The 72,089-nt window shown below is 35.3% G+C and overlaps 1 protein-coding gene across 1 annotated transcript; it reads left to right on the top strand.

The window, feature by feature from the left end:
* The first annotated feature begins 33,976 nt into the window (after nucleotides 1-33,976).
* LOC107609291 (Actin binding Calponin homology (CH) domain-containing protein) lies at nucleotides 33,977-43,035 on the top strand. Its single transcript, XM_016311180.3, has 14 exons — nucleotides 33,977-34,623; nucleotides 34,720-34,890; nucleotides 35,702-35,946; nucleotides 36,036-36,207; nucleotides 36,536-36,574; nucleotides 36,656-36,724; nucleotides 37,024-37,140; nucleotides 37,673-37,884; nucleotides 38,515-38,670; nucleotides 38,858-39,057; nucleotides 39,383-39,540; nucleotides 40,110-40,206; nucleotides 40,757-40,848; nucleotides 42,650-43,035. The coding sequence occupies exons 1-14, from the start codon at nucleotides 34,537-34,539 to the stop codon at nucleotides 42,827-42,829; spliced, it is 1,995 nt and encodes a 664-aa protein (XP_016166666.1). The 5' UTR covers nucleotides 33,977-34,536; the 3' UTR covers nucleotides 42,830-43,035.
* The last annotated feature ends 29,054 nt before the right edge of the window (nucleotides 43,036-72,089 follow it).

Here is a 72,089-nt window from a genome sequence, read left to right as displayed (position 1 = left end):
GACGCATCATCATACTAGACATGGCCAAATTATAAATCGACACGTGTCATTAATAGTCCACGTTGTCAAGTCACATTGCTGTTACGAAAAATGGATCAGGAACTAGCATGTTATACTTTTAACTATTTTAGAGAAATAAATGGTACAGTTGGAATCTCAGAAACGATTTTGATGTACAACGCCAATCTAAAAAATTAGGGAAAAATACACATTTAAACCAAATGGAAAAAAAATTACACAAATCAACCAAAAGCAAAAACGTTACCTGGATCTCCCAAAAGCACAATTATATGTAATTCGAATGAGCCCTATTTGAATTAGACAAACCAACACTAATTCGAATCAGGCCAATTCGAATTAGTAGTGATGCATATAAATCGAATTTAACCAATTCGAATTATGCATGCATACAATGTAATACTAAATCGAATCACATTGATTCGAATTATGCTTGCAAGGACATCCCTAGTAATTCGAATGAGTCTATTTCGATTTACACATAGAACAGTCTTTATATAATTTGAATTTGACTGATTCGAATTATCAATCCCCACGTATATAAATATGATGTGAACGTAAATTTCTCCCATTAGAGAGAAACACAATGGCTAGTGAGGAGAGTTTTTTAGTGTTGGTGCACTATAGAGGGTCGATTAAGAAAAAACACGCTCTGGTATTAAGTTTGCTGATAAGGATCCCCTCAGTGTATTTCTGAAACCTACAACAAGCTTTGCTGAGTTCTTGAATTCTATAATACAGAAACTGGGGTTACAAGGCATGAAACGGATTTAGAAGTTATTCTATCACATTCCAATTTCAGTTTTGCGAGATGATGTGAAATACAATTCGTTTGTCATAGGGAGTGACGAGGATTTGGAGGTTCTGTTCCATTGTCGTCGGCAGTTTTCCAAGGTCAGGACACCTGAGTTGTTGGCCAAGCTTGTAGATGTGGTCTCTAGCTCAGGTGGTTCGAACCAGAATTCCCAAGCTCCAGCAACGGTAGCCTGTTCTAGTTCGAGGCCTATTGGTGCCTCTTCATCAGTGCCTGTGATTGCACCTCAGGCAATGGTGGTTGCCTCCCCATCCTTCGCAGCTAATCTCAACCGCAGTGGTGACGGAGAAGTTGGTATTATTGATACGGCGCCGGTTTCATTACATGGTAGGACACTTATCAATGATGAATTGCCGAATGATGATAACGCTGATGATGTGGAGCCGAACATTATTGCCGATGATAGCAGTGATGCCATAACAGCGAGTAATCCAGCTGGGGTTGGCAAAGTGTCTAGCTCAGGGACTCTGTAGTACCCCTCGCACTTTTCATCATTGGACTTAGATGCCATAAGACAGGAGGTGGTTCCTGACGATCCTGTTAGATTTGGTGCCAGAAATACACAGGGCACCGGAGGTCTATCAGAGTTTTAGGTTGGTCAGCAGTTTCAGGAAAAAGAAGAGGACGTGTTAAGCGTGAAGACCTATAGCATCCGACGCGGGGTACAGTACAAAGTGGCGCTCGATTATTGCAAGTACTTTGGGAAGTGTAAGTAATTTGGCAACGGGTGCACATGGTTTATTAGGATCAGTCTTCGCCAGCGTAGAGGTGTTTGGGAGGTAAAACGATACAATGGACCTCACACTTGTCTGGCCACATCGATTTTGAGCGATCACAGGAGTCTTGATTATCATGTGATCTCGGCCTTCATACTGCCGATGGTTAGAGCTAATGCAGCCGTGTGTATCAAGGTACTACTGAATGCAACAGAGGCACATTTCGGGTTTATACCAACTTATAGGAGGCTTTGGTTGGCTTAGCAGAAGGCTGTGGCACAAATTTATGGAGATTGGGATGAGTCATAGAATGAGTTACCGCGATGGGTCCTAGGTGTGCAGATGATGATGCCTGGTAGTGTTATAGTGTTGAGGACGAGTCTTGTGCGAGTGTGTGGGCAAGTGGACCAGTCTGAAGTGTATTTTCACCGGTTGTTTTGGACATTCCCACCGTGTATTGAAGCATTTCGGCATTGCAAGCCGTTGGTCAGTATCGACAAGACCCACTTGTACGGCAAATACGGGGGGTACATTGCTAGTTACACTTTTTGGCATTTTTTAGGTAGTTTTTAGAATAATTTAGTTAGTTTTTACTATGTTTTTATTAGTCTTTATGCAAAATTTATATTTTTGGACTTTAATATGAGTTTGTATGTTTTTCTGTGATTTCAGGTATTTTCTGGCTGAAATTGAGGGACCTGAGCAAAAATCTGATTCAGAGGTTGAAAAAGGACTGCAGATGCTATTGGATTCTGGCCTTCCTGCACTCAAAGTGAATTTTCTAGAGCTATAGAAACCCAATTGGCACGCTCTCAATTGCGTTCGAAAGTAGACATCCAGGAATTTCCAGCAATATATAATAGTCTATACTTTGCCCGAGTTTTGACAACGCAAACTGGCGTTCAAACGCCAACTTCCTGCCCTATTCTGAAGTTAAACGCCAGAAACAAGTTACAAACCAGAGTTAAACGCCACAAATAGGCTGCAACCTGGCGTTTAACTCCAATAGAAGTCTCTACACGTGTAAAGCTCAATGCTCAGGTCAAGCACACACCAAGTGGGCCTGGAAGTGGATTTCTGCATGATTTACTTATTTTCTGTAACCCTAGCTACTAGTTTAGTACAAAAACTACTTTTAGTGATTTATTTCACATCTTTGGAACATTTAGTCCTTAGACATTGGAGGTTAGCCTCATGGCCATGCCTAGACTATTTTCACTTATGTATTTTCAACGGTGGAGTTTATACACCCCATAGATTAAGGTTTGGAGCTCTGCTGTTCTTCATGAATTAATGCAATTACTACTGTTTTCTATTCAATTCACGCCTACTTCTTATTCTAAGATATTCACTCGCACTTCAACCTGATGAATGTGATGATCCGTCACACTCATCATCATTCTCACTTATGAACGCGTGCCTGACAAACACTTCCGTTCTATCTGCAATAGCTTAAGTGTGTATCTCTTAGCCTCCTGGTTCACGACGCATGGTTGCCTCTCCTGACAACAGAGCCTTCCATTCCGTGAGATCATAGTCTTCGTGGTATAGGCTAGAATCAATAGACAGCATTCCTGAGATCCGGAAAGTCTAAACCTTGCCTGTGGTATTCCGAGTAGGATCTGGGAAGGGACGATTGTGACGAGCTTCAAACCTGCGAATGTGGGGCGCAAGTGACAGTGTGCAAAAGGACAATGGTCCTATTCCGATGCTAGCGAGAACCGACAAATGATTAGCCCTGCGGTGACAGCGCAGATGGATTTGTTTTCATCCGAGAGGATCATACAGCTTGCCATGGAAGGAGGTAACGCCTGGTTGGAAGAAGGCACTAGGAAAGCAGAGGTTCAGAAGCAACAAAGCACCTCCATACGCTTATCTGAAATCCCACCAATGAATTACATAAGTATTTCTATCTTATTTTCTGTTTTAATTATATTTTAATTATCAAAACCATTTTAATTCGCCTGACTGAGATTTACAAGGATGACCATAGCTTGCTTCAAGCCGACAATCTCCGTGGGATCGACCCTTACTCACGTAAGGTATTACTTGGACGACCCAGTGCACTTGCTGGTTAGTTGTGCGGAATTGTGAAAAAGAGTTGAGATTACAATTGTGCGTACCAAGTTGTTGGCGCCATTGATGATCACAATTTCGTGCTTATTTTGTTGGAAATACATGTATTCCCTAGATCCAATCTGTCATTGGCTCTAGTGCAAGTGGGAGATTGTTGGAGATAAGTGTGTATGTCCAACAAAATACTATTGTGAATTATTATTATTATTATTTCTTTTTATAAGAATAAACTTTTATAATTTATGATAGTGTCCTTAATTAAAATTAGAAACGAATAATTACGATAGGGATCGCAATAATGAGATATACGTTTTATGAGTACTTTTAATTTAAATTGTTCTTAATCGTAGAATCACTAAAAATGGGACATTAGTGATTCGGATAGATTAATATATATATATATATATATATATATATATATATATATATATATATATATATATATAATAAAACCCTAAACCCTAAACCCTAAACCCTAAACCCTATATATATATATATATATATATATATATAATAGTCTTCATTGGATAAAGATTAATAGATCTTATTTATTAAAATTATATATATAAATGGTATATATAGAGATATAACTATTGAACTGACTCACTCTAAGAATTCCTAATGGTTATAGTTACCGTATATTTGTCAATAGGATATTCTTATGACGAACATAATATTAGAATTTTCCTTTGACCTGCGACTATCATAGTAATTGACAATGTATTTGTTATACTTTGATTCTGGACACCTAACACCAGCAATACTTCACTAAGAATTGGAATATTTGTGTATGTGGAGGTAAAAGAAAATTGTTGCTTGTCCCCAAGAAACTAAAAACAAGATAGGATGAAAAGAAAAGAATATACAATAAATTCTGAAAACATCTATGAAGATCAATCTTGATTAGATGGGCGGATAATTTATACGCTTTTTGGTATTATTTTTAGTATATTTTTAGTATATTTTAGTTAGTTTTTATTATATTTTTATTAGTTTTTATTCAAAAATCACATTTCTGGACTTTACTATGAGTTTGTGTGTTTTTCTGTGAGTTCAGGTATTTTCTGGCTGAAATTGAGGGACCTGAGCAAAAATTTGATTCAGAGGCTGAAAAAGGACTACAGATGTTGTTGGATTCTGACCCTCTTGCACTCGAAATGGATTTTCTCGAGCTACAAAAGCCCAATTGGCACGCTCTCAATTGTGTTGGAAAGTAGACATTCTGGGCTTTCCAGCAATATATAATAGTCCATACTTTTCCTGAATTTTGATGACACAAACTGGTGTTCAAACGCCAACTTCCAGCCCTATTCCGGAGTTAAACGCCAGAAACAGGTTCCAAATCAGAGTTAAACGCCAGAAACAGGCTACAACCTGGTGTTTAACTCCAAAAAGAGTCTCTACACATGAAAGCTCAATGCTCAGCCCAAGCATACACCAAGTGGGCCCCAAAAGTAGATTTCTGCATCATTTACTTATCTCTGTAAACCCTAGTAACTAGTTTAGTATAAATAGGACTTTTTACTATTGTATTTACATCTTTGGAACATTTTTCCTTAGACTTGGGGGCTGGCCATTCGGCCATGCCTGGACCATCATCACTTATGTATTTTTAACGGTGGAGTTTCTACACCCCATAGATTAAGGTGTGGAGCTCTGCTGTTCCTCATGAATTAATGCAAAGTACTATTATTTTTCTATTCAATTCAAGCTTATTCTCATTCCAAGATATTCACTCATACTTCAACCTGATGGATGTGATGATTCGTGACACTCATCATCATTCTCACCTATGAACGCGTGCCTGACAACCACTTCCGTTCTATCTGCAATAGCTTGAGTGTTTATGTCTTGGGCTCCTGGTTCAAGATCAGAGTCTTCGTGGTATAAGCTAGAATCAATTGGCGGCCACTCCTGAGATCCAAAAAGTTTAAACCTTGTCTGTGGTATTCCGAGTATGATCTGGGAAGGGATGATTGTGACGAGCTTCAAACTCGCGAGTGCTGGGCGTAGTGGCAGACGCAAAAGGATCAATGGATCCTATTCCAACATGAGTGAGAACCGACAGATGATTAGCCGTGCGGTGATAGCGCATTTGGACCATTTTCACTGAGAGGACGGATGGTAGCCATTGACAATGGTGATCCACCAACATACAGCTTGCCATGGAAAGGAGTATGAATGATTGGATGAAGGCAATAGGAAAGCAGGGGATCAGAAGGAATAAAGCATCTCCATACGCTTATCTGAAATTCTCACCAATGAATTACATAAGTATCTCTATCTTATTTTCTATTTTATTTATATTTTAATTATCAAAATCCCAAAACCATTTGAATCTGCTTGACTGAGATTTACAAGATGACCATAGCTTGCTTCAAGCCGACAATCTCCGTGGGATCGACCCTTACTCACGTAAGGTTTATTACTTGGACGACCCAGTGCACTTGCTGGTTAGTTGTGCGGAGTTGTGAAAAGGAATTGAGATTATGAGTAGGCGTATTGAGTTTTTGACGCCATTACCAGAGATCTGATTGTGTGTACCAAGTCTTTGGGCGCCAGAGATCACAATTTCATGCACCAAGTTTTAGGCCCCATTGCCGGAGATTGTTCGAATTTGGACAACTGACGGTTCATCTTGTTGCTCAGATTAGGTAATTTTATTTTATTTTTAAGCTTTTATTTCTTATTTTTGAAAAATACAAAAAAAAATTTCTTCTTTTTCGTTCTTCCCAAAATAATTTTCGAAAAAATACAAAAAAATTTAATAAAATCATAAAAACCAAAAATTTTGATGTTTCTTGTTTGAGTCTAATGTCAATTTTTAAGTTTGGTGTCAATTGCAAATTTTTTTTTATTTTCATAAAGATTTTCAAAAACTCATGCATAATGTTCTTCATGATCTTCAAGTTGTTCTTGATGATCTTCATTATCTGATCTTTGCATTTTCTTGTTTTGTGTCTTTTCTTGTTTTTCATATGCATTCTTGAATTATTAGTGTCTAGAGAATAAAAATTTTTAAGTTTAGTGTCATGCATGTTTTTCTTTTCTTAAAAATTTTTCAAAATTATGTTCTTGGCGTTCATCTTGACATTCAAAGTGTTCTTGCATGCGTAATGTGTTTTGATCTTGAATTTTCATGTTTTGAGTCATTTTGATGTTTTTCTCTCTCCTCATTAAAAATTCAAAAATAAAAAAATATATCTTTCCCTTATTTTTCTCATAAATTTCGAATATTTGAGTAGACTTATTCAAAAAATTTTAAAATTTAATTGTTTCTTATGAGTCAAGTCAAATTTTCAATTTAAAAACTCTATCTTTTTCAAATCTTTTTCAAAAATCAAATATTTTTCATTTTTTCTTTCATATTTTCGAAAATTTCAAATTGATTTTCAAATCTTTTTCTTATTCTTACTTCATATTTTCGAAAATCTCACTAACATTTAATGTTTTAATTCAAAAATTTCAAGTTGTTACTTGTTTATTAAGAAAAGTTCAATCTTTAAATTTTAAGAATCATATCTTTTAATTTCTTGTTAGTCAAGTAATCAACTTTAATTTTCAAAATCAAATCTTTTAAATTTCCTTTCAAATCTTTTTCAAAATAAATTTCAACCATATCTTTTTTTTCAAAATCAATTTCAAAATATTTTCTAACTTCTTATCTTTTCAAATTTGATTTTCAAATCTTTTTCAATTAAACACTTAACTTTTTGTTTGATTTTAAAAGTTTTCTATCTCAATCATATCTTTTTCAAAACCACCTAACTAATTTTCTCTTTCTAATTTTCGAAAACTCCTCCCCTCTTTTTCAAAATTCCTTTTTAATTATCTAATTGTTTTAAACTTTAATTTGATTTTATTTTATTTCTCTTTTAAATTTCAAATTATAACTAATATTTAAAATAAAAACAAAAATATTTTTATTTTATTTTATTTAATTTTCGAATTCTCCCCTCTCTCATCTCTTTCTATCTACTAACACTTCTCTTCTACTCATAATTCGAACCCCCTCTTCTTCTCTGTGTTCGAATTTTTCTCTTCTCCTTCTTCTATTCTTCTCTTTTTCTACTCACATAAAGGAATCTCTATACTGTGGCATAGAGGATTTCTCTTCTTTTCTGTTCTCTTCTTTTTCATATGAGCAGAAACAGCGATAAAGACATTCTTATTGAAGCTGATCCTGAACCTGAGAAGAATCTAAAGAGGAAACTAAGAGAAGCTAAAGAACAACCCTCTAGAGATGACCTGACAGAAATTTTCAAAAAAGAAGGAGACATGGCCGAACCCAATAACAATGGTAGAGATGCAAGAAAGATGCTTGGTGACTTTATTGCACCCTCTTCTAACTTCTATGAATGAAGCATCTCAATTTCTGTCATTGGAGCAAACAACTTTGAGCTTAAGCCTCAATTAGTTTCTCTAATGCAGCAGAATTACAAGTTTCATGGACTTCCAACGGAAGATCCTCATCAATTTTTAGCTAAATTCTTGCAAATCTATGACACTGTCAAGACCAATGGAGTTGATCTCGAGGTCTACAGGCTTATACTTTTCCCTTTTGCTGTAAGAGACAGAGTTAGAACCTGGTTGGATTCACAACCTAAGGAAAGCCTGAACTCTTGGGAAAAGCTGCTCAGTGCTTTCCTGGCCAAATTCTTTCCACCTCAAAAGATGAGCAAGCTTAGAGTGGAAATCCAAACCTTCAGATAGAAGGAAGGTGAGTCCCTCTATAAAGTTTGGGAAAGATATAACCAACTGATCAAAAGGTGTCCTACTGACATGCTTTCATAATAGAGCATCATATGTATATTCTATGATGGTCTGTCTGAGTTGTCAAAAATGTCATTGGACCATTCTGCAAGAGGATCTCTTCATCTGAAAACCCCTGCAGAAGTTTAAGAACTCATTGAAATGGTTGCAAATAACCAATTCAAGTACACCTCTGAGAGGAGTCCTATGAACAATGGGACACCTCAGAAAAAAGGGAGTTCTTGAAATTGATACTCTAAATGCCATATTGGCTCAGAACAAAATATTGACTCAGCAAGTCAATATGATTTCTCAGATTCTGAATGGATTGCAAGCTGCATCCAACAGTACTAAAGAAGTATCTTCTGAAGAAGAAGCTTATGATCCTGAGAACCCTGTAATGGCAGAGGTGAATTACATGGGAGAACCCTATGGAAACACCTATAATCCTTCATGGAGAAATCATCCAAATTTCTCATGGAAGGACCAACAAAAGCCTCAACAAGGCTTCAATAATAATGGTGGAAGGAATAGGTTTAGCAATAGCAAGCCTTTTCCATCATCTTCTCAGCAACAAATAGAGAATTCTGAACAGAGCCATTCTAGCCTGGCAACCATAGTCTCTGATCTATCCAAGACCACACTAAGTTTCATGAATAAAACAAGGTCTTCCATTTGAAACATGGAGGCATAGGTGGGTCAGATGAGTAAGAAGATTACTGAAACTCCTCACAGTACTCTCCCAAGCAATACAGAAGAAAATCCTAAGAGAGAGTGCAAGGCCATAACCATGACCAACATGGTCGAACCTGGAAAGAGTGAGGTGGACGTGAGTCCCAGTGAGAAAAGCCTTATGGGACGTCCTCTGGACAGAAAAGAGTTTCCCTTTGAGGAACCAAAGGAATCTGAGGCTCATATAGAGACCATAGAGATTCCATTGAACCTCCTTCTGCGATTCATGAGCTCTGATGAATATTCTTCCTCTGAAGAGGATGAAGACATCACTGAAGAGCAAGTTGCTAAATATCTAGGAGAAATCATGAAGCTGAATGCTAAGTTATTTGGTACTGAGACTAGGGAGGATGAACCCCCCTTGTTCACCAATGAACTGAATGCATTAATAAGGCAGACATTACCTCAGAAGAAACCGGATCCCGAAAAATTCTTCATACCCTGTACCATAGGCACCATGACCTTTGAGAAGGCTCTATGTGACCTGGGGTTAGGGATAAACCTCATGCCACTCTCTGTAATGGAGAAACTGGGAATCTTTGAGGTACAAGCTACAAGAATCTCACTAGAGATGGCAGACAAATCAATGAAACAGGCTTATGGAATAGTAGAGGACGTGCTAGTGAAGGTTGAAGGCCTTCACATTCCTGCTGATTTCATACCTAGACACCGGAAAGGATGAGGATGAATTCATCATCCTTGGCAGACCCTTCCTAGCCACAGCAAAAGCTGTGATTGATGTTGACAGAGGAGAGTTGGTCCTTCAGTTGAATGAGGTCTACCTTGTATTCAAGACTCAAGGTTCTCCTTCTATAACCATGGAGAGGAAGCATGAAAAGCTTCTCTCTATACAGAGTCAAACAAAACCCCCACATTCAGACTCTAAGTTCGGTGTTAGGAGTCCACAACCAAACTCTAAGTTTGGTGTTGGGAGGCCCCAACCTTGCTCTGATTATCTGTGAGGCTCCATGAGAGCTCACTGTCAAGCTATTGACATTAAAGAAGCGCCTTATTGGGAGGTAACCCAATGTTATTTAAATATATCTATTTATTTTCCATTGTTATTTTATGTTTTCTGTAGGTTGATGATCATGTGAAGTCACAAAAACAACTGAAAAATCAAAAACAGAATGAAAAACAGCATTAAAAATAGCTCACCCTGGAGGAAGAGCTTACTGGCATTTAAACGCCAGTAAGAAGAATCAGACTGGCGTTTAACGCCAGAAAGAAGCATCAAGCTGGCGTTAAACGCCAGAAACAAGTACCAACTTGGCGTTAAACGCCAATAAAGGGAGAAAAGCTGGCGTTTAATGCCAGAAACAAGCTACAGTCTGGCGTTTAACACCAGAAACAAGCAGCAGTCTGGCGTTAAATGCCAGGATTGTACTCTAAGGACATTTACACGCCTAAATGGAGCAGAGATGATAAGTCCTTGACCCCTCAGGATCTGTGCACCCCACAGGACAACACCTCTTCTTCTCTCCTCTTTACACCTTTCCATAACACTCTTTCCCAAAATAACCTCCACCAATCACATCCATCTCCCTCCCAAACCCAACCCCTATTACAAGAATTCTCTCTCCACTCCACTCTTATATAAGCCCCTCATCATTCCTTTCTTTTCACACAACATAACCATATAAAACTCCCCCTGGCTGCAACCAACACTACCCTCCATCTCCTCCATTTCTTCTTCTTCTAACCGCCTCTCTCTTCTTTTGCTCGAGGATGAGAAAACTTTTTAGTTTTGGTGCGGAAAAAGCTAAAGCTTTTTATTTTCCATAACCATTTATGGCACCTAAGGCCGGAGAAACCTCTAGAAAGAGGAAAGGAAAGGCAATTGCTTTCACCTTCGAGTCATGGGAGATGGAGAGATTCATCTCACAAGCCCATCACTAAGAAAAAGATGAAGCAAACAAGAGAGCCCAATCATGGACCTCAACAAGAGCATGAAGAAATTCCTCATCATGAAATCCCTGAGATGCCTCAAGGGATGCACTTTCCTCCACAAAACTATTAACCAAGTTTTGACGATGCAAACTGGCGTTCAAACGCCAACTTCCTGTCCTATTCTGAAGTTAAACGCCAGAAATAGGTTACAAACCAGAGTTAAACGCCACAAACAGGTTGCAACCTGGCGTTTAACTCCAAGAGAAGTTTCTACACGTGTAAAGCTCAATGCTCAGTCCAAGCACACACCAAGTGGGCCCGGAAGTGGATTTCTGCATCATTTACTTATTTTCTGTAACCCTAGCTACTAGTTTAGTACAAAAACTACTTTTAGTGATTTATTTCACATCTTTGGATCATTTTTGAGATTATCTTTGTATCAATTTTGATCTCTTGATCACGTTTAGGGGGCTGGCCATTCGGCCATGCCTGGACCTTCATCACTTATGTATTTTCAACGGTGGAGTTTCTACACCCCATAGATTAAGGTGTGGAGCTCTGCTGTTTTTCATGAATTAATGCAAAGTACTATTATTTTTCTATTCAATTCAAGCTTATTCTTATTCCAAGATATTCACTCGCACTTCAACCTGATGAATGTGATGATCCGTGATACTCATCATCATTCTCACCTATGAACGTGTACCTGATAACCACTTCCATTCTATTAGCAATAGCTTGAGTGTGTATCTCTTAGCCTCCATTCCGAAAGATCGGAGTGTTCGTGGTATAAGCTAGAATCAATTGGCAGCATTCTTGAGATCTAAAAAGTCTAAACCTTGTCTGTGGTATTCCGAGTAGGACCTGGAATGGGATAACTGTGACGAGCTTCAAACTCGCGAGCATTGGGCATAGTGACAGACACAAAAGGATCAATGGATCCTATTCCAACATGAGTGAGAACCGACAGATGATTAGCCGTGCGGTGATAGCGCATTTGGACCATTTTCACTGAGAAGACAGACGGTAGCCATTGACAACGGTGATCCCCAACATACAGCTTACCATGAAAAGGAGTATGAATGATTGAATGAAGACAGTAGGAAAGCAGAGATTCAGAAGGAACAAAGCATCTCCATACACTTATCTGAAATCTCACCAATGGATTACATAAGTATTGCTATCTTTATTTTATATCTTATTTATATTTTAATTATCAAACCTCATAACCATTTGAATCTGCCTGACTGAGATTTACAAGATGACCATAGCTTGCTTCAAGCCGACAATCTCCGTGGGATCAACCCTTACTCACGTAAGGTTTATTACTTGGACGACCCAGTGCACTTGCTGGCTAGTTATGCAGAGTTGTGAAGAAGAATTGAGATTATGATTGTGCGTACCATGTCTTTGGGTGCCAAAGATCACAATTTCGTGCACCACCTGCCATATTGCATTTGCACTCGTGGAGGATGAGAATGTTGAGTCGTGGTCATTTTTTCTATCCCACCTCTGCCAGCACGTGACTCCGCAACCGAGTATTCTGGTGATATCAGATCGGCACAACGGTATAAAACGTGTGCATTTGCGGATGCCATCGCTCCACGAATACACTAACCCATGGCTCATCCAACCTAAACCAAGTCTCATTCAGCCTCGCAAGATGGTATAAACCGGCCATCTGCAAGTACGGAACGAATCCCTCGTCCAGGCGCATGATAAAAAGGTCTTAGCAAGGGTTGATGGTTAAGGATCTCTATCCTTTTTCACTAACCACAATATCATAATTTCAAGGATTAATCTCATTAAGTCATCCTCTAGTAATAAAAGGAAAGTCAAATGAGCTATATCAATCCTAGTCCATAAGTCCTAACTATTCACTAATTGAATTAATGAGAGTTAGAGTCAATGGCTACCAATTATCAATCACTTGGACATTAGTAACTCAAGTTCACCTAAGTTACCATCCTAAGCCAAGAACACAAAAATCTACTTTAACATCCTTTTAAACATTTTGTCAAACACTTGGAAGGCATAAAAGGAAAGCGTAGTAAAATGATAACAAGAATGAAATCTAACAACTACTAATTGTAAAGAATTAATAACAATAATTAATTAAACAATAGAAGAAATCAAACATGAATTGCATTAAAGGAAAATGTAAATCTACAAAAGGATTCATAAACTACAACTAACAATACAAAGGAATTATAAGAGAAGTAGAATGATACAACTACAAGAGAACAATTAAAGATGAAAAAGAAAAATTAAGCAAGAGAAGAAGTAGATCTAGATCTAAACTAAGAACCCTAATCTAGAGAGAAGAGAGAGTTTCTCTCTCTAAAAACTAACTAAAGCATGATAAAACTAAACTCTAACAAACTAGTTAGTTCATCCCCCTTCACTCCTTGGGTTTAATAGCATTAGAGATGAGTTGGATTTGGGCCTGGGCAGCCCAGAAATCGCCCCAGCGGATTCACTTTAAGTGGGTCACGTGTGAGCACCGACGCATACGCATGGGTCACGCGTACGCGTCGATGGCATTTTCTATCCACACGTACGCATCATGTCACACGTACGCGTCGCCATGCGACTTCACTTTCCACTCGTGCGTGTCGATGCGTACATCCCAAATCCTTGGTTTTCCATGTGTTCTCCATTTTGCATGCTTTTCTCTTCAATCCCTTGATCCATTCCTAGCCTTTTCAACCTGAATTCACTAACAAACATATCAAGGCATCTAGTGGAATCAAAGGTGAATTAAATTTAGCTAATTAGAGGTCTAAAAAGCATGTTTTCACACTTAAGCACAAATAAGGAGAAAATCATGAAACCATGCTATTTCATTGAATAAATATGAGAAAAGGTAATAAAATCTCCTAAAATCAACACAAGATAAAGCCTAAAAATGGAGTTTATCAACCTCTCCACACTTAAACCAAGCATGTCCTCATGCTAAAATCAAGAGAGAAACAAAGGGTATCAACATTTATTCATCGCAAACTAGTTAAATGCAACCTATCTACATGCAACTATCTTTATGAATGCAAATACTTGGTCAAAATAAATCAATTTCCAAGAGAACATATATAAGAACAAGGACTAAAGTAATAGCAATCAAATCAAATCCACAATTGAATTGAGTTATTAAAGATTTTTACAAACTTGCAAGAAAAGTGATGATCATAGGTGAAAACATGTAATTGAGCAATCGAACCCTCACTGGATGTGTATCCGCTCTAGTCGCTCAAGTGTTTAGGGTCGATTCACTCAATTCTCCCCTAATCATGCTTTCCAAGATTTGTTTTTCGTCTAACAATCAACAATTATTTTATGCATGCATACAAGAATAATGAGGACTTTCCCATAGGTTGTAATGGGGCTAGGGTCAAGGTAGGATGCATATGGTTAAGTGGACTAAAAATTTGAATCTTTGATCAACTTAAGCTTCCCACCTAACCTATGACAGCCTATACAATTTAAGCACTAACCTAACTACCCATTCTTCACTTTTTCACAACTCATGCATTTTCTTTTTGATCACCACACATATGCATTGATTTTTTTATTGAACTTTACTTTGGAGCATTTTGTCCCCTTTTTATTTCATTCTTTTTCTTTTTTCTTTTCTTTCTATTTTTTTCTTTTCTATTATTCATTCATATATTTTTTTTGTTTTTCTCTTTTTTTCTTTTTTTTCTTGTACTTATACACAAAGGTATCAATGCATATGGTTTACACATTTAATTAACACATGAGTATGTACCCAATTCCCAATATTTTCAACAAAATACAAAAATACCCTTTTACCTCAACCAATGTCCCAAGTTTCCCCACACTTGAATGATACACACACTCACTAGCCTAAGCTAATCAAAGATCCAAATTAAGGACATTTATTATTTTTTCTTTAAGGCTTGTAATGTGCTAAATTAAGAACAGAGTAGGTTAATCGTAGGCTCAAAGTTGGCTAACTAAGGTTGATAAAAGGTAAGGCTACTTGGGTAAGTGAGCTCAATGAAACAATGGCCTCAATCATATAAATGCATGAATACACAAAATAATGGACATAAAGAATTAAACAAATCAAAGATTACAATCATAGAAAGAGAATAATTCACACAAGAAGGAAGATAACTGGTTATAAGATGTAACCACGCAATTAGGCTCAAGTCTCACAAGGTTGTGTGTTCTTAGCTCAAAAACATGATCCACAATGTATAATTCAAGCAAGTTCTATGAAACATTTTCACTCAAATCAATTGGGATGTCAATGCCCTATTAAGAATGTTTTTCTTGGAGAATTTTATTATTTTGACTAATCTTATTATATATGTGTATGCAACAAAAAATCCTAAAGGACCTAAAATAAAATGAAATGCAAAAGTGTTGGGATTAGAAACTTGTCACCCAAAAATGCCGACTGGTCGGACGACCTCCCCACACTTAAAAGTTTGCACCATCCTCAGTGCATTCAAAGATGAGCAAGGGGGTACTACGACTCTCCGAGTTGCTACCTTCAGCTGGTAGGTCAACTGGTTGCTGCTTGTCTTTTTCCCGCTTCTGTTTTTACTTATGACAAACATCTTGAAATTAGAAAATAGGAAAAGAAGACAAGTAAATGCAAAAGTAAGGAAGCCTAAATTGTTGGAATGAGGTAAATCACTAGAATAAAGTGAGTGAATTAGTGTGACATTAATGAAAGATAGGTGTGTGGGTCCTAAATTACGCGCAGTTTAAAACACATGCACACTAGCATAGAAAGCTTTGTCACAATTACACAAAAGAAGCATGCACTACCCTCATTATAGTGTGCTTGAAATACTTTAAACTCGTAGGTTAAGACAACCAAACAAGCGATAAAGAAGCATGAAAGCATTCAAGCAAATATATAACATATGGATGCATATGATCAAGAAACACAATGCATTAAGATAAATGCTCAACATCCAATAACAAGAATTTGCCTAATCAAAGAAAAGTGTTCAAATCACATGTTGGCCAAATCATGCAATTCAAAAAGATTTAAGAAGTTTGAAGGCGATTCTCATTCACTTGGTATTCATAAAATTAAGCATGAAGAACTCAAAACCAAGTGGCAAAATATAACCTCAATCAAAGAACTAATTAAATGAAAATTTAACTAACTAAACAACTAACTAATTAACTAAAAGAAATTGTTATAGATGGTATTTGGTAGTGTTGGATGATGATTGAAGGGTGGAAAGAAGAGAAGAAAAGATATGGGAAGGAAAGAAATATAAAGAAGATGAGAAAAGAAGAGAAGTGCAACAGGGCAATCCACACATACGCGTGGTGTGACGTGTAAGTGTGGATGGGTGAAATGGTGTCGACGCGTACGCGTGGTGGGTTATTTAGAGAGGCGACGCGTACGCGTGGGTAAGCTTGTGCGAAACGCACAATGCCAGCCCAAAACTCGCACAACTCTTTGGTAAAATGTATGGAATGTGAAATTTTGTATCCACGCGTATGCGTGGATGACGCATGCGTGTGGATTGTCCGAAAATCTTGGGGCACGCGTACGCGTGAGGGAAGCGTACGCGTGGGTTGATGCTCTGTTTTTCAAAATTTTTCCAAGTTCTTGCACCAAACCAAGCATTCCAAACCTTCGAACAGCTATCAAAACACCATAAAACCTTATTTAACATACTAAACTACCAAATAGACTCAACAAACCAATCAAAACATGAAATCAAACTAATTTCTACCAATATTTACAAAAGAAAAAAATGAAAGATGTTACTATGGTGGGGTGTCTCCAACCTAGCACTTTAATTTATTGTCCTTAAGTTGGACTTATGGGGAGCTTCCATCAAGGTGGCTTGTGCTTGAAACCATCCTTGAACATCCACTAATGCTTGGACTTCCGATAAGCTCCATCATTCACAATTAATAGCTCCAAGCTTTGATGGAGTTCCTCAGAAACCATGAGCTCCCAAAGTTGATCCACATCTTGTAATTCGGGATCCCACACTTTGTTTTCACACCCGTCTTCAAGTTTATCATCATGATTCCATCCGGGTGGCATGACCACAGAATTCTCATTTAAGCACCCAAACATTCTCCTAGGCCCAAGCAATCTATCTCTACACCAATCCTTGCTATTAAGCTTTGAACATGCAACCATCATGAACTTAGAATAATGTTTCCAACCACTAACCATCTCCCTTTTACTCTTAAAGCCACAAAGATGTCTAAGTTGACCATCCATCTCAAGTAGACCATATTCAAGGGGAATAATAAAGCTTAAGTATAAGGGATTTACCCACTTGAATGAAAGAATGGATGGTGATGGCTTGGGGAGAGGTGTTTCCAATGTCCTTGCAAGCTCTACTCCCTTGTGTTCTTCCTTGACAACTTCTACCTCTTCACAAACTTCTTCAATTTCAATCCTTTGTTCATCAATTTTATCTAACTCTTTTCTATCACTCAAATCATAAATGGGAGAATGGGAGAAGGTTCTTCAAGTTCAAAGGATTCTTCACCACTAAGATTGGATTCTTGATCGTCATTGCCAAGGGAACTCAATTCTTGCTTCATTCCCTCCAATTCTTCATTCAAAAATCATTTTGGAGGTTGTGCACTCTCCACCTCAACATCAAATTCAATCTTCTTGGAGGAATTTTCCATGACTCTAGGATCCCATGGAGGTTCCGCATCTCCTAAGTCTACAACCACTTCTTTCTTTTTTTCAATAATCATAGGCTCCTCCAATTATTCTAACAAAAAGTCTAGCTCCTCATTCTCCACCGGATTTTCCAATCTCTTCTTCATGCTATGCTCTTTAATTGATTCTCCACATGTGGCCATGGGAGTTCCTTGAGTGTTCAAGCATTGGGAGGCCAAAGTGCTTACTACCTTAGTCTAGGTAGTCACATATTCTAGTGCACTCCTTTGCATATCCCGTTGTCCTTGAAGTAGAAAAATGAGAGACTCATCTATTGGGGCTTGGGGTGAATAAGAAGGTTTATTATTTTGGAGGAAGGGTTCATAATAGGAAGGTGGTTCTTCTTGGTAAGGGTATGGAGGTGATGTATATTTAGGTAGTTCTTGGGAGTAATTGTGATGGAATTGTGGTGGTTCTATGTGTGACTCATATGGCTCAAAAGGTGGTTGGTATGTTGGATATGGATTAGGGTCATATGGAGGTGTTTGGTGGTAAGGGGCTTGTAAGTATGGTTGAGGGCTATATTGAGGATATGGCTCATAGGCATATGGTGGTGGTTGTTGATTGTCATAAAGAGATTCACCATAACCATTGGATTGATATGCATCATGGAATGGCTCTTGTTCATAGTCCAATGGTGGAGGTTGTTGCCAAGAGGATTAATCATATACATATGGCTCCTCCCACCCTTGAGTGTCCCATCCTTGATACACATCTTCATTGTAGCTCCTATTTCCTACAACATAGTTAGAACCAAACTCATAGGCAAAGTGAGAATTCATAGTAGCAAGAGAAAATAAAAACAAAAACTAGTAGCAAATAAAGAGAACAAACTTCTATAACTACCAAAAACAAACAAAGAAGTAAAAGGCAAATATATTCACAATATTCACATATATACAATAACCAATAACAAGACACATGATTGCAATTCCCCGGCAATGGCGCCATTTTGATGAACAAAAATTGTGAGTGCGGTTGATGAGCCGAAATATTCGTATGTCGGTTAGAAATTAACAATGAATCCAATCGTGAGTATAGTCTAACCAACACGCAAATATCGCATCAAACAATTCTAAAATCTATGACCGAGAGTATTGATCCCGGGTCGTTCTCCCTAGGAATTGCCTTAGAATGTACATCATTGATTAGGAATTCTTTTGTGATTTTGAGAGTTAGTGCTAGAATTCAAGCTAACATGGCGCGTACGCGTGGATAGCAAAGTGTCAAGCGACGCGTACGCGTGACCCATGCGTACGCGTCGGTGCTCGCACGTGACTCACTTAAAGGCAATCCGGTAGGGGCGATTTCTGGGCTTCCCAGGCCCAAATCCAACTCACCCCTGATGCTATTTAACCCAAGTATTGAAGGGGGATCAACAAGCTAGTTATCATTAGTTTTAGTTTAGTTTAGTTTTGGAGGAAAAGTTAGTTTCTAGAGCGAGAAGCTCTCTCTTCTCTCTAGAATTAGGTTAGAGGTAGATTAGGAATTCTTAGATCTAGGTTAATTTCATGCTTTGATTTACTTTTTCTTTTGTAATTCTTGTTCTTCTATATCTCCTCTCTCTAGTTTAGCATTTAATTCTTGTACTTCTCTACTTTTATGTTGATGCACTTTTGTTTCTCCTATTTTTCTTCTAATGCAATTCATGTTTTGATTTTCTTTATTGTTTAATTGAATTGTTGTTATTAATTTCCTTGCAATTGAGTAGTGAAGATTTGCTTTTATTGCAATCATATTATTGCTTTCCTTTTATGCCTTCCAAGTGTTTGATAAAATGCTTGGGAGGATGTTAGAGTAGAATTTTATGTTCTTGGCTTGAGATGGTAACTTAGGAACTCTTGAGTTACTAATGTCCAAGTAATTGATGATTGAAACCATTTACTCTAGTTCTCACTAATTCAATTAGTGGATAGCTAGGACTTATGGACTTGGATTGATATAGCTCATTTGAATTTTCTTTACTTGTTAGAGGATGATTTAATGGGATTGATCCTTGCCGATTCTCATGTTATGATTAGTGATAAGGATAGAGATCCTTGAACACTAAACCTTGCGAACACCGCTTTATCATTTGAATTTCATTGCCATTTATTTTTCCTTGTTTCTTATCCAAAACCCCAAAATATACAACTCATAACCAATAACAAGAACACTACACTGCAATTTCTTTGAGAGACGACCTGAGGTTTAAATACTTCGGTTATTAGAATTATTAGGGGTTTGTACTTGTGACAAACAAATTTTTGTATGAAAGGATTATTGTTGGTTTAGAAACTATACTTGCAACGAGATTTCATTAGTGAAATTCTATACCATCAATTTTCCGGTCATCAAACATTAACATAAAAATTTACTTCAATAACTACTATTCATGTTAACAAAAAAATCTTACCCTAAATAAGTTTCACCCCCCCCCCCAATTATCTTTACTACTCATACTCTTCTACTTATTTGTAATCACTATCCAAATTAAAAATTTATTCGTCGAACATCTACAAACTAATAAACTGCTAATATAACCACTCAATTTAACTTAAGAACTGTAAATAATGACTAGCATTATTAGAAACAAAAAATAAAAATATAAAATTAACACATTAAATCCTATTTAAAATGAAAAATGCGCACTAACCTCTTCATTGATGACACCCGCTATATGGGCGACACCATCCAACCGATAAAGCTGGTCCGGGTTATCCCCCATCGGCGGAATATAATGTTGAACACTTTGTTGGAGTCATAGGGAAAGAGTTTTCTCTAGGATTCAGTGGGGCAGCAATTTGGAATTATAGTTCGAATGAGTTTAATTTGAACTCTATTTATAGAGAAAGCTTTAGTAGTTCGAATGAGGGTGATTCGAATTACCTTAGGCTGCCTATACCATGGATAAATCGAAACAACTTGTTTAGAATTACCATGTGCAATAAACCGTGGATAATTCGAATCTGATTGATTCAAATTACTGTGGCTCACGTGTATGTATAATTCAAATCAATGTGATTCGATTTAGTATTATATTCCATGTATGCATAATTCGAATTGGCCAAATTCGATTTATATGCATCACTACTAATTTGAATTGGTCTGATTCGAATTAGTGTTGGTTTGTCTAATTCGAATGAGACTCATTCGAATTATATAAGAATATGTTTTTAAGAGATTCATGTAATATTTTTATTTTTAGTTGATTTGTGTAATTTTGATATTTATTTGGTTTAATTGTACATTTTACCCCAAAAATTATTTAGAGGATTAACGGGCCAAAATTTACTGTTTTTGGCTTTTATTGCAATGTATAATTTCTATTGGTTGATTAATGAAGACAGCCGAGTTGTAATATTATTTTAAGAATTTGGGGCTTATAAGTTATAACACTTGAGAAGATTACAAAATAAAAGAATTGTATAGACAATATAAAAAGGAAAAGTCTAGGGGACCAGCAATTTTATCAAATTCTGGCCAGCATGTAACCATCAAAGAAGAGTGAGCCATTGGATGAAATCTCACATTAATCTCACACCATTAAAAACCTCATTGATGGCTATTTGATGGCTATAAATCCTAAATGTTGCTGACTCCCTAGCATTCCTCATATAAAAATTTAGGGTCACTCTAGTGTCCAGGTACAATTTTATACAGATTTATAGATTTACATAATTGAAGAACACGTGTAGTAGATGTTTAGAAATCCTGATCAGCTTGTCTGAATTCTCGTAAAGTCTTGCTGAAGAGTGCAAGCCAAGCCACTTTACATATCCTCCTACTTTTCTAATTGACCGACAACTACAGTAACATGTGATTTTTTTGGCATGAATTGTTGTTCATATCATGTGGATTACTTTTTTTTATTCTTTTCATCTAAAATATTATTTTAATATATAAATCCAGTAAAAGAATGATGCGAGATCTGATTTCCACCGTCATGTCCATAAATTATTATTATTATTATTATTATTATTATTATTGTTATTATTATAAATACAAAGAGTTAGTTACAATATACAATGAGATGTTGGACTTATTTAAAAATTAAACATAAGAGTTTTATTAAATAGATGGTACATGAAATTCTAATTCTATAAAATCTAAGACATTTAACATTATATAATATAACTATAAAATAAAAGTTACTGTTTTAGTATAATAAAGTGGAGTTCAAACGAAAAATTTTAAAAATGATTCAATAGATGTTTATACTCTACACTAAATGTAATATTTAAAAATTAAAAGATTATCTAATTTTTTTATGCAATAATAATTAAAAAATATATTAAAATATTTTTTTATTTTAATTTAACTATCTCTTTTTCGTTATAAAAATTTTTAAAGACATAGAAAATAAGGAGTTGAATCTATAGTATTCTTTTAAATTTGATCAATTAATTTTCAAATAAAAAAATTAAACTTAGCTTTTCTATCTTCACTCTATAAAATTGATTATGCATGAGACAATTTTATTTTATCTTTTAAAAAAATAAAAATAAAAACAAAATAAAAAAGAGAAGAAGACACAACTATATATCCTTATTCAACTACCTTGTCCTTGTGCCATGTAGCCTACATGTAGTCTCCACCACAACAGTGGTAAAATTTTTAATATCTTTTTAAATATTATAAACACTAATTTCCAAGGATCCAATATAATCCTATCAGGGACAAACCAAACTTCTAACCAATCTTAATTTGGCTAGGTACACTCTCTAGACTTATAATACACTAAGTGCTCACCAAACTTAACAAGAGATACATCATGGATACAAGATTTAAAACAGAAATATAATAGAAAAAGAAATTAGACACAAACTTTGGCTTTTCTCTCTAAGTATCTCTCTTTGCTCTTTTTTTTCTATAGTTTTTTCTTAATGTCTCACTTAAATGCCTTTGGTAACACCCTCACTATCAAAAGTCACACTTCCGGCTGCGCTACTCTGATAGCAAGAAGTATTACAACTACTTTACATACTAAACATTAAAATAGGAGCCTATGACTCGACACTGTATCGCTAATTTCTTTGAAAAACCAGAAATAAATACTTTATCTTAAGAAAAATACAAACCGGCATAGATTCATATACAAGACTCCATACATAATAATTCAATATATTATACATATAAAACATACAATTCCTATCCCTCTTACAAAATTGTAATAATAAAGACGAGGAAAGAAAATAATCTAATTAATACAACAGCATATAAACCAAACACAGTATAACTCTTCTTAATGCTTCTTCATCCGGTTCCTGAAAAGGTAAAGCTGTAGGAGGGTGAGAACCTAACCACACGGTCTCACCACGGAGTTACAAAGTTGTCATAAGAAGATATTTAATAAGAAAACTGTTTTCAAACTCAGTGATTATCGTTACCTTATGAATCTTTTAAAACCAATAGGAAATCGTTAAAAACTTTTTCAAAGAAACAATGTTTAATCTTTTAGAAGTTCGAAACATTTCTTTTCTTATAAGAAAATCTCAATCAAAAATCAACCACACAATCAAACAACACAGTCATTAATTCAGCACCAAATTTCATTCTCAAATGTAGCACGCCAGGACAAACACAGGCAAGACAGACAAGGAAAGCACAAATAGGTAGCAGTTACAGCAAATAGTTCAAGTAGCAGTTAAGAATGGTTTAACAATTAGGCAAACCAAAACAAGTTCAAACCCAAGCAAAGCATACAAATGCATATGATGCATGCCTGTCCTATGGCTGATGAGGCTCATCTGTCGGTTATCCAGCCAACCCGACAAGTCTGAATTGTCCTTAGACTATCCCCCGACGTGCATCCCCAAGAGTCTATGCATAACGTTTTTTTTCTCAATTAATCAATATTGCTCTAACATTCCCGGGAATTTATATAGTGCCCGGTCACACTTACGTCGTAGGGTCAACAGAGTATCGAGTTTTCAACCTGGTACACGTGATGGCAAGCCACGGCACTTAATCCAGGGAACCTCGTATCTCAGATATTTCAAATTCATAAGCCATATAAATAATTCATTCATCATTCATCAATATCTAAGCCATTCTCAATATCATCATCATTTGTCAATCCATATCCCATTTCCAAATTCATTCAAAAATTATATTTCAAACCAATCCTCATCATCCTTCTTTCCGTTAATCAACAATCTCAATCCAAAACATAATTCTTTCTTTTCTAAATAAATCAATCTTAAACAAATAACATTTAAGAACTAAATCTTTTTAAACAATTACTTCAAACAAAACTTTCAATTTTATAAAATTTCGGCAGCATCTCCTCTAAAACTCGGATTCTGCCACCCTTTTCGGGTCCTAACCAAACCAAACCAAACACCTGTTAATCAGTCAAATCACTTCCAATAACCATTATCACAACAACAGCACTCAACCCAAGGAAATTACAAAATACATAATTCAATCAACCAATCCTATAAATCACAATTTAAACCGACTTCAACCAACAACATCAATCAATAGTTAAGAATTCTCGGTCTTCTCAAACAGTTTCAAACCAAACCATCCCTCAAACACTTTTCGAATTATTTCTAAAATAGCAAATCATTCTCAATAAATAACCCGTTTTCAAATATCAAGTCTTTTCCAAATTTATTTTAAAATCAAATTCCAATATCAAATCGGGTTTAATATCAAATCAAATTTCAATATTAAATCTTTTCTAAAATCAAACCGTTTCCAAACTTAACCTAAAAGGCAATAATAAATCTTCTCTAATAATTCAAGGAAAACCCCTTTAACAACATCAATCAACTAATCCAAATATCTAACTTTCTCAATCGATCAGTTTATCAATCAAACTAATAATCTCATTCAACCAAAACAACTCAATTCAATTCATAAAACTTACGAAATCACTAAAATGTATTTTACGCGTTAATATTGATTTATAACAATCCTGTAATATAAAATAGATTTAAGAAAAACCCCTACCTCAAAGAATCAAACCCGCAGCTATTTTAATGCGATAAACCCTCTTTTCACCTTATTCTGCAGCAGCTACATCATGATTTGTATTCCAAGCACCCTCTGCTAGCGAAAAAGAATGGCAAGCAAAAGTAATAACCGCAAACACAGTAGCTCTAGGTAACAGACAGAATAAACACAACTAAGCAAAGAAAAGAGGAACATTACGCACTAATAAAACAGAGTCAAAATAGAGTATATGGCAAGATAAAGCACAACAGAATTTGCCTTACTAGAAAAGAAACAAGAGAATTGGAAACGGAGAAGCCATAGCTTCGACAACATTTCCTTTCAACAATCAGAACAGCGAATAAGGGCACAACTGAGCAGAAATGGCAAGCCAGTGGCGGCGGTAGCATTAATCTGAGTGATTAAGGCAGCAGAGACATTAACAAAAATCAAAACAGTGGAACAGAATAGAAGTGGAACAGGGTTCAAGAAAGCAAGAAACATGGTTACCGGTGAATCTGGCCCGGAAGGCAGCAGCGTAGGCAAGGCTTCTCCTCAGCGGTGAGAAGCAGCGGTGGCACGCAGTAGTGGCAACTCTGGCGACTACAAGGCATGACGGTGGCTGCACAGTAAAGAATGGCGGCGCAACACCTTTCCCTCTCACCTGCAACTCTATTCTCTCACTTGTGAGCTCGATGGCAACGGTCATGGAAGCTTCTCGGACAGCGGTAGAGGTGCGAACGGCGGCGTTGGGCTTCTACTCAGTGGGCTCGACGGCGGCGCAGCGAGGACGACGACGGCAACTAGGTGGCGCGATCCTCCTCCTCACAGCTCTCTCTCTCTCTCTCTCTCTCTCTCTTCGTTGTTGACTTGCGATGGTGGCTCGTGGCGGATCGGCAGCGACAGCGACTCCCCATGGACGGCAAAGTAGCACGACGGCGAGGAACTGACGCGGTGGCAGGGCGCGGACAGCATCCCTTCCTCTTCCTCTCCTTCTCCTCGGCGGCGGCAAGGGCGTCTGGAGGTGGCGGCGCGCTTCTCTGCTCCCTCAACTCCACGCTCTCTCTCCCCCTCGGATCTCCCTCCTAACGGCACAGCGGCGGCGACGGTGGCAGTGATGCCCACCGGCACCGTCTCCCTCTCTTCCCCCTTTTGCTCTCTTTCTTTCTTCCCTGATTTCCCTACCCCCACTTCTTTCTTCCCTTTCTTTCATTTCTTTCTCTCTTCTTTCTTTTTTTTTTTTTTTTGGTTTCTTCTGAAGCAATTAGGTATTAGGTTAAGGGATTGATAGTGCGCAGGAGGGGGTAAAGATTAGGATCATGGTGTTTAGGTAATTTTAATATAATTTGGGATATAGAGTATTAATTAAAAACCTAATTTAATCTATTAAAATTATTTTGAAAATATTATTTGATTATTAATTTACTAATTGACTTTTAATCAAACATTTTAATTTAAAATTAAAGATAATATAATTAATATTCTTTGTTTATAAAATTAAAGTATTAAATTTTAGGATCTCAATTATTTAACTAAATTGTATAAAATTTTTATTCTTTTACAACGGATAACTTGTATAGTTTAAATATAAAAAATTATTCAATATTATAAAATTAAGTAAAATTTTTAATTTAATTATCAAAACTTAATTTAATTACTTTTAATACAATAATTTCTAAAAATAAAATATTTAATGAATTAATAAATTGAAATTAACTCATAATAATATTTTTCGAAAATTTTGGGTCTTACACCTTTTTTTATTGAAGTGAAATAAATAAAAAAAATAAATCTTACAAACAAAATATTCAATGATAAACTATGAAGGAGATGATGTTGAACAACTCTAAAATTATAGAATGAACCAAATTTAATACTCTCATATATCTATCTTAGCAAAATATTCCTTTAATATAAAAATATTGTCCAAAATATTAAGTAAAAATAATAGAAAAACTCTCGATGAAACTCAAATTTTCATAAGAATAACATACAATACTTTTAGATTATCAACCTATTAAAATTATGTTTGTCATCATCAAAATTATTATTATTATTTACTAAACTCAACAAGTTATACATAAATAAGTATTAAGATAATTATTAAATTTTATTAAAAATATAAATAATAAAAACATATTAAAATATTTTTAATAATATTTTTTTATATTAATTCTTTAACTTTTTAAATTTCTCTTTCTATTAAATAATAATAGAAATAATATATAAAAATTAATTAATGACCTTTTAAAATTAAAAAATGACACTTAATTTGCCAAAAAAAATAACCAATATGAATTGAAGAGAATACTGAATACAAGCGGTGAAGTTTTGTGAGATATATTTTCAAAATATGTGAAAAGCTATTTTGAAGAGTTACATCTCTTCATAGAGTTGTGACTTAATCAAAAGTTATGCCTGTTAAAAGGTTGCAACTATTTGAATAGTTATGTCTGTTGAAAGGTTTTAACTATTTGAAAAGTTGTGTCTGTTGAGTACGTAGCTGCATGTACTCCGTCTCTATAAATTTTTCTCATTTCATTATTGCTAGTGAATCCATCTCAACACTTTCTTTATGAGCAAAAAAAAGAATAGAGAATATTATTCTGTAAATTATCATTTAGTGTAAGGCTTGACTGTGTGAGTGCATAAACAAGTCAAGTGTTCTTCATTGTATCCTACAGGAAATTTACCAGTAACCCATTTTGCACACCATTGTATATTGGTGGGGGCGAATTAAGCCTAAAGGAAAGTGTGTGTAACACACGCCTTGAAGAATTGCGCTATTTGATTCACTATCCCCTTCTCTCTTAACTCACAATCTTTAGGCTTAATTCTTCACCAATAAAACAAAAATGGTCACTGCATCAATTAAGGAGATGACGTCAGATTTTGTCAAGTTAGAAAGATTTGATGGTGGAAATTTCATACGATGACAAAAGAAGATGCACTTCCTTCTCACAACACTAAAAGTGGCATATGTTCTTACAATACCAAGACCACCAGAAGTTGAAGGGGAGGCAATTGCAGAAACACGAGCCAGGAAAAAATGGGACAACGATGACTATATATGCATCGGGCACAAACTCAATGGCATGGCTGATGCACTATTTGATGTCTACCAAAATGTTGCGAGCGCAAAAGAATTATGGGACAAATTAGAGCCAAAATATATGGCCGAGGACGCAACAAGTAAGAAATTTCTTGTCACTTGCTTTAATAATTGTAAGATGGTTGATGGTAGATCTGTCATAGAACAACTGCATAAAATTGAGCGTATTTTAAATAATTTTAAGCAATATAACATGCACATGGATGATACCATCATTGTATCTTCAATTATTGACAAACTTCCTCCATCATGGAAAGAATTCAAAAGAACTATGAAACATAGAAATGATGATGTTTCTCATGAGCAACTAAGTAATCACCTTCGTCTTGAAGAAGAGTATCGTAAACAAGACGATACTAAAGAGAAAAGTGCTCATGCTAATCTTCACGTAATGGAAGATGGAAAATCCAACAAGCCCAATAAGAAGAGATACTGAGATTTTAATAAATCTCAAAGTAACAATAGTGATTTCAGAAAAAATAAAAAGAAAGGAAATAGTTTTCATTGTGGAAAACTATGACATTTTAAGAAAGAATGTTGTTTCTTAAGAAAAAAGAAAGAAAAGAATGACACAGCAATAAAAGATAATCTTATTGCTGTAATTTCTGAGATCAACATGATTGAAGATATTGGATCATGGTGGATAGATTCTGGTACAACTCGACATGTATGCAAGAATAAAGATTTTTTCAAGACATTCAAAGAAGAGAATGGGACTATTCTGTACATGGAAAATGCATCAACTGTTCAAGTAATGGGCAAAGGAATGGTAGAACTTGAATTTAATTCTCGAAGAGTACTGACTCTTACTGATGTATATTATGTACCCGAAGTCAGAAAAAATTTAGTTTCTGTTCCTCTACTTAACAAGTATGGGTTTAAGTCTGTATTTGAAGGAGACAAATTTATTCTATCTAATGGTGGAGTGTTTGTGGGTAAAGGATATCTATGTGAGAATATGTTTAAATTGAATATTGTAAATACTATTAATAATACTAATGTTTCTGTTTATATTGCTGAGTCCTTTGATTTATGGCATAATCGTTTAGGACATGTTAATTTTCATAAATTAAATGATATGATAAAATATGATCTTATTCCAAAATTAATTAAAAATTCAGATGTATGTACAACTTGTATGTTAACCAAGATAACAAGACTTCCTTTTCAAGGAGTACAAAGAAATTCAAAGTTATTAGAATTAATACATTATGATGTATGTGATTTGCATGGTTGGCCTACTATAGGTGGAAAGAAATATTTTGTAACTTTTATTGATGATTTCAGTAGATATTGTTACACATATTTGATGCATTCTAAAGATGAAGTCTTGGATAAAAATTTAAGATTTTTAAAATTAAAGTTGAATTACAATATGAAACCTTTATTAAGTGCTTAAGGTCTGACCATGGAGGAGAATATTATAATCCTAGTTATTTTGAGTCCACTGGTATTATTCATCAAACTACTACACCATATTCTCCACAACAAAATGGTATTGCTGAAAGAAAAAATAAGGTGCTAGAAGAAATGGTTAATGTTATGCTATCTTATTCTGGTCTAGCAAAAGGTTATTGGGGTGAGGCTATGTTAATTGCATGTTATATTTTAAATAGAATTCCTAATAAAAGGAATAAAATAACTCCATAGGAACTTTAGAAGAATAAAAAGCCTAATCTTAAATATCTTAAAGTTTGGGGCTATAGAGCAATAGTAAAAGTTCCTGAACCTAAAAGAAAAGAAATTAGGAGAAAGAAGTATAGAATGTATTTTCTTAGGATATGCTGAGAACAGTAAAGTTTATAGGTTTGTAGTTATTGAATCTAATGAATCATACTCTGCTAATACAGTTATTGAATCAAGAGATGCAATTTTCTTAGAGGATAGATTTAATTCAATTCTAAGACCTGAAAGTAAAATTCACTTAGAAATAGAAGAAAATGTAGAAAATAAGCCCGTTGAAAATATTGAACCTAGAAAAAGTAAAAGAATAAGAAAAGCAAAGACTTATGGACCAGATTTCTTTATGTTCCTTGTGGAAAGGACGGGAGAATCAATAGATAGCATTGCACCTATATGCCTTTATATGGAAGGTGATCCTGAGACCTATGAAGAGGCTATAAGGTCTCGAGGTTCAGATTTTTGGAAAGAAGCAATACAAGATGAGATGGACTCAATAATGAGAAATAACACTTGGAAATTAGTGGATCTTCCTCGTGGGTCAAAAGCCATTGGTTCTAAATGAATTTTCAAAAAGAAAATGAAAGTAAGTTCAAAGCACGGTTAGTTGCTAAGGGGTTTTCACAAAAAGAAGGAATTGATTCTTTTGATACATATGCACCAGTAGCAAGAATTGCTACAATTAGAGTACTTATAGCACTTGCTTCAATCTTTAATTTTGTCATTCACCAAATGGATGTTAAAACAGCTTTTTTAAATGGTGAACTAGACGAAGAGGTGTATATGAAGCAACCCGAAGGATTTATAACTGCTGGTCAAGAAAATAAAGTGTGCAAATTAGTTAAGTCTTTATATGGACTGAAACAAGCCCCTAAGCAATGGCATAAAAAATTTGATGAAACTGTTCGTGCTAATGGATATAAAATAAATGAATCTGATAAATGTGTGTATAGTAAATTTAAAAATGGTAAAGGTGTTATGATTTGTTTATATGTTGATGATATGCTTATTTTTGGTACTGATTTAGAAGAGGTAGAAAAAATTAAACATTTTTTGTCTAGTAATTTTGATATGAAAGATATGGGAGCTACAGATATAATTTTAGGAATTAAAATTGTTAGAGATGGTCATAATTTAGGATTATCTCAATCTCATTATATAGAAAAAATATTAAAAAGGTTTGATGAGTTTGAAGGATATTCGGTGAGTACTCTTTTTGATCCAAGTATTAAATTAGTACCCAATACAGGTTCGTCTGTTTCACAAATTTAGTATGCAAAAATAATTGGATGCTTAATGTATGCTATGACTTGTACTAGACCAGATATAGCATATGCTGTAGGTCACTTAAGTCGGTATACAAGTAATCCAAGTAAAGACCATTGGCATGCTGTCCAAAGAATATTAAAATATTTGAAAGGAACAATAAACTATACTTTATTGTATAGTGGTGAACCTTCTGTTTTAGAAGGGTATACAGATGCCAGTTGGATAAGCTATACAGAGGATCATGCATCAACAAGTGGTTGGATCTTTACTCTTGGTGGGGGTGCTGTTTCTTGGGGATCTAAGAAACAAACTTGCATAATAGACTCTACCATGGCTGCAGAATTTGTTGATTTGGCAGCAGCAAGCAAGGAAGCTGAATGGCTTAGAGATTTATTACATGAAATTTCAATTTAGCCAAAACCAATGGCACCAATCTCTATACATTGTGATAGCCAAGCAACATTATCAAAGGCTTATAGCCAAGTCTATAATGAAAAATCTAGGCATATTGGAGTAAGACATAGCTATGTTAAAAATCTTATTGGTAATGGAGTTATATCTATAAATTTTATAAGGTTAGAACAAAATCTTGCAGATCCTTTGACGAAAGGATTGACAAGGGATTTGGTGTTTAAAACATCAAAAGTGATGGGACTAAAATTCGTATTTTAAATAATTACCAATGGTGGAAACCCAACTCACACTTGAGTAACATCAAGTCTTGAGTTCAATGCGGTAAAGTACACTATTAGAGTAATTGCAACTACTCATAATAATTTTTTTCATCCCAAGGTAAAAAATACTTGGAACCATAATGGTATAAAGGAACAAGATGAGCTTTGCTCTTAATAGACCTATAGCAAGTATATTATTGCTGAAATATTTAATTATGGGATACTTTGATAGAGTCTACCTATATAAGTGTGAACTGAGGCTGGTTCTTAGAGTTAAGATTTTACTCTTAAAGCACTCACAAAAGGATACAAGACACAAGGCCTACTAAATGTGTCATATTAAATATAACATTTAAATGATGCCGAAATTTTATGTGTCATCAGTGCACGCTTGTTCATATGAGTTAAATGGTTCAAAGCTTGCCTACCATTTTAAATTCGAATAAGTGAATACCACTGGTTACTAGGTAAAGGTTCAAATCGCAAGATACCTCTACTAAAAGCATAAAACTTCCAGAATAATAGAATTGAAAAGAAATTTTGAAAATGGTGGGGATTGTGAGATATATTTTCAAAATATGTGAAAAGCTATTTTGAAGAGTTACATCTCTTCATAGAGTTGTGACTTAATCAAAAGTTATGCCTGTTAAAAAGTTGCAACTATTTGAATAGTTATGTCTGTTGAAAGGTTGTAACTATTTGAAAAGTTGTGTCTGTTGAGTACGTAGCTGCATGTACTCCATCTCTATAAATTTTTCTCATTTCATTATTGCTAGTGAATCCATCTCAACACTTTCTTTATGCGCAAAAGAAAGAATAGAGAATATTATTCTGTAAATTATCATTTAGTGTAAGGCTTGACTGTGTGAATGCATAAACAAGTCAAGTGTTCTTCATTGTATCCTACAGAAAATTTGCCAGTAACCCATTTTGCACACCATTGTATATTGGTGGGAGCGAATTAAGCCTAAAAAAAGTGTGTGTAACACACGCCTTGAAGAATTGTGCTATTTGATTCACTATCCCCTTCTCTCTTAACTCACAAGTTTTATACTGATTCACTATAAATAATATATGAGTGTATAATTTTAAATTCTATTAACTCATTAATTTGAGATTTATCATGAAGGTGCACTGATCAACCTACTGTTATGACTTCTCTTTTACTATTTTAGATGAAATTATTGACATTTTAGGTTTAAGTGAATAACTGATTTAATATCTTATTTAATTTTTGTGTATATTAATATGTACAATATAAATAAAATAATTTTGGACTTAATATGTTAAATGTTAGTATATTAATACACTTAAAAAAATAAAGAGTGCAGCATTATGTGAAATTAACTTCTTGTTAAAAATAAAAACAAAAAACAAAAAATTAAATAAATGATAATACACTTTAAATCTAAAAATTTAAAACTTAAACCTTACAAAATCATAATAATTATAACCCTAAACTTAAACTAAAATCCTATACTCTCAAATCTTTAACTATATAAGCTAACCCTTACCCCCTTAAATCATAAAATTTCATACTCTTAAAAGTTAATTTAATTTATTTTAGAGATATAAATTAATTAGTTAATTTTTTTTTTAAAAATTTTTCCCACACAAAGAAGTAACAAAACATGGGATTGAATTGCAAGGAATGCCGAAAATATCTCATCCTTCTAAATACTTTCAACCATCTTCAATATAAATTAAAAGAGAATTGGACTATAACTAAATATACTATATTTATTGCACTATAATCAGAAAATAAAATGGACAATTTGATACTTTGTTGATATATTCCACCCAATTGTCATGGATTTTGATCCTCTAAATTTTGAATTTTATTTTAGAGAATAAAATGTGATTTTCTACTATTTATTTCATAGGTGGGATCAAGAGAAAATATAAAAGAAAAAGCATTTAAAGATAAGAAATCACACTTTATCCTCTAAAATAAAAATTCAAAATTTAGAGAATCCAAATTCAACTATCATACTTTTAACTAAATGTGTTTTTAATAAAATATTCATTTCATAGTATGACTTTTTTCTAATTTTTTGTGGTAATAAATATTTTATTCAATAAATATATTTCATTAGTTAATATTTCAATTATATTACACAATATAAATAAATTGATTATTGATTTATTACAAAACAATTATTTCAATAAACTCAAAATATATACATTAAAAAATTATTAATTATTATTTATTAAATCAGTTGTGAATAGATGTTTTTTAATATATCAGAATAAAAATTATTGATTACAAATCTCAACTTAATATGGTTATTTAAACGGTGAACAATTTTTTTACAATATTAAAATATATAAAATCGTGCATTCCTTATTAAAAGGCTTGGTTACAAGGCTTTACTATCTCACATATGACTCCATCACAAATATTACTAGCCATTGTTAGGACAAACTCTGCCAAGTTTAGTCAAGCTGCTCCCTACACAAGGAAAGAAGAGTTAGGTATCGAATAACCATTCTACAAATGAGAATATCTTTATCTCTTTATGAAATAACATCTGTATGCTATAATCCACCAAAAATTTATGTTAAATATAATTTAGAACTTCAAAACTCCTCCTTTTTATATGGTTTTCTGTTTTTTTTTTATACCAGTTAATCAAGTCCCGTAATACAATAAATTAACAACTTCAACCATAACACTTGAGTTTTTGACATTACGAGAGTTTTTTATTTTTTTATTTTTTTGGTTCTTGAGATTACGAGAGCTTAAATGAATTAAAAAAAGACACGGGATTAAACTTTGAAAATAATGTCTTATTTCTCTAACGGCAACAAAGGGCCCCTCGCCAGTGTTACAAGGAACTTAGAAGTTAGGACTTAGTGTACAAGGACCTTCTTGCAATAATTTGAATTTTCTCTCTCTCCTAAACAACTTTGAAATATGACAGCTCTTCCCTGTCCCAAAGTGTTTGCTCTTCTTCTGCCTTCTTTTCTAACACACTCTCCTACCCGTTCCTACTTTTTAATAAGCTTAATGGATATTAAGAGAAATGGTAAAGGGAAAGCGAAAGCTAGTAAGAGAAAAAATAGATCAGATACATAGGCTGCTTTTTCTTCCGAGTTCTGATCTCTCATCGCCCCTATAATTCTTTTGCATTAGGAAGGATCATAAAACAGGAGAACCAAAAGAAACTAATTCAAATAAATAAATAAATAACATGTCTAGTCATTGGGGCATTCTTGTTTCAGATCCATGGCTCCAAAACCAGTTCACTCAGGTGGAGCTTCGCAGCTTAAAATCCCAAGTAAGTTTTCATGCTTTGTTGTAAATGTTTTGAGTATCGCTTTCTTCATCGCATCATTGATTATTTTCTAATGATTGTTTGTGGATGTGGGGGCAGTTTGTAAGCATGCGGAGGGAGAATGGGAGGCTTACTATTGGCGACTTAGCGTCCAAGATGTCAAGGATGAAAGTTGTGGGAGAAAATCTAAGTGAGGAAGAGAGAGCATCTTACCTCAACAATTTGTATCCCAACACTGACGATGATGTCGACTTTGAGTTGTTTCTCAAGGTATCTTCTTGTTATTATTGAACTGGATTCAGTGTAATCCTTTCAAGTATCAAATCCTTTATTTATTTATTTTTTATTAGAAGAACTATATCCACACAACAGATCGCGTTTTAGTTCTATCATTTTCCTGATCTCTTCCAATCTTTCATATCCGTTCATTTTCGTATGTCTCGGAATTGAGAGTCGGGACTCAGAAAATGTAAGAAATTAAAGAAACTGAACTCACATGAAAAATCAAAAAAATTTTTTAAAAACTATGATTGTCATTCTTTTAAAAAAAGATATTTTAATCTAATAGATAAATAAAAAATATTTTTATATTATTTTATCTAAATCTATTTGATAAATAAAAAAAGAAATATTTTTACATGAAATATTCAAACATTAAATTATTTTTATTTTTTCAAAAGATATTTTAAAACAATTACTTAAATAAGATCATTTATTAGAAGCTCGTCTTAGAGTTAGTTTGACTTTCAATGCACAAAGCTTCTAAAACTGGAGTTATAAATTGAAAACCGAAAATGCACCAACAAAAGAAAAGAAGAGAACTGTAACCATATTTACATGTTAGAATATAATACGCATTGAAAATAAATTACACTATATACGGTGGCTGATTTTAGTGGCTTATTTTGGTTTACAAATAGCATTTTTGATATATATATATATAAACACACATAGGATTACCGTGTAAAAACTTTATATGGTACATCAAAAATAACCTCAAATGAGGCTTAGTACACATTAGCATGGCTACGACAAAGTTTTATTTGAGTGATAACAGATGATAGTGTTATAATGATGGCAGGTTTACTTAAAACTACAAACTTTTGCAAGTTCAAGAACTGGAAGTACTGCGAAGAACTCCTCAGCATTCCTGAAGGCTGCTACCACCACATTACTTCACACAATAAGTGAATCTGAGAAGGCATCATATGTTGCACATATAAATAACTATCTTCTTGGAGGAGATGAGTTCCTCAAAAAATACCTTCCAATAGATCCTTCAACCAATGACCTCTTTGAAATTGCGAAAGATGGTGTTCTTCTTTGGTAGTATAAGCTTACTTTCTTCCGTATCTTACATTTTACTTTCTCTGGCAATGGCTTTGGTTGCTAATGCAAATTAACATTTGTTGCAGTAAGCTTATTAATGTGGCAGTTCCGGGGACGATTGATGAACGCACAATCAATACCAAAAGATTACTTAATCCATGGGAAAGAAATGAAAACCACACGCTTTGTCTCAACTCTGCTAAAGCAATAGGATGTACTGTAGTCAACATTGGCACTCAAGACTTAATTGAAGGAAGGGTATGTTTGAATTGTATACCTTTCCAGTTTTCACATATCAAGGTAGCATTATCACTGACATGTAATTTTTTGGAATAACTTAATAGATTATGTTCAAAATGAAAGCCTTTATTTTTCTTTGTCACAGATGTATTTAACTGGATTTAGTACATACTTGCTTGATTGTGTTTAATCATAGCTCAAGCTTCAAAGCAGCATCGTTTCAGCCAAATTATGAGCTCAAATGTTCAAATAAGAGGACTAGAAATTTCCTAAGAGAAATAATTCCATCTTCTGTTTTACTGTTGGGATATTCTTTCTATTCAACTTAATTTTTGTTTCGTTTCAGCGTCATCTGGTGCTTGGATTGATTTCGCAGATTATTAAGGTAAAATGATCACTAGAATGTTACTCATAACCTCTGATTTTTGAGATTCTTATTGGTGTCGGTGTGCTAACTGCTAAACAGATACAATTATTGGCAGACCTGAACCTAAAGAAAACTCCTCAGCTTGTGGAGCTGGTCGATGATAGTAAGGTAATACTCATGGTAGCGTCTATGGTGCCTATGGCGGTGACTATACACGTATTGTTAAAATTAAAGTCACACTTTTTTTTTACATCTTGGTAATACATTTTCTTTTAGTTTTTTAAATTAAAAAGCGTTGTTAAATAGTATAAAAGTGTTAACTTTAATTTTATGACATCGTAGCCACCATAATCATCATAACATAGACATCATAGACGACACCTACTTGCTTGGTTATCTTTATCTTTTCTATATTCATTCATTTGATGTATGTATCAATATAACCTTCAGAATTTTAAAATCAACAGGAAATGGAAGAGCTGATGAATCTTCCACCAGAAAAGATCTTGTTAAGGTGGATGAATTTCCATTTGAAGAAAGCAGGGTACAAGAAGATTGTCACAAATTTCTCCTCTGATGTTAAGGTAACTAGTAATTTTTGAAATCACAATCTAGTCATGCTTTCCTTTGGTTGGGATGCTTAAAAACTATTTTCTTGCACCATAAGTTTTAGCGTCACTGAAGTAGAATAAAATCTTATTCGTATACCAATTTGGGATTAGTTAAGGTGATAAATACTTTGGTACTTAACCAGTGGTCTTAGATTAGTAAAAGTGATAAAACATTTATCAAATCAAATCAAATCTCTATAATAACATCTATGACTTCTCTTAACTTTTATTGGTTAACATATGCCGTTCTTACATGTTAATAAAACACCATTAAACATTTATTTTGTTCTCCAGACGATATTAAATAGTAAAGAATGAAACATTTACGTTATAAATTATTTAATAAATAAGGATACTAACAATTATCAATTCATGATTTCTGGTTTCTTTATTAGGGTTCAAACAATAAAGCTATAGACATATTTGGTATGCTCATAAAACATTTAGGTGGAAATACAAAAGTTGTGTAATAGGCATTTGAACATATATTGATATTCCCTTGCAGGATGCTGAGGCATATGCTCATCTTCTAAATGTTCTTGCACCTGAATACACAAATCCTTCCACATTGGCAGTTAAAAATCCTTTCGAAAGAGCAAAGTTAGTGCTTGAACATGCAGATAAGATGGGTTGCAAACGATACTTGACTGCAAGAGATATAGTGGAAGGTTCCCCAAATCTTAACCTTGCCTTTGTTGCACATATTTTCCAGCACAGGTGATACTATTCTTTCTCTTAAGCGATATATCAGAAGTTCAAAATGCTTCAAATCTTATGTTGACCGGCTATATTGTCCATGACTCTCGTATTCTTCTGTTTGGCCTGTGACAGAGACACAGACATGTATTAGATCCATATCAAAATGGGCAAAATGTCTCCAACAAATTAAAATTTACTCAATTTTCTATTCACCTGTAAAATGGGGACAACAGTGACAAAGATAGACACAACTTTTATTTGTTTTGGTTTGATTGCCATTTTTTGTGTTAAGACACTTACCAAACATGGCTTACTAACTTACACTTTGCATTTGCTCCTGGAAACTTCCGAATTGTAAAGCCAAAGTTATGGTGTTTGTTCTTCAAGCTTAATTTCTTGGCACAATTAAACTCTAAACTTGTCACCCGAAGTTTAGCTGAACTATCAAATTTGATTACTTCACAAATAGGAATACAAACTTCTTTAAACATATTGCTATAGGCGCCCTTGCTCATCGTGTCGTTTAGTGTCTTTGTGCACCAATATTGAATATGAACTTGATTGCCAAAGTATATTATTTTTCTAGAGTCTTCACCTTAACTATATATTCACGGTAACTGAATTATCTATCTTCTTAATATCTTATAGGAATGGACTTTCAACCCAAACAAGACAGAATTCGCTGCTTGAAGCACTGCCAGATGATACACAGGACTCAAGAGAAGAGAGAGCCTTTCGCCTCTGGATGAATAGCCTTGGCATTTCAACATACATCAACAATGTCTTTGAGGATGTCAGAAACGGGTGAGTTAGCACTAAAATTGGGTCTACAACTCATCCTTGAGTAAATGAGGTGTGAGTTAGCCCAGTGTTCAATATCACGTATCTACACATAACAGATAACACAAATGTTGTTGATTTCTCCCAAAACTTGCTTCATCTTCGTCTGAGATTTTAATCTCTTAAGCCGGAGGGTGCTGCTTATTTACAGGTGGGTACTCTTAGAGACTCTTGATAAGGTGTCACCTGGGATCGTTAATTGGAAGATTGCCAACAAGCCTCCTATTAAGATGCCATTTAAGAAAGTCGAGAACTGCAACCAAGTTGTGAAAATAGGGAAACAACTTAAGTTTTCGCTGGTAAACATTGCTGGTAATGACATTGTGCAGGGATATAAAAAATTAATACTAGGTACGTTGCTGATTTCTCAGTTGATTGATTAAACTCAAAACTTTGTATCTTGCATGGAATGAGAAACGGTAGAGACTGTATTACTATTTAGGGAAAAAAATTTCTTGTATAGTTTTTAATTGGAAAGAATGAGGAAAATGGAGCAGAATTATCTTACAGAAATTTTTTGTATCTTCTGTCACTATCCCACACTACTAATAAATAGAATAAAAAACTAATATTTTATTTCATTTATGTGTCCACTATATCAATTTCTATGTCTGTTTTTTCTATCCAAACACTAAATGTTTAAAGTCTAATAAAATATTATTAATCTTCTCTGTAGCTTATTTGTGGCAATTGATGCGATATAATATTCTACAACTTCTGAAGAACTTGAGATTTCACTCTTATGGGAAGGAAATTACTGATGCTGATATTCTACAATGGGCAAACATCAAAGTGAGCAGCTCCGGAAGTCAAAGGCAAATGGGTAGTTTTAAGGTACATGGAGTAAACTTGAAAATAGTCCTTCTTTTGTTTTCGATCCAGAAGATTAAGTACTAAGAAAGCCAACATAGACAACTCATAATCTTAACTTTTTGAGGCCTAAGATCAACGTTTTGAATATCGAACCGGACGTGAATAAGCTATCAATGGAAGCCCCTTTTTTACATGAATAATTTCTCTTCTTGAAGTTCATCCGATAGAAGGATTGGAATTAGTTATTTAAAAATTCCGTTCAGAACTTAGGCCTTGGACTTCATAAGAAAACCAGTTTTTGAAAAGCAATAAAGCATTAGATCCATACTAGTGCATTGATTGGCAGTCACAAGAAGACATATTGTTTTTTATTGATGAGTTTTTCAAAGGATTAGTTTTAATAATTTTTTGCAATCTGATGGATTGGCAGCACGGTTTAGGATTTAGGGTTTAAAATTAGAAAAATAATTTATACACCAAAACAACCCAATCACTTTAATTAATATGTGTTGCAAATAATTATCTTTAACTAATATATTTCTTTCATTTTAGGTAGTTATTCTGAGTGTTGTAATTAATTCTCATTTCAGGATAAAAGTTTATCGGATGGAATTTTTTTCCTTGAGCTTCTTAGTGCTGTACAGACCAGAGCTGTAAATTGGGGTCTCGTGACAAAAGGAGTCACCGGTATGTTTTCTTTTCCTTTTAACTCTCAACTTTTCAGTTTGCATTTTCCAAAAGCATGTTAATTACATGATTACCACATGATTTGTAGCAGATTTGATACTTCCATCGAGAATTCCGGATTTTCAAGGCATTCACACTTTTTAGGTAGAGAAAATTTAAGCGAAATCAGAAAAGTAAATTAAGTATGTAAAACATGAAATTGTAACAAATTAAATCGTAAAATTGTTAGACTTCAGTACAAATTTGGAAAATCAATTGACTTAGTTAAAATCATAATATTGGATGATTTTAAGAATTAGATTGAGATTTTAGCTACTATGTTTCTTCAAACCATTTTTTTTTTGGCGTGAAGTGTACGTACACACATCAATCTCCATACAAAATGAATGGTTAAAATGTTGACACCAACATCATGCATGGGTTTATGTATCATTAATTCATTATTCATATCTGCTCTTTCATTAGCAAACTTGTGTGCGTTTATTTTGAACAAAAATTTAGGGGAACATAATAGTCTCATACTTGGTGTACCCGTGTTTATCTTACACAGATCAGGAGAAAAAGATGAATGCCACCTACATCATCAGTATTGCAAGAAAGCTTGGATGTTCTATATTCCTGCTTCCTGAAGATATCACTGAGGTAGTTTGGAATCTATATTTTTATTACTACAATTCCACCAACCTCTTCATTTATCTTGAAAGGGGCAAATCTGGAATAAATTACCAAGGTCACATAATAAAACTAATCAGAGGAGATAAAAACAACAAAAATAAATAAGACTCAATTTGGTCATGAATTTTAACTTGATAATCAGTTTGGTTTTAATCCTAAACTTACGCAATTGGTTTTTTTGAGTTTTATAATCGTGAATATAAGATGTTCATCTCGTCATTAATCTATCTGACAGAATGTTTATGTGTGTAGTTAATTTTCACCGTGATAGTTTAAAATCTAGTTCAGATGATAATAAACGTGCTGAAATCAATTTAGCCCCATAAAAAACATTAATTTGGTCTCTTAAATTTTATATAAATAAAGATGAAAAATACTATTCATACACTAAATAATTTTGGCAGTTAACATTCATATAAAAATATAAGTATTACTAATTAATTATGTATTTAAATTATTTTTTAATTAATAAAAAATGCGTATTCAGTTTTAAGAAAATACTAGTGTCAAAACGTCCTTCATTATAAAGGATGTAGTTAAGAAAATACTAGTGTCAAAACTTGATTTATTATAAAGGATGTAGGCTTAATGAAATTGAATAAAAATTGTTAAATTTACTCCATTAAATGACCTTTAGTGCAATTTAATGCAATGTTATACGTTATCACTAATGACAAAAAGGTTGATTTATAGTTATAAAACTTAGATACAAAATTGAGCAAAGTTAAAATCTAGCAGCTAAATCAATTATGGGATAGAAATTAAGAGACTAAATTGAGACTTTTTTACTTTAAAAACATCATGTATGATCATGTTCGTTCTTGAAACAAGCATAAACTTGATCCTTTAAGAATAAAAAAGGTAAATGTGGTATAGAGGAAGAAATATGATTTTCTCTAAGAAATAAATTTATAGTTTTTAAATTTTTTAAAAAGAATGGAGATATTTTTAAATACTTAGATATATAATTATTTGTGTTGTTACATGACATATTAAGCTTTTGAGATGAATAATTTTATACATGATATTAGAGTTTTTATGACTTATTAGAATTAATTCTTGCTACCGAAAACAAGAATTTATCCTTTTATAAAAAAAAAAAGATGTACAAAATTTATCCTTAAAAAAAAAAGCTCTGATATGGAGAAACTTGTTAAATGTATTCATTTGTTTCCCTACCTTCATTACTAGTTATAAAACTAGACTTATCTAATTTAAAAAGGTCATGTAACAATATGATCTTTGATTATTATAAATTTGGTCCTTGAGATTTTATTCGATAATTAATTTAGTCTTTGAATATTCTGATTTTTTTTTTCCTTCGAAAATCAAATGAGTTCTTTCTATAAGTTTTTAATTTTTTTTTATATGAAAGTCGACGGTCTAGTTATTTTTTTGCCACATTCATTATAAACCGTTGTTCTCATATATATAACATTGGGAAATTCACTATTTCAAAAAAAAAATTGGGAAATTCACATTTGAAAATTCGCAAGAAATATTTTTGTTACTACGTATTTTTTTCCTTTTGACAGAAGATACTACGTTTCAAATATAAGAACTTATAGTCACCAAAAAAAAAAAATATAAGAACTTATTATTTAATTTCTATAAAAGAATCTTTTACATGATCGACAAAATAAATTGTTGAAACAAACCTCTTTATGGAAATGATAAAGGAGTAGTATTTGATAATGTGGTTTAGAATTAAATTTAAAGTTTATGTAATGCATAACCGTTGCCCCTTTAATTTTGTAAACATGTTCAGGTGAATCAAAAGATGATCCTTACATTAACAGCTAGTATAATGTACTGGTTCTTAAAGCACCCTAATGAAGAAAGAGCAGGCGGAAATTCAGACAGTGAGACTGGGAGTCAATTGGAGACTACATCAAATTCCACCGTGGATGACTCTGCTTCTGATTCATCAGCAGAAGACAATGTTTAGGGTACATGTAAATATAATGACCTTTTTGTGATAAATGATTGTTATATGATCCATAAAAATATAATATCAAAACCCAAGGTTTTTTTGGGGTCAGGAATGAAACCCAAGTTGATCAAAAGATCAATGACACTAGGAAAACTAATGTTGGAGAGTAAATTTTGGTACAGCAATTGTTGGAGGGAATCCAAATTTTTTTACGTCCTGCAGACTTTCTTTCGGTCGGAGGGGGAGGGGAGTATTGAGTTGTTAGTGGGTGTGTTTTCTACAAAATTCTAAAAATTAAATAAACAAAAAATATATTCTAATATAAATTTTATAAACATACAAAAAAATAATCAGTATAATTATATCTTAATTTTTAAATTTTTATTTGAAAAAATTGTGTTCTTTTATATCCTTTAATTATATATATACACACACGAGTTCACTCTTATAATCTCTTATATTTTGTATTATCTTTAAGCAAGGACGGATGTATGAATATCATTGTGGGGGCAACCGTCCCCACTACAATTTGAAAATTTTTTGAGTAATATATGATAATAATATTTAGGGATAAGTATGGTTTTGGTCCCAAAGGTTTTCAGCCAGAATCGAAATCGTCCCTCGTCTAATTTTCGATTTAGAATCATCCTTAACGTTTTTTTTTTCGTATTAAAATCGTCATTTTTATTTTTCTGGACAAAAATACTCTTACCACTACCAACACAATTACATCCTCCACCACCACCACCACCAACACCAACACCACCACCACAACCTCCACCAACACCACCACCAGCACCAGCACCACCACCAACACCACCACCAACGCCGCCGCCGTCCCCCACCCCCACCTACCCTTCCCCCCACCCCCACCCCGTCTCCCCTTCCCCCCACCCCCCATCCCCACCGCGCGTCCCCTCCCCTCCCGGTTCCCTTCCCCCCACCCCCACGTCCCCTCCCCCTCCCCGTCTTCCCTTCCCCCCACCCCCTACCTCCACCTCCACACAGAGAAGCAGAAACAGAAAATCAATCCACCTCCCACATTCACCTCCACCTCCACACAAAGAAGAAGAAACAAAAAATCAACAAATTCAAGCACAAATTTAACACAAGCAGAAACAGAAAGCAACAAATCAACAAATCAACACAACTAAATCAACAAATTCAACAGAGAAGCACAAAGCCAAATCAGAAATTCAAATAATCAGATGCAAAAGGCCAAGCAGGACCACTGGCAAACTTATTATCAGAACCCATAACAGCAAGAAGCTAAAGCGGTGAGGCGGCGAGGAGCAGTGGCGAGGCGGCGAGGAGCAGCGGCGACGGTGGCGCTGGCTTCCCTCAGCGGCTAGGCGGCAAGAAGCAGCAACGCGAGTCCTTCTCCCTCTTCGCGTCTCTCTCTGTCCGATCTATCTCCTCTAGCGTGGGTGGCTGGCGCGACGGTAAGGGTTGGGCAAAGAGATGAGGGCTGGGCGGTGAGGGCTGGGCGTAGCTGGCGGTGAGGCGCTGGGCACGGCAGTGAGGGCTGGGCGCGACGGTGAGGCGCTGTGCACGGCGGTGAGGGGTTGGCTTCCCCTATCCCCTTTCCCTCCCCTCCCCTCCCCTCCCCCTTACCCTTTTCCTCCCCCCTCCCCGATGCGTTTCCCCTCCCGCCAACAACACGTTTTTTTTTTTATGTTTTTAAATTTTATAACTTTTTTATTAAAATAGAGGGTAGTTTAGGAATAATATAAAAAAATTTATTAAAAAAGACGATTTTAATACGAAAAAAACGTTAAGGACGATTTTAAATCGAAAATTAGATGAGGGGCGATTTCGATTCTGGCGCTAAACTTTAGGGACCAAAACCATACTTATCCCTAATATTTATTTGCCCTCACTAAATTATTGAATTTGACCACACAATAATGTTTTATTCAATTTTTGATACTTCATAGTCAATTTAAGAATTTCATATTAGATATTATTATATTATCAATTTTCAATTTAAATAAAATTTGTGTTTTTTTTATAAATCGACTCAAAAGAGTATTATTTATCTTTTTTTTATATTAGTTTTTATTTTTTTTCATAATAACTGCATTAGTTGAAAGAACTTTCTCAATTATGAATATCAATAAGAATTGGCTTCTAATTGTATGAGAAGTGAATTTCTGAATAAGTATTTACTTATGCATATGTAAGAGTAATACTACGCATTCAAGTCTTTTTATGAACTAAGTCTAACCAAATTAAATAATAAGACTTGAAATAATATTAGTCATAACTGATTTTTATTATCTTAAACTAACTTGGATGGATTTGGTTAATAAAAAAAAATAAATAAATATGTAGCATTATCCTATATAAAAAGACAAATATTTCAATTGTATTATTAGGAAAAATATTACTTAATATTTTTAAAATATGAAATCTAAATAATAAAATTCTAAATTATATGTTATTATTAAAATAACTATTTTAATGTTTTCATTTATAAATTAAATATTTTAAAAATTAATCATGTTATATGTACATAGAAAATAACAACCTGTATATATATATTAAAATAAAAAATATATATTAAAATAAATTAAACAATACACATATTTATATATAAATACATAATAATTAATAAATAATTTAATAATTAATTTTTATATACACATAATATTTTTATTATAAAAATTATTATTATTATTATTATTATTATTATTATTATTATTATATTTTGCTCTTATTATCAAAATTTTCTGCATCCGTAACTTTAAGTATTACCAATTCTCTTATTAGTCTTTTTTTTGCAAGCTTTGTATTATTTGCAAGTATTATATTGAATAAAAGTTCACATTATGATAACTTTGTAAAGATTACGTATTACTGTCTTAACATCATTAGCTCGATTCTCTATTAGTATTTATAATTATTTTGTGTGTATGTGTGCACGCTTGAAAATTTATAAAAATAGTTGGTATTAGAGCCAAGTGAAAGTTTAGAATTACATTATTAAGATACTTTTATTATTGAACTGTTACTTAAATTTATGATAATATTTTCTAAAGTTTTTTAGCCTATATCAGAAATCCTTTAATTTTCAAAAATATTGTAACGGTGAGAGTCATTCATACGTTAGTCAGATTAGATAGTGGTCTTGGTAGTAAGTCTTATACGACAGCAGTAAAACCATTGATAAGTTAGAATGGACTCGTAACATGTACCTATGATGAAGGACGATGCCTCGGTTGTTAAGGATTTTAAGTGAGTTAAAGTTAGAGAAAAAGTGTCATGACTGGTCTGTATCAATCATAAGTAAAAATGAAGTTTGTAAAAGACAGGCCTTTTGAAAACAAAAAAAATAATAGGATACACATGTTAAAATACAACTATCTAAGAAATAAGTAATAATAATATTATAAATATATTAGAAGAAAGAAAGTTAAGAGAATACTAAGAAAAAGATTATAATTTTATTCATATGGAGCTAATCTAAGTAGCAGTTAAATCCAATTTTAGATTAGGAATCAAAATCTCCAATTAATGGTCTTATGAGATACAAAATTTAAAAAATTTAAAGATTCTTTAATTACTCTGTTAGGAAGTAATTCTTATAATAGTCTGATATTTTTTAATTGTTATCCCAACTTTACTATGAGTTTGAAAAATGAATATACCTTCAAAACTCTTAAATTATATATTAAGATGTCAAAAGATATTATTGAAAAAAAATATGATTTTCTTAAAGTAATTTATAGAATATATTATAAAATTATGAGAATAAATGACAATTTCACAGTTAAAAAAAGTCATCGAAAGATGAAATAATTATTATTCATGCTATCTCAAAGGTTTATAGTTCAAAATTTTAAGAAGTTCCAACATGACGAGTTATTACAAAAAATTTCTAAAGAATAGATCTTAGAAGATATAATAGAAGAATAAAATTAGAAAATATGAAGGTAAGAGAGGTTATTAGGGAAGATCCTAATATCAGATTAAGGATGCATATATTTCAATCAGTAAGAGTATCAGGTTATTATTAGACAATAGAAGTAACTGTCTCTTGGCATTCTATAAATAACTCTATCATTGTCGAAAAACTAATGGAAATAGATAACATTAGGTCTAATGTAATACCTAAAACTTTTGAAAATTTGATTAACAGTCGATCTCAATTTAAGTTATTCGTTAAAGACTTTAATTTCAGAAATTATTTTATTAAATGTAATTAAATTAAGTTTTGATAATTAAATTAAAATTTTTAACCAACTTTATAATTATTGAGTATTTTTCTAATTACAATTTAAAGTTTTAGAAATTTGAAAATAATAAAATTTTGATTATTTAAATTAAAATTTTATATAATTTTATGATTATTGAATAATATTCTATATCTAAATTATAAAGCTTAATAATCGTAAAATAATAACGATTTTATATGATTTGATTTAAATAATTAATATTTTTGTAATTTAATATTTTATGATTTATGAATAAAGAAAATTAATTATATTATCTTATATTTTTAATTAGAGTATTTGATTGAAAATCAATTAGTAATTTGATACAACAAATGATATTTTTGAAGTAAATTTAAGGGTTTAATTAGATTTCAAATTAATACTCTATATCCTAATTTGATTAAAATTAACACACACCTAAATTAATCTCGAAATCTCCAAATTGAAACTCTAACCCTAACCCTAATTACACTCAAACACACTCCCCCTTCTTCCCAAAACCCTAGCCGCTACCCTCCTCCTTCAGCAAACTCAACACACATAAAACACACACAGCAACAGCAGCTGAAGAACGAAAGGAAAGAAAAGAGGAAGAAGGGAAGCACGAAGAGGGAGAAAGGGAGGAGGAGAGAGGTGACGGCGCCGGCGGGATTGGATGCCACCGTCGTTGTCGTCATTGTCCTCGCAGAGGAGAGGCAGAGAGAGTGCGGCATTGAGGGAGAGGAGTAGTCATCGTCGCGTCGTCGTTGGACCTTGGTAGGGGACCATGCCACCGAGCCGTTTCCGCCGAACTGTCCACAAGCCACGTCGAACAAGAGAACTGCAAAGAGAGGGAGAAGCGCGAGGAAGAGAGGGCCGCGACCGGTCTCATCGCTGTCAGCACTGCGTGTCACTGTCGTCGAGATCTTTGTCGCCGTTGCCGTTAGCGTTCCACTGCCGCCGCTAGGTAGTCGTTGCGTCTGGGTTGCTGTGTGCCGCCGTTTATCGCTGCTCAGCCACCGTCAAAGCTTCGCGTCGGAAATAGCCAGTAAAGCATGTAACACCCTAATATTCAAATCCTTATGCTCGAGTCATAAGTCAATGATATTACGGTGGTACGACTCTCAGGTGGATTTTTAATAAATAAATATAGGTAATTTCGAAAGGAGTATTAATCGAGAAGCCTGAAAAGAGTAGAAATAAAATCGCGAAGACGTATCTCTCATGTTTCGACAACAAAAGATAAACCGTGAAGCCGAAAACGATATACGGACAAGGCGTAGAGGAGATTAAGAGATAGATAACAGATAGATATATATAACATAAGTAAATAGCCACTAGTCGCGACCCGCGAAGTTTAGGTCGGCTAGGGTACATTATGAAATTAGTTGACAACAGTATATCCTAATCTCTCCCGAAGGAAACATGAGAGCCTCTATAGGCAAATTCAAAGAGTTCAATACATAATATAAACTTTCCAAAACAAAGGTGGAGAGATTCTAATCAAAACACAAAGTAGAGGAAATAAAGATCTTCGCCGTCTCTCAGACGACCCACAACTCACTTCTGAGCACCTGGACCTGTATCTGAAAAACAAGAGATATATACGGAATGAGAACCCCGGGCCCATGGGTTCCCAGTACGGTAAAAGTGCCAAATAAATTCAATGTACTGCAATAAAAACTCACTAAGCATCCTAAACTTCTTCACCAATTATTCATCCTAGGTTTTCGCTAATCCATGAATAGGCAACTGTCATAAGGGAGTGCTAAATTCAATTCATGTTTCACATGTTTCCTAACTCGCTGACTCTTCCACGAATCAGACTCAGAATCATAAGCAAAACCATCACCAGTTGTTCTGCCTCAGCAGTTCTATATCAATACATCATCATGCAATCGCATCATCAATTCATCCCATCAAGAACAGCCCTCACACCCACCGACACCAGCATGAGGGGCCTCTCAGTTGTACAAACACAAGCAATACAGGCAAGTAATACATAAACATGATACAAGTAGAACAAGTAGCATATAGTCAGGTAACATGGCATATATGATGTAGAAATCCAAGACAAATGGCAAACCCAAACAATTCAAACATATGCAAATGATGAATGCCTGCCCTATGGCTGATGATATCATCTGTCGGTTATATAGCCAACCCGACAAGTCCTGGTAGCTAACCATTGGACAAAAACACCCATTGCGGAGCAAGTAGGTTTGAGCTACAGCCCCCTTGCTACTACCCGCTCAACCCAGAGCCAGTGGAATAACCACTACTGCGGCTACTACCCAGGCGGGTGTTTAAAAGCTCAACCTGGAGCGAGTGGATTCACCACTACTGTCGCTACTACCCAGGCGTCACAATCTCTGACCTGGAGCAAGTGGGACGAACCACAACCCTTGCTACTGCCCAGGTATCTCAAACATACATTCATTCAATCTCAATTCATATTATCAACATTCATTGTTACCAAATCTCAAACATTAACTTGGAGCAAGTGGGACGAACCACAACCCTTACTACTACCCAAGTATCACAAATAAACATTTATTCATAGTCACCCTTCATTATTATCAATTCTCAGACAATGACCCGGAGCAAGCGGGACGAACCACAACCCTTGCTACTACCCAGGTATCACAAATACACATTTATTCAAAACTCCATGATTAAACTCGTTTATCATAATCCTCCTTTCCCGTCTTATACCCGGAGCAAGTGGACAACGCCACTGCCTACTACCCGGGGTCGCACATCACATTTCAATATTTTTCATTATTATCCATTTAACATATTCATTCATTAATCATATATGCATTTATACACAGCCATAAACAATAATGGCTTTGCCGTAACCCGGTAATAACTCAGCCATCCGGCTCATGGTCCAATCAAGAACTGGCCATTTATCAATAAATATAGCCCTCCGGCTCATGGCATACACGGTACTTCCACCGTCATCCTCCATATCTCATATAATCATCTTTGATCATCATTGATCATAACTTTTCCCCTTGCTTCACTCGCAAGTTACCACATCCCCTAGCTCCTTTCTCATTGCTAGGCATATCATAATGATTTAATACATAAGAGGTGAGATCGGAGGCTTAGAAGTATGAGATTTGGCTTTTAAAACTCAAAAATCAACTTTGGCATGAAAACAGGGCCACGGGTATGCGTCATGGACGCGGACGCGTGGATTGAAAATTTGCCAAACAACGCGTACGCGTCAGCCACGCGTACGCGCGGATACATTTATGCCCCAGGCACAAAACTGGCACAACTCTCGGGAAAATGGCTGGGCATTTGGTACAGCGCATCGACGCGCCCGCGCACACCACGCGCACGCGTGGATAGTGCTTTCTTGAAGAACGGCGCATATGCGCCAAGTGCGCCTACGCGCGGAGGGTCGTTCTGCTAAAAAATTTCTAAGTTAAAAGCTGCAGAATTTACAAATTCAACCCCCCAATCTTCCGACGGATATAACTTTCTCATTTTAAATCATTTTTCACCCGTTCTTCGAACGGCATGGACATCCCGGATCCAATTTCATTTCTAAACAGATTTGGCACAAAACAGAGATCCGTAGTCCAAGTTATGTCCTATCAAAGTATGCCCAAAAACCATGTTTTCATACAAAACCACAAGGTACCATTTTCAAAACAAGCCATTTTCAACTCTTTTCAAAATCACCCAAAACATGCCAATTTCAACCCTTTTTGAAATCAATCAAAATGTACCAAAATCCACATCAAGCCATCCTCAACTCACACATTAACACTTTACCAAAAATTCCCAAAACCACATCCAACCATTTTAACACTTCTCAATCAAATGGCTAAAGGACAAACACAATATCATGTCATACATCCTTCCTCATCCCAATTTCCAATAATACCATTTCCAATCAACCATCATTATACATAATCAATATCATACTCACTATCACGTGATTTCACCCACAAATCAACCTTAATTATTCCCCAAGCATATATCACAACATACATATCTCTAATGCATCATCATACCATCAAGGCATCAATAATTATAATCACATATATGATCACATAATATATCTCAACCGAACCAAACATACCTCATCTACATAATTTCACCCAAAATTACCAAATTCCACACTTCAACTTCTCAAACCTTATTATTCAATAACCAACCTAATCATTCATATATTCATTATCTAAAATTCATCCAATCACTTGTGCCATCATACAATGCACACATCGACTTACCTTTCTTACCTATTTCCGGCCTCCGGCCCAAAATTCACGGCCTCCGGCCCAATTTTCACAATTTAAATGCATAAACCACAAATCAATACTCATTACCCAGTACATCAAATTCTCAATACACCAAGCATACAAGGTCACACAATTCTCAACCCAATCATTAATTCACATTACATATCAACTATGCATATTAGCACCAACCATTTACACAATCCAAACTTAATCCTAGGGGCATCTAGCCTAGGAATTCTCATCACAACACACGGTACTTAAATGAAACTTAAACTGTACCTCTTGTAGCCAAACCAATTAAGCCTCTTCTTTGGAATTCTTCACCAACCTTAGCTCCAAGCCTTACCAAAACTCCTCAAGCAATACCAATCTCCCAATTGTGCACCAACATCACCAAATACACTAACATAACCAATATCACATACATACATCAACTTAGGGCTCATAAAAATGACAAATCACAAGGGTTTGAGCACTTCTTACCTCAGCCCATATGAAGTAGGGATAGAACCTACTTAGAATCTATGTTGGAGTATCCCTAAACACCCAAAATCACAATATTTCAACACTAACTACCCAAAAACGTGTAACAGTGGGGAATTTCAAAAACTGGACAGAGATGAATGGAATACTCACCACCAAACTTAGATAGAATCGTAGAAGATGAAAAGAGCAATGCGTGGCTGTAAACGGCTCGTCAATCGGAGCTCCGTAGCTGAAGTTATGGTGGTTTGAAGATCAAAGAGAGTTAGGTTTTCTCTCTTCTCTTCTCTCTTCTCAAATCAGCGCCCCAACCCTTCTTTTTAGGGTAAAATGAGCTGAAATGCTCACAACTAATGTTTATATATGTTGGGTCTTGGGCCCACTTAGGCCCGGTTCACTTATTTTTGCCCATTGGCCCAATTTTGGGCCAAAATCTTTAAGATTAGCACTCTAAATCGCACTTTAAATATTTCTACCTTCCCTAATTATAATTTCTCATTTCTTGATCTTATTTACCCATAATCAATTTCCTCAGCTGTAGTACCAGACAGATCTCAGCTGGTACTTCCGGTCAAAATTCCACTGCGCGCTTTTACGTAGAAAACTATATTTTCCGACTCGGAAAAATTCACTGAATCCAAATATCATATTTAAATTATCAAATTCCAATTGCCAAATCTTCCAACCATATTCGCTCCTATTTAACTTATTATTTAATTAATTTCGGTTAGGCCGGGTAATACAAAGCATCTGTCTTCTTGCTAAGTGTTTTGTTCTAGAACCTCTGAAATCCGTATTCTGTTATGAGTTATTAAAGGTTCTGAGATGTTGGTAACGTAGGGTCGAGTTTCGGGTCTTGCGTGCTGAGTTTAATGGCTGTTGCATGCAACATCAAGCTGCTGTGTCATTGCCAGAGCTGTCTATGCTTTGTTTTCTCGGTTATTGGCAAGTCTGGTAAGTTGTTCCTTGTTTCGAACTCTGTTAGTCACTGTTCTGTTATATGTTACTAAGGTTCTTGCGATGTTAATGCCTTAGGATTGAGTTCTGGTTACTACATGTTAGTGAATTGAAGTTGCTGCCGTGGCTGCGGATTTAGTGGAGCTGTAGTTGCAGCTTCCGCTAATTGTGGGCTGAGAGGAAAAAGGTTTCTTTGACGCGTTTGGTTTATGGGTTCTGACTTTTTGAGGTCGGGGTTTTTCTAAAAACTTTTTTATACTTCAAAATTATTATAAATGGATATTGATGTGAAAAATACATTTTGGTGATTATGTAAGTCTTATGTATTGTCTGGTCTATTTTAGATGAATATGACTGTTTATTGATTGAATTACTAATTGATTTTGTTAAACTAGCGATTGTTGAATTTATTCTATTTGAGTTTTAGAAATGGGTTCAATTCAATAGAAATGACTTAACTTTGGGAATTGATTTGATTTTGAGTTGGTTGACATTGAAAATGATTTAATATTTGAAAATTTGAATTTAGTTTTTTTGAGAAATAATTTGGTTTTGAACCTATTGGAAAAGGTTGAGAAATGGTTTAGTTGGGATCCGAGAAGGGTGGCAAAGTTCGAGTTTTAGGGGAGGTACTACCGAAAGTTTGTTATAAAATTTAAGACTTTATTTGAAACGTTAATTAGAATTATTTGGATATGAGAAGTTGTATTATTTAATTTTGACTTATTAAGAAAGAAATGAGTTGTGTTATGAGTTTGAATTATGGAGAAAAGAATCTTGTTTTGGGTTTTATTTATTAAGAAAAGAGTTATGTTTTGAGTTTAATTTATTTAAGAAGAAATTGTGTTGTTAAGGTCGATTTAAATATGAAAATGACGTATGCTTTGAATTTGATTAAAGAATTACATTCGGAGGAGTTTTAGTGAATTTAAATGTAATTGAACTTTGATTGAATAATATCATTTTATGACATTTTGGAAGAAGTTAAAGTATTTTTTAAATTTTGGTTTAGCAAAGCAGAACAAATTTTCGAACCTTTGGCAATGTTTCAGATTTAAGAATGAAACTAAAATTGGTTTTTGATTTAAATGAATTGGTTTTATTTTAAATGATTTGGTTTCAAAATTGGTTCGGAACTTCTGGTCTAAATTTTATTTTGATTGATTTAAATAAAAAAGCTATGATTTTAAGAATCTTAAATGAATTTATGAAAAAGAGATTGGTTGTCCTCCCCTAAGAATGAATGATTTCTGAGTCTTTTCAAAGAGATTTACAATTGGTCTGATTTTAAAGTTGCTTAGCATTTTCGGAGAATGTTAGCTGGTTTGGTTTTAAAGGAAATTGATTTGAGGAAAAGTGACTCTTGGCGGGATGTGAACTGAATACTATTTATTTTTGAAAGTAAGTGAGCTGAAAGAGCAAAATCGTCAGTTAAGAATTTCTTCTCGGTTAGAGGAAAGAACTTCGTTGCAAGTATAGTTCCCAACCGACAAGTAATGCTCAATCAAATTTTAATTTTGGTTGTCACAAGTCCAACCCAATAAAGATAACTGAGAGTATTAGTCCTGGGTCGTTCTCCCTGGAATTACAATCGAGTGCTCAATTATTGGTTATGAGTTTCACGGGTTGGGTTGATAAAGGGCGAGAAAAAAATGATCATAAAATAAAACAAACAACCAAAGAAAGCAAGTAATAAAGAGAGACATTCATGGCAAGGATTAAGAATCTAGGCTTTCTATCCTAGTCATTAATTATCATACAATGATTAACAAGAGCTAATCCTATTTAATCATCTCCAACATTGGAAGAAGGTATTAAGTTATCTTTACATGAGAGAAAGTCTAACAAGACTAGTTAATCTCAATCCAAAATTTCTAATCAACTCACTAATTGAATTAGCAAGAGATTAGAGTCAATAGAAATAATATTAACTAAAAACTCTAGATCACTAATCTAAATTGGATATTGGTGACTCAAGATTGCCTAATTTCTCTTTCCAAGCCAAGAATGCTCAAAAAGCTACTCTAACATCCAACCAAGCATTTTATCAAACACTTGGAAGGCATAAAAGGAAAGCATAATAAATTGCAAGAAATATAAATTCTACCACTACCCAATGCAAGAATTTAACAATAACAACTAAGGAAAGCACATTAAACATGAAATACCTCAAAATTGAATTAAAGAAAATGAAAATTAACAAGAGTGCATGAACATAAAAGTAACCAAAATGAGAAATTAACAAGAGGAAATAGGAAAATCAAGACAATAGAAAAATAAATTGTAAAGAAAACAAGATGAGAACAAGAAATTAAACCTAAATCTAAGAGGAAAATTAACCTAAGAACCCTAATTCTAGAGAGAAGAGGGAGCTTCTCTCTCTAGAAAACTAACCTACATGATCCTAAGCTAATCTAACTGCTCCCCCCTTGACCCATCTTGAATTTTGCATGAAATAGCCTCAGAAATGAGTTGGATTTGGGCCTGGGAAGCTCAGAAATCGCCTCCAGCGTATTGCCTTTAATGAGGTCACGTGCCTAACGTCACACGTGCGCGTGGTCAACGCGTGCGTGTCATGGGAAAATTTCCTCCTCACGCGTATACGTGGTTGACGTGTGCACGTGGCTTGAATGTCCTCTTCACGCGTACGCGTGGTGTCGTGTGCGTGTGGCCTTGAATTCTCCAAATGCTCATTTCTTCATGAATTCTCCGCTTTGCATGCTTTTCTCTTCACTTCTTCCATTGATACTTTCATTATGAATCTGAAATCACTCAACAAATATATCAAGGCATTGAATGGAATTAAAGTGAATTAAATTTAGCTATTTTAAGGCTTAAAAAGCATGTTTTCACACTTAAGCACAAATTCAGGGAGAATTACAAAACTATGCTATTTCATTGAATAAATGTGGGATAAGTTGATAAAATCCCCTAAATTAAGCACAAGATAAACTACAAAATTGGGGTTTATCAAACCTCCCCACACTTAAACTAAGCATGTCCTCATGCTAAACTCAAGAAAGAAACAAAGGGTCTCAACATTTATTCAATGCAAACTATCTACATGCAATCTATCTAAATGAATGCAACTACTTGGTCAAAATAAATCCATTCCTAAGAATACATATATGAATATAAGGGCTAAAGGTATTAACAACTAAGTCAAACCCACAATTGAATTGAGTTATTGAAAAGAATTTACAAACTTGCAAGAAAAGAGATGATCATGGGTGAAAACATGTAATTGAGTGATCGAACCCTCACCAGATGTGTATCCGCTCTAGTCGCTCAAGTGTATAGGGTTGATTCACTCAATTCTCCCCTAATCATGCTTTCTGAGATTTGTTTTTCATCTAACAATCAACAATTATTCAATGCATGCTGACGTGGCGGAAATTGGCGAGTTAAGAAATTATTATAGAGAGATATGTTGCAAGTATAGTTCTTAACCAACCAAAAATCTGCTTATCAATTTAGAAGGGTTGTCACAAAATCAGAATTAAAATAATGGGAGTATGAATCCCAGGTCGTCTCCCAACGAGTTGCAGAAAGGTGTGCTATTTTACTAATCAGATGTTTTCCAAAAGGGGTTGAGTTTGCTAGACAGAAAATTAAATCAGAGAATTTGTGTAATTTAAATAAAAACCTTGACCGGGAGTAGATTAGTCGGAAGTCCTATCCTTGTTGGAGTTTTCCCAAGATAAAAGTGATAATTGAAGGTTGCCTGCTCAGTTATCCTTTACCAGACAAAGGAAAGTTAAGCAAGTTGGAAGTCAGTTTCTATTCACAAGTTCTAATCCTCTCCCTTGGGAAGGACTAGTGTCAATGATTAGAGGGCGACCCAACGCTAAACCCAACTATAATTTTACTCTTGAGCATCCAACTCAAGGTCCTCCTTTCAATCAACTCCCAATTAAGTTATGGAACTACTCGCTCATTATGAATATAAACTTTGCAAAATAAGAAAGGGAAGTAAAGAAAGACATGATAAATAATAATCAAAAGGATCAATTAAATAAAAATAGTTCTTGCATTAATAAATTCTAAAAATAATCCAATAGTAACTCTGAAGAAATTAAGGATATGAAAGAGTAAGTGACAAGTAAGGAAACAAACTAGAATGACGAAGTCTTGACGGAGATAATAACTCTTCTCAATATCCCAGTCCAAAAAGCAATAAAATCAAAATCCTAAGAACTATGAATGTGTAGAGAGAAAACCTAGAGGAGGAGTAAAATCAGATCTAAAACTAAAATTATGCGGAATGAATCTTGTCTTTAGGTCTCTGCATGTTCCCTGGCTCTAATCTGCTATTCTGGGCCGAAAAACTGGGTCAAAACAGGGCCCAAAATCGCCCCCAGTGAATTCTACAGATTCTGCAGATCGCGCACGTCACGCGATCGCATCATCCAGCGTTTTGCCTTGCCACGCGTGCGCGTCGTCCACGCATTCGCGTCACGTGTGCAATTTACAATCCATGCGTTCGCGTCAGGCACGTGAGCGCGTCACTGCGATTTCCTCTATTTTGCCCAGTCGTGTGAGCCATGCGTCCGCGTCACTTCTCGCTGGTCATCTCCTCAATTTCTCGTGTTCCTTCCATTTTTGCAAGCCTCCTTTCCAATCTCCAAGTCATTCATGCCCTATAAAGCCTAAAACACTTAACACACAGATCACGACATCGAATGGAATAAAGGAGAATTAAAATACATAATTAAAAGTCTCTAAAAAGCAAGTTTTCAATCATGGAGTAATTTTGGGAAGGAATTGTAAATACATGCTAATTTAATGTATAAGTGGGTAAAGATTTGATAAAACCACACAATTAAACACAATATAAACCATAAAATAATGGTTTATCAACCTCCCCACACTTAGACATTAGCATGTCCTCATGCTTAGTTGACGGAGATAAAATAAATGAGTAGGAACATGTAAAACTCATGCAATGCAATGCATCCTATATATGTGAATGCAACTATATGATCCTTGTCCACTTGGTTAAAAGTAAATAAGCTCTTCAAGACAATCACAAATCAAATTCTACTAATTCAATTCTTATATAGTAACAACAGATAAAAATGCAAGAAGGTAGTTCATGAAAGTAGGGAACATAGAATTCAAGCATTGAACCCTCACTGATGATGTATGTACACTCTAGTCTATCTAGTGTATAGAGTAATCACTCTATCCTTCTCTAATCATGATTTCTAATTTTTGTTCTTCTCCTAACCAATCAACAATATTTAATATACCAATGCAAACATCATGAGGTCTTTTTAAGGTTGTAATGGGGCCAAGGTAAGGGTAAGGGTACATATATGGCTAAGTAAGCTTATAAATTGAATCTTTAATTAACACAAGCTTTCACCTAACACACATATATATATTCTATATAACTCAAATTTCATACCTAGCTACCCAAAATTTCCCTTTCACATTCCTTACTCATGTATCAACTTTTATCTTAATTTTATCATATATGCATTGATCCTTGAAATTTAACTTAGCATTGGGGTAATTTTGTCCCCTTATTTAATTATTGAATATTTTTGGATTTTTTTTAACATAAAAATAAACATAGTTTATCAATGCACATAGATTTTTAATTTTTATAGTTTCACATGAGTAGGCACCCAAATTCCCATTATATCATCATGACACATTCCCTTATTATCTTTTGTTCCCACAATTTTCCCATACTTAATTAACACACAATTCTATCTTAAGCTAACCAAAGATTCAATTGTGATATATAATTATTTTTCCGCTTAAGGCTAGTGATGTGGTAAAATGCATAACAAATGGGATTTAAAGGCTCAAAGTGGCTAACAAAGGTAACTTAATGGGTAGGCTTAATTTGGATAAGTGAGATAAACAAATAATGGCCTCAATCATATGCAAGCATATAAATATATTAAACATTGGACATACAGGATGAAACAAAATATAGATTACAATCATAGAGAAGTAAACACACAAGAATAAAATAATTATGGTTAAATAATGTAACCATGTGTTTAGGCTCAAAGTCTCATAGGTTGTATGTTCTTTAGCTCAAAAACCATGTTCCAAATACAACTTCAAGCAAATTTAACATAAAAGTTTTGAGTAAAATTAGTGAAATTTTGTTCCAAAAATAGGGTCTTAGAAGAAACTTATCGTCTTTTCAATCAAGTAGAACATGCATGCAACTAACCTATTACTATGCAATTTATCCTATTCTACAAACGAAAAACTAACTAAATATCCTATTTTATTGGCGTTAGGGAAGAGAAATTACCTCTGGAAGTCAGGTACTGACCGACCTCCCCACACTGAAGGCTTTGCACTGTCCTCAGTGCCATTTGTCAAGAACAAAGGTGGGCTGGTAGTAGTATCTCCATAGTCGGGACCGTCATGGCTCCCTGTGCTGGTAAAGGAGGTAGAGTCTGGGGTGTCTGAGTCTCTGTATTTTCCTTTAAGTAGCTCCTTGAGGTATGTGAATCGGTGCTTGTTACGGCGCTCTCTTAGTTTTGCTTTGTGTTCCAGCCGATCCAACCTCTCAAGTATCTGATGGAGCAGTTGGTTTGTTGTAGGTGCGTGTGGTGTTGAAGGTGGAATGTCTTTAGCCGGTTCAGTAGGCTGGCGTGTAGTGGCTACTGGAGGTCTGATATATTTCCCGTTAGGGACGTACTGATCATCCCGTGGGAGCATGGCTTTGGTGTCTCCAGCTCTGTAGGAGACTCCGGCTGCTGAGACGAGATCTGAAACCAAGGCGGGAAAAGGTAAGTTACCCGCAATTTGTACGTGTCCTATTGCATTTTGGATGTGTCATGGGAGGTTTAGGGGCTGGTCTGTAAGGATGCACCATAGTAGAATGGCCATGTCTGTAGTAAAGGAGGACTCGTGGGTGCTCGGAAAGACGTAATGGGACATAATCTGTGCCCATACGCGAGCCTCCAAGGTAAGTGCAAAAGCCGATATTCTCTTAGGACGGGAACGATGGTATCCATAGATCCATCTACTGCCAGGTAGTGTGATAACTCTGAGAACAACGTCCTAGTCAAATTGCTACGTCTGGCACTTGAGTGAGGCTTCTTAAAATGCGTCCAGTCCTTCTGGAGTAGGGGGAAGATCTAAAGCTCGTTGAATGGCCTCTTCTGTAATGGGGACTTGCTTCTGACGGACATAGATAGACTGCAGGGTTGGCAGGTGGAAGTTAGAGTAGAACTCGACTATCCAGGAAAGATTAACCTGCCGTGGCTGTCTCTGTAGGAAACCCCATTGTCTTCGTTCAATTTGCGGCTTAACAAATTTAGCAATACGGGTCGGGAGGATAAGAAGGTATTCGTTGTTGTAACTCCTTTCTGCCAGGATGGGGAACATCTGCTCACAGTAGCGATTGGAAAATCGCGTAGTGTCCTTTACTGGGAAGGCTTTCTCTTTTTCATCAACCTTGATAATCCTCTTAATTCTTTTTGTTGAGGGCTTAACTGCAGTTGAAGATGGCTCAGCCACTAATGCTCTTTTTGTTCCTCTTCTTGCTGGTGGTTTGGGAGTAACTTTTTCCTTGCCTTTCTTGGTGGCCATCCTGAAAGGGGAAAAAGAAAGTAGCTTGAATTCAAAGGGATAGAGCAAGGAAGAGAATGGGAAAGGTGGTAATCATTGCACATTAAAAGATGAATGATGTAAGCACATGGTCATGAATACATGTGGAAAATCATCAATGGAAATATAGCAAGTGCATATAGGGACAAGTAAATGCAAGGTGTTTATTGGCATGCAGGCAAAGGCATGAGTAGCATAGATCAAGCATTCAATGTCCAAGTTAGATTACCAAGCCTTTCAAACTAATAACCTGTTTGTAATGGCAATTATATTGAATTAATATGATATGAGAAAGGGTTTTGTGAAAACAAGCATTTAGAGTAGTAGGATAAAAGATATCAAAAAAATAGTGCACAATGCCATACGGGCGTTTTCACAAACACATAGCATGCATGGTAAATAAGCTAAAGAAAATAATAAATTGAACAAGCAAGTAACCCTTAAAAATTAATATATAATTGTCAAACAAATTTGCAACAATCCACAGGCATATAATAAGAAACAATGACCCAAATAAATGTCCAATACCAATTAAAAGAAAAAAGAAAGAAAAAGAAAACATGGATAATGAAAGTAAAAAGAAAAAAAGAACGGAAGAAGAAAACATAAAATAAAGAAGAAGAATAGAAAAGTAAGGAGGGAAGAAGAAAAGAAAAACCTTGGTAATGGTGGTGAGAGAGAGAGAGAAAGTAGAGAGTGGGAAAGAAGGAAGAAGGAAGAAAGGGGAAAGAAAGAAATAAGAAGGGAAAAGAAAAAGTAGGATTTGGGGAAGAGAAAGATAAGATATTTTGGTAGATTAGGGTAAGATGTGGGGCGCAAGTGACGCGGATGCATGGGGTACGCGTTAGAGCGAATGGTGCTTATATGAATCGACGCGGTCGCGTCAGTCACGCGGACACGTGACTCGTTTGGTGCTACTGGCGCGAGGGCAGCCTCGCGCCCGCACAACTCTCTGTTCGAAACTTATTATTGCCAAATTCCAGGGTGACGCGTTCGTGTGGTGGACGCGATCGCGTGGTTGGCCAATATTGGAATACGATGTAGACGCGTGGGGTACGCGTTCGCGTGGTGAGGCTTGTGCGCCTAGCACCAGTCCAGCACCACTCCAGCACAACTTTCGGCCATGCACTCTTTCTTACGTCAATTTTCAGGTCACGCGTCTGCGTGGGTGACGCGGACGTGTGGGAGGCATTATTCCCAAATGACGTGGATGCGTCAGCGACGCAGTCGCGTGGGGCAATTTGTGCCAAAGGCACGCCTCCAGCCACGCTCTCGCATGACTCTCTGTTCGATTTCTTTTTATTTTTTACTCACATGCAACGCGGGCGCGTCGGCGACGCTGTCGCGTCGCATGCCTCCCCCCTTTTTTTTATACAATATGCAAATGGAGATGTAAACTATAGGCACTAGTACTGAGAAGAGTTATTGAGATAGGAAATAAAGAAATAAAAGAAAGAAACGATCATACTATGGTGGGTTGTTTCCTACCCAGCACTTTGCTTTAACGTCCTTAAGTTGGACGCTCCACTAGCTCAGTCTTCTGCTGTGGGTGGATCCTCCAAGAGGAAGATCTCTAGCTCCTTGGTTTTTGTCGCCTTCTCACCATGATATAGCTTTAAGCGATGTCCATTAACTTTGATGAATTCAGAGCTTGAAGGATGACTCAGGTGGAAAACTCCGTATGGCTCAGCCTTCTCTACTCTATATGGACCTTCCCATCTTGATCTCAACTTGCCTGGCATGAGCCTCAATCTAGAGTTGTAAGGGAGGACAAAGTCCCCAGGTTTGAACTCTCTCCTCTTGATGTGCTTATCATGCACAACCTTCATCTTTTCCTTGTACAGCCTTGAGTTCTCATAAGCTTCTAGGCGTAGGCTCTCTAATTCTTGCAGTTGCAACTTCCTCTCAGTTCTGACCTTCTCAAATGCCATATTGCACTCCTTTACTGCCCAAAAGGCTTTGTGCTCTACCTCAACTGGGAGGTGACATGCTTTTCCATAAACTAAGCGGAAGGGGCTCATCCCAATGGGTGTCTTGTATGCTGTTCTGTATGCCCAGAGTGCATCTTGTAGCCTGGTGCTCCAGTCTCTTCTACTAGGTTTGACTATCTTCTGCAATATACTCTTTATCTCTTTGTTAGACACTTCAGCTTGCCCATTAGTCTGGGATGGTAGGCTGTTGCCACTTTATGAACTATCCCATGCTTCTTTAGTAATCCTGTTAGTCTCCTGTTACAGAAATGGGTGCCTTGATCACTCACGATTGCTCGTGGTGATCCAAAGCGACAAATAATGTGGTTTCTAACAAAGGAAACAACAGTGTTAGCATCATCAGTGTGGGTAGGAATTGCTTCCACCCATTTAGAAACGTAATCTACAGCTAACAATATATAAAAATAACCATTAGAATTTGGAAATGGACCCATGAAGTCAATGCCCCAAACATAAAAAATTTCACAGAAAAGCATAGTCTGTTGAGGCATCTCATCCCTCTTGGATGTATTACCAAACCTTTCGCATGGGGAACAAGATTTACAAAATTTAGCAGCGTCTTTAAAAAGAGTAGGCCACCAGAATCCACAGTCTAAAATTTTTCTAGCTGTTCTTTGAGGGCCAAAATGTCCTCCACTCTCAGATGAGTGGCAGGCCTCTAAAATGGACTGGAATTCTGATTGAGGCACACACCGTCTAATTACCTGGTCAGCGCCACATCTCCATAAATATGGGTCATCCCATATATAATATTTGGACTCGCTTTTCAGCTTGTCTCTTTGATGCTTAGTAAAGTTTGGAGGAAAGGTGCGGCTAACTAGATAATTAGCTACAGGTGCATACCAAGGGACTACTTCAGATACTGCTTGCAGGTTATCAAATGGGAAATTATCATTTATGGGAGTGGCGGCATCCTTAATGTGCTCAAGGTGACTCAAGTGGTCTGCCACTAGATTCTGGTTACCACTCCTGTCCTTGATTTCTAAATCAAATTCTTGTAGTAGCAGTATCCAACGTATAAGCCTTGGTTTGGACTCCTTTTTAGCTAATAAATACTTTAGAGCTGTGTGGTCTGAGTACACTACTACTTTAGTACCAAGTAAATAGGCTCAGAATTTATCCAGAGCAAAAACAATAGCAAGAAGCTCTTTCTCAGTAGTAGTGTAATTAGACTGAGCTGTGTCTAAAGTCTTAGATGCATAAGCAATTACAAAAGGATCCTTACCTTCATGCTGAGCCAGCGCTGCTCCTACTGCATGATTGGAAGCATCGCACATGATTTCAAATGGCTGGCTCTAGTCTGATCCTCTCATAATTAGAGCTTGAGTCAGGGCGGTCTTCAGTCTATCAAACGCTTATTTGCAATCCTCACTAAACTCAAATTCAATATCTTTCTACAGTAGTCTGGATAAGGGTAGTGCTACCTTACTAAAGTCCTTAATGAATCTCCGGTAAAAACCTGCATGGCCAAGGAACGAACGGACTTCCCTCACAGAGGAGGGGTAAGGTAAACTAGAAATAACATCCACCTTTGCTGGATCTACAGAAATGCCAGTATTAGACACAACATGTCCTAGTACAATCCCTTGTTTTACCATAAAGTGACATTTTTCAAAATTCAATACAAGGTTTGTACTGACACATCTATCTAATACCCTAGATAAACTATCCAAGAAAAGGCTAAATGAATCACCATAAATGCTAAAATCATCCATAAAAACCTCCATACAGTCCTCAATAAGGTCAGAGAAAAGACTCATCATGTACCTTTGGAAAGTAGCTGGTGCATTGCACAAGCCAAAGGGCATTCTCTTATAAGCATAAGTGTCAAAAGGACATGTAAAAGTAGTCTTTTCCTGATCTCCAGGAGCTACATGGATTTGAAAATAGCCTGTATAACCATCTTAAAAGCAATAATGGAATTTACCTGACAGGCGATCAAGCATCTGATCAATGAATGGCAAGGGGTAATGATCCTTGCGAGTGGCTTGGTTGAGATGCCTATAGTCAATGCAAACTCTCCATGAATTCTGCACTCTAGTTTTCAGAAGCTCTCCATGTTCATTTCTTACTGTTGTGATTCCAGACTTCTTAGGCACCACTTGTACTAGATTGACCCATTCGCTATCTGAGATGGGGTAAATAATATCTGCTTCAAGTAGCCTGGTCACTTCTTTCTTGACAACTTCTAAGATGGTGGGATTCAGTCTTCTCTGAGATTGACGGACAGGCTTTTCTCCCTCTTCTAGGAATATTCTGTGCTCACAAACTTGAGGGTTGATGCCTACTATATCCGCCAGGCTCCATCCAATCGCTTTCTTATGTTTCCTCAGCACACTGAGTAGCTGTTCTTCTTGTTGGGAAGTGAGTTCCCTTGCAATAATAACTGGAAACTTTTGCTTGTCCTCAAGGTAAGTATACTTGAGGTATGGAGGGAGGGGCTTTAATTCCAATTTTTGCTCATGGTCAGACTCTGGATTATCTGGGGCTGGTGATAATGGAAAAGTGCCCTTATTGTCCTCTGAGAGTGTCCCCACACTTGGACCTTGTCCTGTGTACTTCTCTTCTAATTCCTCCTGGTGAACTTCAGCCATGGTTTCATCTATGATGTCACATTGGGAGATAGAATGATCATCCAGAGGGTGCTCCATAGCTCCATTTCAACTGAATTTCACTATTCTGCCATCTATTTCAAAAGAATAAGTTCTGGAAAATGCGTCTAGCTTGAACTTTGAAGTCTTCAGGAATGGTCTTCCAAGCAGGATTGATGATAGGCTTCCTGAGTCATTAGGGGGCATCTCCAGGATATAAAAGTCAATGGGAAATGTGAGCCCCTTAATGCTCACTAATATATCTTCAGCAATTCCAATCACTGTAATAATGCTTTTATCTGCTAACACAAAATGAGCTGCCGACCTTTTTAAGGGAGGGAGCCTCAAAGTATCATATATAGACAAAGGCATTATACTAACACATGCTCCTAAATCACACATGCAGTCAAAAAATATCACACCACCAATAGAACAATTAACCATACATGGACCTAGATCATTACACTTTTCAGGTATACCTCCCATTAAAGCAGATATAGAACTACCTAAAGGAATAGTTTCTAATTCATTAATTTTGTCTTTATGTATACATAAATCTTTTAGAAACTTTGTGTATTTAAGTACCTGCTGAATAACATAAAAAAGGGGAACAATTACCTCAACCTTTTTGAATATTTCTACCATTTTGGGATCAAGTTCCATCTGCTTTTTGGGCTTCCTTGCAATTTGTGGAAATGGAATAGGGAGGGCATTTTCTGCAGGGTTTGCCTCCTTTGGTGCTTCTTTCTGTGGTTGAGCTTCTTTTTCTTTAACCATGTCTTGTATTTCCTCTTCCTCTTCAGCATCCTCTACTTCCACCACCTCTTTAGCTGAGGCGTGTTCTGATGGGATTGGCTCCTCTTGATTACTCTCTTGCAGTGTGGTTCCAGACTTTAGGGTGATGGCATTGATGCCACCCTTTGGATTGGGTAAGGGTTGAGAAGGAATCCCACTGGAGCTTGCATGTTGAGTGTTTGAAGTATTGGGTGATGCCAGCTGAGAGATGAGAGCTTGTATAGCGGATGCTAGGCCGTTAAGTGAACTTTCCATGTTCCTTTGTCCTTGTGCAATGGATTGAAGTGCTTCGTCACTCAGAGAGGAATTAGATTGAGTGATCTGCGAAACTTGTTGTTGGTTGTCTTGTGCTCCTTGGGATTGCCTCAGGTGAGGTGCTCTGTAAGGCTGGTTCTGGTTCTGCTGCCTGTTGTTGTTATTATTCCACTTCTGATATCCTTGATTTTCTCTGCCTCCTCTGTTATTGTTGTCCCTCCAGCTCTGGTTAGAATTATCTCTCCAACCTTGGTTGGAATTGTCTTGCCATCCATGGTTGTAGCTGCCACCTTGATTGTATCCTTGGTTGGGGCGGTCATAGAAGTTATGAGTGGCTGCCACAGTGTTGTCTTCCTGCTGGAGCTGCGGTCATTCATCAGTATAATGGCTATAATTAGCGCAGATCCCGCACACTTTCTGTGGGACTAACTGTTGGCTTTGCTGCGCTTGTTGTTGATTCAACTGCATCTGCTTCAGTAAGTTGGTCATTTCACATATACTCTGAGTCAGAGCAGTAGTTTCCTTGCTAGAAGATACCTCTGCAACAGCTTTTGACTGGCCTTGTTTCTGCATGTGATTCTTAGTAGACTCAGCCAAGTCGCTGATCAATTGCCATGCCTCATCAGTGGTCTTGTACTTTTTCATAGACCCATTGCTAGCACTTTCCGATGTGGTCTTATCTTGGGTCCTCATGCCCTGTGTGACGTAGCCGAGCAACACTATCTTGTCAATCATATGGTGGGGACATGTTTCCAGAAGATTGTTGAAGCGCTCCCAGTATTCGTAGAGAGTCTCGGACTCGTCTTGAATAATCATGGAAATGTCTTTCCTCAGTTTATCAGTAACTTCAGCTGGAAAGAATTTTTCCAAAAATTCTCTTCTAAGTGTATCCCAGTCAGAAACAGTTGCTGCGGGTTGAGTGTAGTACGACTCTCTCGTCTTTCCCTCAAGAGAGAATGGGAAGGCTTTTAACAGAATAGAGGTTTCATCTGCACCATCACGCCTGACAGTAGTACAGGTTGCTTGAAAATTCCTAAGGTGCTTGATAGGCTCTTGAGCAGGTAAGCCATGAAACTTGGGCATCAAGTTGAGCAGTGCAGTCTTTATTTCAAAATCTGTAGCCACTGCTGGGTGATGCACTTGAAACGGTTGCATTGTAAAATCAGGGGCTCCAGCCTCCTGGATAGTAACTCTCCTAGGTGCTGCCATGTCACCTGCACGTAAATCAACTGAATCAGTAGAACGGGAGCTTGCTTCTTCCTTACGTGATGTTTCAGATTCACCCTCGGGGAGGACTAACCGACGCCGAGCTTGCCTTATACGTGAAATAGTTCTTTCGATCTCAGGATCAAATACCGGCAAGCTTGGATCAGGAAGTGAAGGCGTCATTTAACGAAAGAAACATGCAGCTCATAGTAGCAAAATAAAATAAAATACAAATAAATAAATTCCAATCAATAACTTAGCACTCTATTGCAACTCCCCGGCAACGGTGCCAAAAATTGACGTGGCGGAAATTGGCGAGTTAAGAAATTATTATAAGAGATACGTTGCAAGTATAGTTCTTAACCAACCAAAAATCTGCTTATCAATTTAGAAGGGTTGTCACAAAATTAGAATTAAAATACTGGGAGTATGAATCCCAGGTCATCTCCCAACGAGTTGCAGAAAGGTGTGCTATTTTATTAATCAGATGTTTTCCAAAAGGGGTTGAGTTTGCTAGACAGAAAATTAAATAAGAGAATTTGTATAATTTAAATAAGAACCTTGACCGGGAGTAGATTAGTCGGAAGTCCTATCCTTGTTGGAGTTTTCCCAAGATAAAAGTGATAATTGAAGGTTGCCTGATCAGTTATCCTTTACCAGACAAAGGAAAGTTAAGCAAGTTGGAAGTCAGTTTCTATTCACAAGTACTAATCCTCTCCTTTGGGAAGGACTAGTGTCAGTGATTAGAGGGCGACCCAACGCTAAACCCAACTATAATTTTACTCTTGAGCATCCAACTCAAGGTCCTCCTTTCAATCAACTCCCAATTAAGTTATGGAACTACTCGCTCATTATGAATATAAACTTTGCAAAATAAGAAAGGGAAGTAAAGAAAGACATGATAAATAATAATCAAAAGGATCAATTAAATAAAAATAGTTCTTGCATTAATAAATTCTAAAAATAATCCAATAGTAACTCTGAAGAAATTAAGGATATGAAAGAGTAAGTGACAAGTAAGGAAACAAACTAGAATGACGAAGTCTTGACGGAGGTAATAACTCTTCTCAATATCACAGTCCAAAAAGCAATAAAATCAAAATCATAAGAACAATGAATGTGTAGAGAGAAAACCTAGAGGAGGGGTAGAATCAGATCTAAAACTAAAATTATGTGGAATGAATCTTGTCTTTAGGTCTCTGCATGTTCCCTGGCTCTAATCTGCTATTCTGGGCCGAAAAACTGAGTCAAAACGGGGCCCAAAATTGCCTCCAGCGAATTCTGCAGATTCTGCAGATCGCGCACGTCACGCGATCGCGTCATCCACGCATTCGTGTCATCCAGCGTTTTGCCTTGCCACCCGTGCGCGTCGTCCACGTATTTGCGTCACGTGTGCAGCTTACAATCCATGCGTTCGCATGAAGCACGCGAGCGCGTCACTGCAATTTCCTCTATTTCGCGCAGTCGCGTGAGCCATGCGTCCGCGTCACTTCTCGCTGGTCATCTCCTCAATTTCTTGTGTTCCTTCCATTTTTGCAAGCCTCCTTTCTAATCTCCAAGTTATTTATGCCCTATAAAGCCTGAAACACTTAACACATAGATCACGGCATTAAATGGAATAAAGGAGAATTAAAATACATAATTAAAAGTCTCTAGGAAGCAAGTTTTCAATCATGGAATAATTTTGGGAAGGAATTGTAAATACATGCTAATTTAATGAATAAGTGCGTAAAGATTTGATAAAATCACACAATTAAACACAATATAAACCATAAAATAATGGTTTATCACATGCGTTCAAATATCGTGAGGACTTATCCATAGGTTGCAATGGGGCTAGGATCAAGGTAGGATTGTATTTTGTTAAGTGGACTAGAATTTGAATCTTTGATTAACTTAAACATCCCACCTAACCTATGACAACCTATACAATTTAAAGCAAACCTAACTACCCATTCTTCACTTTTTAACACACTCATGCATTCTCTTTTTGATCACTACACATATGCATTGATTTTTATTGAACTTTACTTTGGGACATTTTGTCCCCTTTTTATTGCTTTTCTTTTTCTTTCTTTTTTTATTTCTCTTTCTATATATATATATATATATTTATTTATTTATTTATTTATTTATTTATTTATTTTTCTTTTGTTTTTTTTCTTTCTTTTTTCTTTTGATGAATTATATACAAAGGTACCAATGCATATAGTTTAAACATTTAATGTATGAGTGTGTATCCAATTCCCAAAAATTTTTCAACAAAAATACAAAAACACACTTTTACCTCACCCAATGTTTCCAACTCTCCCACAATTAAATGATAAACACTCTCACTAGACTAAGCTAATCAAAGATCCAAATTAAGGACATTTATTGTTTTTCGCTTTAAGGCTTGTGATGTGCTAAAATTAAGAACAAAAGGGGTTTAGGATAGGCTCAAAGTTGGCTAACAATGAAAGATAAGAGGTAGGCTATATGGGTAAGTGAGCTATTTGAGACGATGGCCTCAATTATATAAATGCATGTATACACAAAATAATGGATATAAAGAATCAAAAAAATCAAAGATTACAATTATAGAAAAAGAATAATACACACAAGAATGAAAATAGTGGTTATATGATGTAACCACACAATTAGGCTCAAAACTCACATGCTTATGTATTTTTAGCTCAAAAATCATGTTCCACAATGTATAGTTCAAGCAAGTTCTAAAAAAAGTTTTTTACTCAAATCAATTGGGGTGCCCTATAGATAAAATCCTTGAAAAATTTCATTATTTTTACTAAGCTTATTATATATATGAAAACTAAGAAAATGCAACTAAAAATCCTAAAAGACCTAGGTAATAAAAGAAAAATGAAATATGAAAGTGTTGGGATTAGAAATTTGTCACCCAAAAACGCCGATCAGTCAGACGACCTCCTAACACTTAAAAGTTTGCACCGTCCTCGGTACATTCAAAGATGAGCAAGGGGGTACGGTGACTTTTCGGGTTGCCACCTTCAGCTGGTGGATCAACCGGGTGCTGTTTGTTCTTTCTTCCACTTTCGTTTTTGCTTATGACAAAACATCCTGAGCAATAGGAAATAGGATATAACAAGACAAGTGAATGCACAAGCAAGGAAGTATAGATTATTGGAATGAGGTGAAAATCACTAGAATGAAGTGAGTGAATCAATTTATGACATTAATAAAACAAGTGTGTGAGTTCTAAGTTGCATGTGGTTTAGAACACACATACTAGCATAGTGGGCTATGTCACAATTACATAAAAGAAGTAAGCACTTCACTCATTCTAGTGTGCTTGAAATACTTCGAAGAAACTTGTAAGTTAAGATAAGCAAACAAGTGATAAAGAAGCATGAAAGCACTCAAGCAAACAATCAAGAAATTGTGAATTGGATAATAAATGAACATTGATTGATGTGCAAGGAAACTTAATGAATGAAGTGAAATATGAGCTCACATATCAAACACTGACACATATTGAAGTTGTTGCAACACCTAAGTGACATAAGGGTGGAAGACATGGATGCTATGGAACTTAGAAAAAAAAGATATAAGAGTTAAAATCAATCACATAGCAAGCATGGTCCACAAAGCTTTACAAAGATAAAAAATATGTCATCAGGTAAGCTTTCGATCCATTTTCACAATTCCAAAATCTCAATGCATGAAATAGGTAATGTAAATAAGAGTCAATCATAACAAGCATCACCTAATAAAAATGCATTGATAATACACAATTGCCTCAACTTAGATAATGTAATCAAATCACATGCTGGCCAAAACATGCAATTTAAAAGATTTTTTATACTTGAGGGAAATGTCATACACTTGGTATTCACAATCATTAAGCATTAAGGACTCAAACTAAGTAACAATATACAACCTCAATAAAGAAATCCAACAATAAAAATTAACAACAACGATGTTAAAATAACATCCTATCAGTAATCAGTAGTAATAAACAGCAAACAAGATTAAAAATCCAACACTTATCATGAAAAACAAAAAATTAAACATAAATCAAACTAACTAAATAACTAACTAACTAACTAACTAACTAAAGGAAATGGTGATAGATGGTGATTGGTAGTGTTGGATGATGGTTGAAGAAGGCAAAGAAAAGAAGAGAAGAGAGAAGAAGAAAAGAAATGGAAGGAAGAGAAGAAAAGAAGGTGGGTGAAACACGGCAAGGGTCAGCATACGCTTCATGTCACGCGTACGCGTGAATGGCAACTGTAAGACCCCTAATTTTGAAAAGTTATCAATTAATTATTTATGATCTATTATATTTATTTAAGATTATATTTTTAGAAATTTTTATACATAAGTTGAGTAAATTCTTATTTATTATTTGGAGTTCTTATAAAAGAAAATAAATAACTAAATAGTGAATATTTTATATGTCTTACTTTTAAATATTTAGATTTTTAACCTTATTTTATAAATAAAGGAGAATTAATCTAATTATCATCAATTTTCATTGAATTAGTATTTATTCGAAGATAAATTTCAAGTTAGTAATTAAATGGTATTTTAAAGATAATTATTTTATATTTAATTTGGTTTTAAATTATTACTTTACTTTATTACTTTATTAATAATTTTACTCTAAACAAATCCTTAATTTACACTCCCAAAACACTAAACCCTAACCTAATCCTAATTTTATTTAAACCTAATTTTCTATCCTAATCCTCCAACACACACAGCAGCCACACCCCTCACTCACTCACCCACGGTCACACACTCACACTCAATACACACAAAGAAAAACCTAACAGCAATTGGAAAAGAAATAAAAGAAAGAAATGGGAAGAGGGGAAGCACGAAGAGGGAGAAAGGGGAGAGAGAAGAAAGGAGATCCAAGGATGAGAGAGGGCCGCGCTGCTGCCGCCACTCGAATTGCGAGGAGAGGAAGCCATCATTGTCAGCCACGT

This window comes from Arachis ipaensis, chromosome B7 (assembly GCF_059453495.1).
Source record: "Arachis ipaensis isolate K30076 ecotype BB chromosome B7, ASM5945349v1, whole genome shotgun sequence".
Taxonomy (NCBI): Eukaryota; Viridiplantae; Streptophyta; class Magnoliopsida; order Fabales; family Fabaceae; genus Arachis; species Arachis ipaensis.
Note: the sequence above shows the minus strand (reverse complement) of the source record. Positions and strands in the feature narration are given on the sequence as shown.

Excerpts from the sequence above, each read along its gene's own strand:
- LOC107609291 (XM_016311180.3), top strand. The coding sequence starts at position 34,537 with ATGTCTAGTCATTGGGGCATTCTTGTTTCAGATCCATGGCTCCAAAAC. Across the intron at positions 34,891-35,701 it reads ACTTTGAGTTGTTTCTCAAG|GTTTACTTAAAACTACAAAC; the intron begins GTATCTTCTTGT and ends TAATGATGGCAG. Across the intron at positions 39,058-39,382 it reads ATATAAAAAATTAATACTAG|CTTATTTGTGGCAATTGATG; the intron begins GTACGTTGCTGA and ends TCTTCTCTGTAG.